Source organism: Oryza sativa, chromosome 2, assembly GCF_034140825.1.
Source record: "Oryza sativa Japonica Group chromosome 2, ASM3414082v1".
Taxonomy (NCBI): domain Eukaryota; kingdom Viridiplantae; phylum Streptophyta; class Magnoliopsida; order Poales; family Poaceae; genus Oryza; species Oryza sativa.
Window position 1 is genome coordinate 14,133,448 of NC_089036.1, and position 72,089 is coordinate 14,205,536.

At 42.0% G+C, this 72,089-nt stretch overlaps 1 protein-coding gene and 1 long non-coding RNA gene across 2 annotated transcripts; both read right to left on the reverse strand.

The window, feature by feature from the left end:
- Positions 1-2,679: 2,679 nt before the first annotated feature.
- On the reverse strand, positions 2,680-3,303 carry LOC136355398 (uncharacterized). Its single transcript, XR_010739640.1, has 2 exons — positions 3,215-3,303; positions 2,680-3,131 (listed from the first exon to the last, which is right to left on the reverse strand). It is a non-coding gene; the product is annotated as an uncharacterized lncRNA (long non-coding RNA).
- Positions 3,304-54,221: 50,918 nt separating this feature from the next.
- On the reverse strand, positions 54,222-55,742 carry LOC107279913 (uncharacterized). The gene has a single exon (XM_015767966.3). The coding sequence runs from the start codon at positions 55,740-55,742 to the stop codon at positions 54,222-54,224; it is 1,521 nt and encodes a 506-aa protein (XP_015623452.1).
- Between the last annotated feature and the right edge of the window lie 16,347 nt (positions 55,743-72,089).

Sequence of the window (72,089 nt, forward strand, 5' to 3'; positions counted from 1 at the left end):
CTCGAAACTCTAAACAAACTAGATGCTAAGACCAGCAAGACGACGTGACGATGCAACACAAAATTCAACAAAGCAAAAACTAAAAAGAACAATGCAATGGCACAATATGGCTAGGTAAATGATACAAATTTTTTTGTATGGCTATTTTCTCGTTATGGGTAGATAAAAACTCACCGAGCAACGAAAGCTCTGATACCACCTGATGAACCCTGAGTTCCTCTCGACACTCAAGGCTGTTGTTGGCCCAATATTTCGGTGAGTTGTGATAACTACGATTTGGGAGAAACGTTGACGATCCGACTACAACCGTACGAGACGTTGTGTTGCGCCTTAGCGATCGATACACCTCTCCGTGGGTTGTTGATCTTGCCGGTGCAAATCAACCTTATTCCTGCAAGCAAATCGAAGAAACAAGCAAGAACAAGATAAAGCAATCTGAATTGCAAATAGGAGTTAAAAACGAATGATAAGTTGGGGTTCCGAAGAACAAGCAGACGGACGGTCTAGCCGACACGCGCGCTGCAAGCAAGTAGCAATGGCTAAACTTTAATCTATCAAAACCCCAGAAACCCTGAAGGGGTACCTAACTATTTATAGACGTGGGAGGACGACCAAGAGGGTCCAAGGGTCTAGCTCCACCAGATTGGGGCGCACCCCACATGGGCCCCACATGGGCCAGGGTCCCAAACAAAGTTACAGGCCCATTGGCCCAATACAGGTGACGCAGCAACTTGCTTCTGTTATTGCGGCCAAACGAGATAGAATTCCGAGATGAGGCTGGATCCGTTGGAAGGAGGACTTCGAGAGCTTTCCATCAAGTACTCACGGGCCCAAAACGTAGCACGTATGTAGATTTGGCGGCCGTTTGAAATCAGCAATGTAACACGTGGCCGAATCAGATTGCAGCACATGGAGGACTTGATCTTGATGTCTTCTTGTTGATTCATGATGTGACCAATGGTCGTATCCATAGTAGCCATGGTCAATTAAAAAACATCGCACCCGTGTCGGCCAATATTGGCATTAATTGACAAAAGTTCGCCGAGCGAATCATGAAGCGAGTTTTTGCCACGAACGTACCCAATACACTCCAATATGTCCAAAAATCATGTTTTGGTGATTTTTTTAACATTTTCATACCGGTCAAAAACATCAGACCCGTTTGGGCAAAAATATGCCAATATTGGCATTAATTTACAAAAGTTCGCCGCGAGAATCACGAAGTGAGTTTTTGCCACGAACGCACCCAATAGACTCAAATATGTCTAAAAATCTTGTTTTTGTGCTTTTTGAACTTTTTCAATCTGGTCAAAAACATCGCACCCGTGTGGGCAATATTGGCATTAATTGACAAAAGTTCGCCGCGCGAATCACGAAGTATGTTTTTGCCACGAACGCACCCAATAAACTCCAATATGTCCTAAAATCATGTTTTGGTGAGTTTTTGAACTATTTCATTCCGGTCAAAAACATCGCACCCGTGTCGGCCAATATTGGCATTAATTGACAAAAGTTCGTCGCGCGAATCACAAAGTGAGTTTTTGCCACGAATGCACCCAATAAACTCCAGTATGTGCTAAAATCATGTTTTGGTGATTTTTTGAAGTATTTCATTCCGGTCAAAAACATCGCACCCGTGTGGGCCAATATTGGCATTAACAGACAAAAGTTCGCCGCGAGAATCACGAAGTGAGTTTTTGCGACGATCGCACCCAATATACTCAAATATGTCTAAAAATCATGTTTTTGTGCTTTTTGAACTTTTTCAATCCAGTCAAAAACATCGCACCCGTGTGGGCCAATATTGGCATGAATTGACAAAAGTTCGCTGCGAGAATCACGAAGTGAGTTTTTGCCACGAACGCACCCAATATACTCAAATATGTCTAAAAATCATGTTTTTGTGCTTTTTGAACTTTTTCAATCCGGTCAAAAACATCGCACTCGTGTGGGCCAATATTTGCATTAATTGACAAAAGTTCGCCGCGCGAATCACGAAGTGACATTTAGCCACGAACGCACTGATGAGGACATCAACACCATCGATACATCCACGTCCCCCCATGTACAGCATGATGGTCCTATTACCCGCGCTCGTGCACGTCAACTAAATTATCAGGTGAGTTCTTTCTTGAGTTCATATTCCTCGTCTTTATACCCCGGAGACGCGTGCACTCGTGTTTTACTCAGGAACGATGGAGAGGATCCAAAGGGAAGAGGATTCGCGCGGGGTGGATTCGGACTGCAGGGCAGCGCCAACTTCTGACGGCCGCCACGACTTCATGCGAACTCCGATTTGGGCGTGCAAGTACTTCATGGAAAGCTCATCAAGTCTACTTTCAAATGGATCCAGCCACATATCCATATCTGTTCTGGAGCGGCCGCAATTGTCATTTTACTCCCGACTATTTTCTGTCCATGGTGCTGCGTCACCTCTTTTGGCCCAATGATGCAGCAACGGGGGTTCCCGATCTTTCGATGAGAGGAGGGTAAACTTGGATTTGGGGAAGGATACGACGTTGGCGGTCCGACTACAACTACCACAGGGGTGCTGCGCCTTAGCAACCGGTACACCAACTCCACGTTGTTGCTGTTCTTGCCGTGCCAAGAACAACCTTGAACCTGCAAGCAATCGAAGAATAAGCAAGAACAAGTTGACAAGGAAACAGCTCACGGCACTTGTCAAATGATGAAACTTAAACAAACCAAAATGGGGTTCTGAATACAAGTATCCGGGTGGTCTAGCCGACACACGCGAGTACAAGGAAGTAGCTGCAGCTAAACTTACATCAAAACAAAACCCAAAGTGCAAAATGGTGGCTGCTAGGAGTTTATATAGGTGGAGGAATGACCAGGAGAGGAGGTGGGAGCAAACCCTAGGTTTTGTGGACCCCTAATGGGCTGTAATGATACAAGGCCCAAGCCCAAGTTTCTGATGTAAAGAACTATTTTCGTCATTCTTAGCAGCCTGGGTCAAAGTTGATGGTGAGGCCACATATAGCTGAAAGTAGATGACGAGATCTTTCCAACAAGTACTCATTTGCCCCGTTTGCCCTCCGGAGTGAAGAGCATTGACTTCATCAAATCAGCGCTGCTAGTGCTGCTTGCGATTTGGTTCCTCTCCCATATTCCTAACAACAAGTAGATCACAACAACCATTTAGTAGCACCCAATTCTGAGAAGAACTTGTATGATTAGCTAGGAATGACTTTACCTGATAATTAAGTTCACGAGCTCGAGCTCTAGTCATTGGTCCTTGCTGTGCAATAGGCGTGGTTGTATCGTTGGAAGGGATGTCCTCATCACCCAATGGGCTGTGTATCCAAGTTGGGCCCATTAGGGGCGCATCCTAGGGTTGGAGCACGACCCTATGGTCGTTCTTCCCCTCTTTTTATACCTCTAGTCGCCGCCAAGAACATGCGGGTTTTGATGATAGAGATAGCTTCTTGCTACCAGCTCGCAGCGCGCGTGTTGGCTAAACCGCCCGTCTGCCTGTAATCGGAACCCCACCATATTGTGTTTGATAGTGAAACTTTCATCTTTATCTAGCAAATTCAGTGCTTGTCCTACTTGTTCTTGCTTGTTCTTCGATTGCTTGCAGGACGAGTGCCCTCGTGGCCGGGTTGACGCGCACCACAACTTCGCGGCGACCATTGGAGACGGTGTATCGGTTGCTAAGGCGCAGCGTCTTTGGACAGTTGTAGTCGGGCCATGAACGTCGTCTTCATCTAATCGAGTTATCCCTTACCTCTCATCGAAAGATCGGGCCTCAAACCCTAGCGGGTTCGCATCAGGTGGTATCAGAGCGTGGTTCATCGGTGAGAGAATTTACCCTTCCCTTCGTCATTAATTTTTTTTTCCTATAGTCCAGAAAAGACCAACAAAAAAAAATAGTAGATTAGTTTTCCCGTGATCCTATAGACCATTGTGCCTTTTTACTAGTACTGCTTAGTTAAGGCTTGTTGAGTTTTCGATTGCATCGGTTGTGTTAATTTGCTGGTCTTAGTGTTAGGCGATTAGAGTTTCGAGTTCTTGCCACCACCGCACATCGCCACCTTCATCAATTTTGCCGTCATCACCACCGTCACCACCGTCGCAGTCACCCACCAAATCAGTTTCTATTTGTGTTTGATCTGTTGCCGATAGCTTTTGTGAGTTGCCTTGTATCCTGCAGCCACTAGAAAGGAAATAGAACCCTGATTGGAGTGACCTTCCTTAAAACAGTCATATCTTTTTCATACGGACTCGAAATTAGGCTTATAATATATCCACGGACATCTACGAAAAAAGTTACATCCGATTCTCCCCGCTTTGTCGGGTTCGGCAAATTTAAAATCACCAAATTCCTCTTGCAAAATTCTGTTTTTGTGGCGAGAAGCTTCGGGACCTATTCGCATAGAACTTTGAAAAAATTCTACAAGCTTCATACTTTGTCCGTTTGAGATAAGATTTTCTGTGGTTGGTTCTAGTGTGCTCCTGGTTGTGAAAAAAATATCAAAAAAATAATAAAAAAAAGTTGTGTCCCTCTCCTCAGCACTAGAGAGAGCAAGCAAAAAAAAAAAAAGAGGATCCAGCGAGCACACCCCACCATTCCCCCTATGTCACCACCTTCCACAACCGGTTCTTGTTTTCGATGCTGTTTGGGTTTGTGTTTTGTGGCGTCCTTTGTGGTTAGGCTCGTGTCTCTACTTCGACTAGCCTAGGACCAGCACTGTACACTATACCCTTGAGCGATTATTCAATTTGCTTTGGCTAACGTGGTTTCTAGTTTTCTCTTGAGCATTGCTTTCAGCCCACCAACAGCTCCACCACAAACCTGACTACAGCTTGACAGGTCTTGTTGATTTTTAGACATATTTGAGTATATTGGGTGCGTTCGTGGCAAAAACTCACTTAGTGATTCTCGCGGCGAACTTTTGTCAATTAATGCCAATATTGGCATATTTTTGCCCAAATGGGTCCGATGTTTTTGACCGGTATGAAAATGTTCAAAAAGCACCAAAACATGATTTTAGGACATATTGGAGTGCATTGGGTGCGTTCGTGGCAAAAACTCACTTCGTGATACCCGCGGCGAACTTTTGTCAATTAATGCCAATATTGGCCCACACGGGTGCGATGTTTTTGTCCGGAATGAAAAAAGTTCAAAAAAGCACCAAAACATGACTTTTCGACATATTGGAGTGTATTGGGTCCGTTCGTGGCTAAAACTCACTTCGTGATTCCCCCGGCGAACTTTTGTCAATTAATGCCAATATTGGCCCACACGGGTGCGAGGTTTTTGACTGGACTCAAAAAAGCACCAAAACATGACTTTTCGGACATATTGGAGTGTATTGGGTGCGTTCGTGGCAAAAACTCACTTCGTGATACACGTGGTGAACTTTTGTCAATTAATGCCAATATTGGCCCACACGGGTGCGATGTTTTTGACTGGAATGAAAAAGTTCAAAAATCACCAAAACATGATTTTTGGACATATTGGAGTGTATTGGGTGCGTTCGTGGCAAAAACTCACTTCGTGATTCTCGCGGCGAACTTTTGTCAATTAATGCCAATATTGGCCCACACGGGTGCGATGTTTTTGTCCGAATGAAAAAGTTCAAAAAAGCACCAAAACATGACTTTTCGACATATTGGAGTGTATTCGGTGCGTTCGTGGCTAAAACTCACTTCTTGATTCGCGCTGGGAACATTTGTCAATTAATGCCAATATTAGCCGTCACGGGTGCAATGTTTTTGACCGGAATGAAAAAGTTCAAAAAAGCACCAAAAAATAATTTTTGGACATATTGGAGTGTATTGGGTCCGTTCGTGGCTAAAACTCACTTCGTGATTCGCCCGGCGAACTTTTGTCAATTAATGGCAATATTGGCCCACACGGGTGCGATGTTTTTGACCTGAACGAAAAAGTTCAAAAATCACCAAAACATGATTTTTGGACATATTGGAGTGTATTGGGTGCGTTCGTGGCAAAAACTCACTTCGTGATTCGCTCGGCGACCTTTTGTCAATTAATGCTAATTTTTGCATATTTTGGCCCACACGGGTGCGATGTTTTTGACCGGAATGAAAAAGTTCAAAAAGCACCAAAACATGATTTTTGGACATATTGGAGTATATTGGGTGCGTTCGTGGTAAAAACTGACTTCGTGATACACGCGGCGAATATTTGTCAGTTAATGCCAATATTGGCCGACACGGGTGCGATGTTTTTGACCAGAATGAAAAAGTTCAAAAAGCACCAAAACATGATTTTTGGACATATTGGAGTGTATTGGGTGCGTTCATGGCAAAAACTCACTTCGTGATTCGCGCGGCGAACATTTCTCAACTAATGCCAATATTGGCATATATTGGCTCACACGGGTGCGATGTTCTTGGCCTGAATGAAAAAGTTCAAAAAGCACCAAAACATGATTTTTGGACATATTGGATTATATGGGGTGCGTTCATTGCAAAAACTCACTTCGTGATACGCGCGGCGAACTTTTGTCAATTAATGCCAATATTGGCATATATTGGCCGAGTCGGGTGCGATGTTTTTGACCGGAATGAAAAAGCTCAAAAATCACCAAAACATGATTTTTGGACATATTGGAGTTTATTGGGTGCGTTCGTGACAAAAACTCACTTCGTGATTCGCTCGGCGACCTTTTGTCAATTAATGCTAATTTTTGCATATTTTGGCCCACACGGGTGCGATGTTTTTGACCGGAATGAAAAAGTTCAAAAAGCACCAAAACATGATTTTTGGACATATTGGAGTATATTGGGTGCGTTCGTGGCCAAAACTGACTTCGTGATACACGCGGCGAACTTTTATTAGTTAATGCCAATATTGGCATATATTGGCCGAGTCGGGTGCGATGTTTTTGACCGGAATGAAAAAGCTCAAAAATCACCAAAACATGATTTTTGGACATATTGGAGTGTATTGGGTGCGTTCGTGGCAAAAACTCAGTTCGTGATTCGCGCGGCGAACTTTTGTCAATTAATGCCAATATTGGCCCACACGGGTGCGAGGTTTTTGACTGGACCTAAAAAGTTCAAAAAGCACCAAAACATGATTTTTGGACATATTGGAGTGTATTGGGTGCGTTCGTGACAAAAACTCACTTCATGATTCGCTCGGCGACCTTTTGTCAATTAATGCTAATTTTGGCATATTTTGGCCCACACGGGTGCGATGTTTTTGACCGGAATGAAAAAGTTCAAAAAGCACCAAAACATGATTTTTGGACATATTGGAGTGTACTGGATGTGTTCGTGGCAAAAACTCACTTCGTCATACACGAGGCGAACTTTTGTCAATTAATGCCAATATTGGCCCACACGGGTGCGAGGTTTTTGACTGGACTTAAAATGTTCAAAAAGCACCAAAACATGATTTTTGGACATATTGGAGTGTATTGGGTGCGTTCGTGACAAAAACTCACTTCGTGATTCGCTCGGCGACCTTTTGTCAATTAATGCTAATTTTGGCACATTTTGGCCCACACGGGTGCGATGTTTTTGACAGGAATGAAAATGTTCAAAAAGCACCAAAACATGATTGTTGGACATATTGGTGTGTACTGGATGCGTTCGTGGCAAAAACTCACTTCGTCATACACGAGGCGATCTTTTGTCAATTAATGCCAATATTGGCCCACACGAGTGCGATGTTTTTGACCAGAATGAAAAAGTTCAAAAAGCACCAAAACATGATTTTTGGACATATTGGAGTGTATTGGGTGCGTTCGTGACAAAAACTCACTTCATGATTCGCTCGGCGACCTTTTGTCAATTAATGCAAATTTTGCCATATTTTGGCCCACACGGGTGCGATGTTTTTGACCGGAATGAAAAAGTTTAAAAAGCACCAAAACATGATTTTTGGACATATTGGAGTGTACTGGATGCGTTCGTGGCAAAAACTCACTTCGTCATACACGAGGCGAATTTTTGTCAATTAATGCCAATATTGGCCCACACGGGTGCGAGGTTTTTGACTGGACTTAATATGTTCAAAAAGCACCAAAACATGATTTTTGGACATATTGGAGTGTATTGGGTGCGTTCGTGACAAAAACTCACTTCGTGATTCGCTCGGCGACCTTTTGTCAATTAATGCTAATTTTGGCATATTTTGGCCCACACGGGTGCGATGTTTTTGACTGGAATGAAAATGTTCAAAAAGCACCAAAACATGATTTTTGGACATATTGGAGTGTACTGGATGCGTTCGTGGCAAAAACTCACTTCGTCATACACGAGGCGATCTTTTGTCAATTAATGCCAATATTGGCCCACACGAGTGCGATGTTTTTGACCAGAATGAAAAAGTTCAAAAATCACCAAAACATGATTTTAGGACATATTGGAGTGTATTGGGTGCGTTCGTGGCAAAAACTCACTTCGTGATACTCGCGGCGAACTTTTGTCAATTAATGCCAATATTGGCCCACACGGGTGCGATGTTTTTGTCCGAATGAAAAAGTTCAAAAAAGCACCTAAACATGACTTTTCGACATATTGGAGTGTATTCGGTGCGTTCGTGGCTAAAACTCACTTCTTGATTCGCGCTGGGAACATTTGTCAATTAATGCCAATATTTGCCGTCACGGGTACGATGTTTTTGACCGGAATGAAAAAGTTTAAAAAAGCACCAAAAAATAATTTTTGAACATATTGGAGTGTATTGGGTCCGTTCGTGTCTAAAACTCACTTCGTGATTCGCCCGACGAACTTTTGTCAATTAATGGCAATATTGGCCCACACGGGTGTGATGTTTTTGACCTGAACGAAAAAGTTCAAAAATCACCAAAACATGATTGTTGGACATATTGGAGTGTATTGGGTGCGTTCGTGACAAAAACTCACTTCGTGATTCGCTCGGCGACCTTTTGTCAATTAATGCTAATTTTGGCATATTTTGGCCCACACGGGTGCGATGTTTTTGTCCGGAATGAAAAAGTTCAAAAATCACAAAAACATGATTTTTGGACATATGTGAGTGTATTGGGTGCGTTCGTCGCAAAAACTGACTTCGTGATACACGCGTCGAACTTTTTTCAATTAATGCCAATATTGGTCCACATGGGTGCGATGTTTTTAACCGGAATGAAATAGTTCAAAAAGCACCAAAACATGATTTTAGGACATATTGGAGAGCATTGGGTGCGTTCGTGCCAAAACTCACTTCGTGATACACACGGCGAACTTTTGTCAATTAATGCCAATATTGGCCCACACGGGTGCGATGTCTTTGACCGGAATGAAAAAGTTCAAAAAGCACCAAAACATGATTTTTGGACATACTGGAGTATATTGGGTGTGCTCGTGGTAAAAACTGACTTCGTGATACACGCGGCGAATATTTGTCAGTTAATGCTAATATTGGCATATATTGGCCGAGTCGGGTGCGATGTTTTTGACCGGAATGAAAAAGCTCAAAAATCACCAAAACATGATTTTTGGACATATTGGAGTTTATTGGGTGCGTTCGTGACAAAAACTCACTTCGTGATTCGCTCGGCGACCTTTTGTCAATTAATGCTAATTTTTGCATATTTTGGCCCACACGGGTGCGATGTTTTTGACAGGAATGAAAATGTTCAAAAAGCACCAAAACATGATTTTTGGACATATTGGTGTGTACTGGATGCGTTCGTGGCAAAAACTCACTTCGTCATACACGAGGCGATCTTTTGTCAATTAATGCCAATATTGGCCCACACGAGTGCGATGTTTTTGACCAGAATGAAAAAGTTCAAAAAGCACCAAAACATGATTTTTGGACATATTGGAGTGTATTGGGTGCGTTCGTGACAAAAACTCACTTCATGATTCGCTCGGCGACCTTTTGTCAATTAATGCAAATTTTGCCATATTTTGGCCCACACGGGTGCGATGTTTTTGACCGGAATGAAAAAGTTCAAAAAGCACCAAAACATGATTTTTGGACATATTGCAGTGTACTGGATGCGTTCGTGGCAAAAACTCACTTCGTCATACACGAGGCGAACTTTTGTCAATTAATGCCAATATTGGCCCACACGGGTGCGAGGTTTTTGACTGGACTTAAAATGTTCAAAAAGCACCAAAACATAATTTTTGGACATATTGGAGTGTATTGGGTGCGTTCGTGACAAAAACTCACTTCGTGATTCGCTCGGCGACCTTTTGTCAATTAATGCTAATTTTGGCATATTTTGGCCCACACGGGTGCGATGTTTTTGACTGGAATGAAAATGTTCAAAAAGCACCAAAACATGATTTTTGGACATATTGGAGTGTACTGGATGCGTTCGTGGCAAAAACTCACTTCGTCATACACGAGGCGATCTTTTGTCAATTAATGCCAATATTGGCCGTCATGGGTACGATGTTTTTGACCGGAATGAAAAAGTTCAAAAAAGCACCAAAAAATAATTTTTGGACATATTGGAGTGTATTGGGTCCATTCGTGGCTAAAACTCACTTCGTGATTCGCCCGACGAACTTTTGTCAATTAATGGCAATATTGGCCCACACGGGTGCGATGTTTTTGACCTGAACGAAAAAGTTCAAAAATCACCAAAACATGATTTTTGGACATATTGGAGTGTATTGGGTGCGTTCGTGGCAAAAACTCACTTCGTGATACACGCGGCAAACTTTTGTCAATTAATGCCAATATTGGCCCACAAGGGTGCGATGTTTTTGACCGGAATGAAAAGGTTCAAAAATCATCAAAACATGATTTTTGGACATATTGTAGTTTATTGGGTGTGTTCGTGACAAAAACTCACTTCGTGATTCGCTCGGCGACCTTTTGTCAATTAATGCTAATTTTTGCATATTTTGGCCCACACGGGTGCGATGTTTTTGACCGGAATGAAAAAGTTCAAAAAGCACCAAAAGATGATTTTTGGACATATTGGAGTATATTGGGTGCGTTCGTGGCAAAAACTGACTTCGTGATACACGCGGCGAACTTTTGTCAGTTAATGCCAATATTGGCCGACACGGGTGCGATGTTTTTGACCGGAATGAAAAAGTTCAAAAAGCACCAAAACATGATTTTTGGACATATTGGAGTGTATTGGGTGCATTCATGGCAAAAACTCACTTCGTAATTCGCGCGGCGAACATTTCTCAAGTAATGCCAATATTGGCATATATTGGCTCACACGGGTGCGATGTTCTTGGCCTGAATGAAAAAGTTCAAAAAGCACCAAAACATGATTTTTGGACATATTGGATTATATGGGGTGCGTTCATTGCAAAAACTCACTTCGTGATACGCGCGGCGAACTTTTGTCAATTAATGCTAATATTGGCATATATTGGCCGAGTCGGGTGCGATGTTTTTGACCGGAATGAAAAAGCTCAAAAATCACCAAAACATGATTTTTGGACATATTGGAGTGTATTGGGTGCGTTCGGGGCAAAAACTCATTTCGTGATTCGCGCGGCGAACTTTTGTCAATTAATGCCAATATTGGCCCACACGGGTGCGAGGTTTTTGACTGGACTTAAAATGTTCAAAAAGCACCAAAACATGATTTTTGGACATATTGGAGTGTATTGGGTGCGTTCATGATAAAAACTCACTTCGTGATTCGCTCGGCGACCTTTTGTCAATTAATGCTAATTTTGGCATATTTTGGCCCACACGGGTGCGATGTTTTTGACTGGACTGAAAATGTTCAAAAAACACCAATACATGATTTTTTGACATATTGGAGTGTATTGGGTGCGTTCGTGGTAAAAACTCACTTTGTGATTCGCGCGGCGAACATTTCTCAACTAATGCCAATATTGCCATATATTGGCTCATATCTTGGCCAGAATGAAAAACTTCAAAAAGCACAAAAACATGATTTTTGGACATATTGGAGTGTATTGGGTGCGTTCGTGACAAAAACTCACTTCGTGATACACGCGGCGAACTTTTGTCAACTAATGCCAATATTGGCCGACACGGGTGCGATGTTTTTGACCGGAATGAAAAAGTTCAAAAAGCTCCAAAACATGATTTTTGGACATATTGGAGTGTATTGGGTGCGTTCATGGCAAAAACTCGCTTCGTGATTCGCAGCGAACATTTCTCAACTAATGCCAATATTGGCATAAATTGGCTCACACGGGTGCTATGTTCTTCGCCAGAATGAAAAACTTCGAAAAGCACCAAAACAAGATTTTTGGACATATTAGAGTGTATTGGATGCGTTCGTGGCAAAAACTCACTTCGTGATTCGCGCGGCGAACTTTTGTCATTTAATGCTAATATTGGCCCACACGGGTGCGATGTTTTTGACCGGAATGAAAAAGCTCAAAAATCACCAAAACATGATTTTTGGACATATTGGAGTGTATTGGGTGCGTTCGTGGCAAAAACTCATTTCGTGATTCGCGCGGCGAACTTTTGTCAATTAATGCCAATATTGGCCCACACGGGTGCGAGGTTTTTGACTGGACTTAAAATGTTCAAAAAGCACCAAAACATGATATTTGGACATATTGGAGTGTATTGGGTGCATTCGTGACAAAAACTCACTTCGTGATTCGCTCGGCGACCTTTTGTCAATTAATGCTAATTTTGGCATATTTTGGCCCACACGGGAGCGATGTTTTTGACCGGAATGAAAAAGTTCAAAAAGCACCAAAACATGATTTTTGGACATATTGGAGTGTACTGGATGGGTTCGTGGCAAAAACTCACTTCGTCATACACGAGGCGAACTTTTGTCAATTAATGCCAATATTGGCTCACACGGGTGCGATGTTTTTGACCGGAATGAAAAAGTTCAAAAATCACCAAAACATGATTTTAGGACATATTGGAGTGTATTGGGTGCGTTCGTGGCAAAAACTCACTTCGTGATACACGCGGCGAACTTTTGTCAACTAATGCCAATATTGGCCGACACGGGTGCGATGTTCTTGGCCGGAATGAAAAACTTCATAAAGCACCAAAACAAGATTTTTGGACATATTGGAGTGTATTGGGTGCGTTCGTGGCAAAAACTCGCTTCGTGATTCGCGGCGAACATTTCTCAACTAATGCCAATATTGGCATAAATTGGCTCACACGGGTGCTATGTTCTTCGCCAGAATGAAAAACTTCGAAAAGCACCAAAACATGATTTTTGGACATATTAGAGTGTATTGGATGCGTTCGTGGCAAAAACTCACTTCGTGATTCGCGCAGCGAACTTTTGTCAAGTAATGCCAATATTGGCCCACACGGGTGCGATGTTTTTGACTGGACTGAAAATGTTCAAAAAACACCAATACATGATTTTTGGACATATTGGAGTGTATTGGGTGCGTTCGTGGCAAAAACTCACTTTGTGATTCGCGCGGCGAACATTTCTCAACTAATGCCAATATTGCCATATATTGGCTCATATCTTGGCCAGAATGAAAAACTTCAAAAAGCACAAAAACATGATTTTGGGACATATTGGAGTGTATTGGGTGCGTTCGAGACAAAAACTCACTTCGTAATTCGTGCGGCGACCTTTTGTCAATTAATGCTAATCTTTGCATATGTTGGCCCACACGAGTGCGATGTTTTTGACCGGAATGAAAAAGTTCAAAAAGCACCAAAACATGATTTTTGGACATATTGGAGTGTATTGGGTGCGTTCGTGGCAAAAACTCACTACGTGATTCACGACGAACATTTCTCAACTAATGCCAATATTGGCCCACACGGGTGCGATGTTTTTGACCGGAATGAAAAAGTTGAAAAATATGTCAATTAATTGACATATTGACTACCATATATTCCGGGTGCGATGTTCGTGATTCGCGCGGCGAACATTTCTCCACTAATGGCAATATTGGCATATATTGGCTCACACGGGTGCGATGTTCTTGGCCGGAATGAAAAACTTCAAAAAGCACCAAAACATGATTTTTGGACATATTAGAGTGTATTGGATGTGTTCGTGGCAAAAACTCATTTCGTGATTCGCGCCGCGAACTTTTGTCAATTAATGCCAATATTGGCCCACACGGGTGCGATACATGATTTTTGGACATATTGGAGTATATTGGGTGCGTTCGTGGCAAAAACTCACTTCGCGCGGCGAACATTTCTCAACTAATGCCAATATTTCCATATATTGGCTCATATCTTGGCCAGAATGAAAAACTTCAAAAAGCACAAAAACATGATTTTGGGACATATTGGAGTGTATTGGGTGCGTTCGAGACAAAAACTCACTTCGTAATTCGTGCGGCGACCTTTTGTCAATTAATGCTAATTTTTGCATATGTTGGCCCACACGGGTGCGATGTTTTTGACCGGAATGAAAAAGTTCAAAAAGCACCAAAACATGATTTTTGGACATATTGGAGTGTATTGGGTGCGTTCGTGGCAAAAACTCACTACGTGATTCACGGCGAACATTTCTCAACTAATGCCAATATTGGCCCACACGGGTGCGATGTTTTTGACCGGAATGAAAAAGTTGAAAAATATGTCAATTAATTGACATATTGACTACCATATATTCCGGGTGCGATGTTCGTGATTTGCGCGGCGAACATTTCTCCACTAATGGCAATATTGGCATATATTGGCTCACACGGGTGCGTTGTTCTTGGCCGGAATGAAAAACTTCAAAAAGCACCAAAACATGATTTTTGGACATATTAGAGTGTATTGGATGTGTTCGTGGCAAAAACTCACTTTGTGATTCGCGCGGCGAACATTTCTCAACTAACGCCAATATTGCCATATATTGGCTCATATCTTGGCCAGAATGAAAAACTTCAAAAAGCACAAAAACATGAATTTTGGACATATTGGAGTGTATTGGGTGCGTTCGAGACAAAAACTCACTTCGTAATTCGTGCGGCGACCTTTTGTCAATTAATGCTAATCTTTGCATATGTTGGCCAACACGGGTGCGATGTTTTTGACCGGAATGAAAAAGTTCAAAAAGCACCAAAACATGATTTTTGGACATATTGGAGTGTATTGGGTGCGTTCGTGGCAAAAACTCACTTTGTGATTCGCGCGGCGAACATTTCTCAACTAATGCCAATATTTCCATATATTGGCTCATATCTTGGCCAGAATGAAAAACTTCAAAAAGCACAAAAACATGATTTTGGGACATATTGGAGTGTATTGGGTGCGTTCGAGACAAAAACTCACTTCGTAATTCGTGCGGCGACCTTTTGTCAATTTATGCTAATTTTTGCATATGTTGGCCCACACGGGTGCGATGTTTTTGACCGGAATGAAAAAAGTTCAAAAAGCACCAAAACATGATTTTTGGACATATTGGAGTGTATTGGGTGCGTTCGTGGCAAAACCTCACTACGTGATTCACGGCGAACATTTCTCAACTAATGCCAATATTGGCCCACACGGCTGCGATGTTTTTGACCGGAATGAAAAAGTTGAAAAATATGTCAATTAATTGACATATTGACTACCATATATTCCGGGTGCGATGTTCGTGATTCGCGCGGCGAACATTTCTCCACTAATGGCAATATTGGCATATATTGGCTCACACGGGTGCGATGTTCTTCGCCAGAATGAAAAACTTCAAAAAGCACCAAAACATGATTTTTGGACATATTAGAGTGTATTGGATGTGTTCGTGGCAAAAACTCATTTCGTGATTCGCGCAGCGATCTTTTGTCAAGTAATGCCAATATTGGCCCACACGGGTGCGATGTTTTTGACTGGACTGAAAATGTTCAAAAAACACCAATACATGATTTTTGGACATATTGGAGTATATTGGGTGCGTTCGTGGCAAAAACTCACTTCGCGCGGCGAACATTTCTCAACTAATGCCAATATTTCCATATATTGGCTCATATCTTGGCCAGAATGAAAAACTTCAAAAAGCACAAAAACATGATTTTGGGACATATTGGAGTGTATTGGGTGCGTTCGAGACAAAAACTCACTTCGTAATTCGTGCGGCGACCTTTTGTCAATTAATGCTAATTTTTGCATATGTTGGCCCACACGGGTGCGATGTTTTTGACCGGAATGAAAAAGTTCAAAAAGCACCAAAACATGATTTTTGGACATATTGGAGTGTATTGGGTGCGTTCGTGGCAAAACCTCACTACGTGATTCACGGCGAACATTTCTCAACTAATGCCAATATTGGCCCACACGGCTGCGATGTTTTTGACCGGAATGAAAAAGTTGAAAAATATGTCAATTAATTGACATATTGACTACCATATATTCCGGGTGCGATGTTCGTGATTCGCGCGGCGAACATTTCTCCACTAATGGCAATATTGGCATATATTGGCTCACACGGGTGCGATGTTCTTCGCCAGAATGAAAAACTTCAAAAAGCACCAAAACATGATTTTTGGACATATTAGAGTGTATTGGATGTGTTCGTGGCAAAAACTCATTTCGTGATTCGCGCAGCGATCTTTTGTCAAGTAATGCCAATATTGGCCCACACGGGTGCGATGTTTTTGACTGGACTGAAAATGTTCAAAAAACACCAATACATGATTTTTGGACATATTGGAGTATATTGGGTGCGTTCGTGGCAAAAACTCACTTCGCGCGGCGAACATTTCTCAACTAATGCCAATATTTCCATATATTGGCTCATATCTTGGCCAGAATGAAAAACTTCAAAAAGCACAAAAACATGATTTTGGGACATATTGGAGTGTATTGGGTGCGTTCGAGACAAAAACTCACTTCGTAATTCGTGCGGCGACCTTTTGTCAATTTATGCTAATTTTTGCATATGTTGGCCCACACGGGTGCGATGTTTTTGACCGGAATGAAAAAAGTTCAAAAAGCACCAAAACATGATTTTTGGACATATTGGAGTGTATTGGGTGCGTTCGTGGCAAAACCTCACTACGTGATTCACGGCGAACATTTCTCAACTAATGCCAATATTGGCCCACACGGCTGCGATGTTTTTGACCGGAATGAAAAAGTTGAAAAATATGTCAATTAATTGACATATTGACTACCATATATTCCGGGTGCGATGTTCGTGATTCGCGCGGCGAACATTTCTCCACTAATGGCAATATTGGCATATATTGGCTCACACGGGTGCGATGTTCTTCGCCAGAATGAAAAACTTCAAAAAGCACCAAAACATGATTTTTGGACATATTAGAGTGTATTGGATGTGTTCGTGGCAAAAACTCATTTCGTGATTCGCGCAGCGATCTTTTGTCAAGTAATGCCAATATTGGCCCACACGGGTGCGATGTTTTTGACTGGACTGAAAATGTTCAAAAAACACCAATACATGATTTTTGGACATATTGGAGTATATTGGGTGCGTTCGTGGCAAAAACTCACTTCGCGCGGCGAACATTTCTCAACTAATGCCAATATTTCCATATATTGGCTCATATCTTGGCCAGAATGAAAAACTTCAAAAAGCACAAAAACATGATTTTGGGACATATTGGAGTGTATTGGGTGCGTTCGAGACAAAAACTCACTTCGTAATTCGTGCGGCGACCTTTTGTCAATTAATGCTAATTTTTGCATATGTTGGCCCACACGGGTGCGATGTTTTTGACCGGAATGAAAAAGTTCAAAAAGCACCAAAACATGATTTTTGGACATATTGGAGTGTATTGGGTGCATTCGTGGCAAAACCTCACTACGTGATTCACGGCGAACATTTCTCAACTAATGCCAATATTGGCCCACACGGCTGCGATGTTTTTGACCGGAATGAAAAAGTTGAAAAATATGTCAATTAATTGACATATTGACTACCATATATTCCGGGTGCGATGTTCGTGATTTGCGCGGCGAACATTTCTCCACTAATGGCAATATTGGCATATATTGGCTCACACGGGTGCGATGTTCTTGGCCGGAATGAAAAACTTCAAAAAGCACCAAAACATGATTTTTGGACATATTAGAGTGTATTGGATGTGTTCGTGGCAAAAACTCACTTCGTGATTCGCGCGGCGAACTTTTGTCAATTAATGCTAATATTGGCCCACACGGGTGCGATGTTTTTGACCGGAATGAAAAAGTTCAAAAAGCACGAAAACATGATTTTTGGACATATTGGAGTGTATTGGATGTGTTCATGGCAAAAACACACTTCGTGATTCGCGCGGCGAACTTTTGTCAATTAATGCCAATATTGGCATATATTGGCCGACTCGTGCGCGACGTTTTTGACCGGAAAGAAAAAGTTCAAAAATCACCAAAACATGATTTTTGGACATATTGGAGTATATTGGGTGCGTTCGTGGCAAAAACACACTGCGTGATTCGCGCGGCGAACATTTGTCAATTAATGCCAATATTGGCCCACACGGGTGCGATGTTTTTGACCGGAATGAAAAAGTTCAAAAAGCACCAAAATATGATTTTTGGACATATTGGAGTGTATTGGGTGCGTTCGAGGCAAAAACTCACTTCGGGATTCGCGCGGCGACCTTTTGTCAAGTAATGCTAATTTATGCATATTTTGGCCCAAACGGGTGCGATGTTTTTGACCGGAATGAAAAAGTTCAAAAAGCACCAAAATATGATTTTTGGACATATTGGAATGTATTGGGTGCGTTCGAGGCATAAACTCACTTCGGGATTCGCACGGCGACCTTTTGTCAAGTAATGCTAATTTATGCATATTTTGGCCCAAACGGGTGCGATGTTTTTGACCGGAATGAAAAAGTTCAAAAAGCACCAAAACATGATTTTTGGACATATTGGAGTTTATTGGGTGCGTTCGTGGAAAAAACTGAGTTCGTGATACACGCGGCGAACTTTTGTCAATTAATGCCAATATTGGCCCACACGGGTGCGATGTTTTTGACTGGACTGAAAATGTTCAAAAAACACCAATACATGATTTTTGGACATATTGGAGTATATTGGGTGCGTTCGTGGCAAAAACTCACTTCGCGCGGCGAACATTTCTCAACTAATGCCAATATTTCCATATATTGGCTCATATCTTGGCCAGAATGAAAAACTTCAAAAAGCACAAAAACATGATTTTGGGACATATTGGAGTGTATTGGGTGCGTTCGAGACAAAAACTCACTTCGTAATTCGTGCGGCGACCTTTTGTCAATTAATGCTAATTTTTGCATATGTTGGCCCACACGGGTGCGATGTTTTTGACCGGAATGAAAAAGTTCAAAAAGCACCAAAACATGATTTTTAAACATATTGGAGTGTATTGGGTGCGTTCGTGGCAAAACCTCACTACGTGATTCACGGCGAACATTTCTCAACTAATGCCAATATTGGCCCACACGGGTGCGATGTTTTTGACCGGAATGAAAAAGTTGAAAAATATGTCAATTAATTGACATATTGACTACCATATATTCCGGGTGCGATGTTCGTGATTTGCGCGGCGAACATTTCTCCACTAATGGCAATATTGGCATATATTGGCTCACACGGGTGCGATGTTCTTGGCCGGAATGAAAAACTTCAAAAAGCACCAAAACATGATTTTTGGACATATTAGAGTGTATTGGATGTGTTCGTGGCAAAAACTCACTTCGTGATTCGCGCGGCGAACTTTTGTCAATTAATGCTAATATTGGCCCACACGGGTGCGATGTTTTTGACCGGAATGAAAAAGTTGAAAAAGCACGAAAACATGATTTTTGGACATATTGGAGTGTATTGGATGTGTTCATGGCAAAAACACACTTCGTGATTCGCGCGGCGAACTTTTGTCAATTAATGCCAATATTGGCATATATTGGCCGACTCGTGCGCGACGTTTTTGACCGGAAAGAAAAAGTTCAAAAATCACAAAAACATGATTTTTGGACATATTGGAGTATATTGGGTGCGTTCGTGGCAAAAACACACTGCGTGATTCGCGCGGCGAACATTTGTCAATTAATGCTAATATTGGCCCACACGGGTGCGATGTTTTTGACCGGAATGAAAAAGTTGAAAAAGCACGAAAACATGATTTTTGGACATATTGGAGTGTATTGGATGTGTTCATGGCAAAAACACACTTCGTCATACACAAGGCAAACTTTTGTCAATTAATGCCAATATTGGCCCACACGGGTGCGAGGTTTTTGACTGGACTTAAAATGTTCAAAAAGCACCAAAACATGATTTTTGGACATATTGGAGTGTATTGGGTGCGTTCGTGACAAAAACTCACTTCGTGATACACGCGGCGAACTTTTGTCAACTAATGCCAATATTGGCCGACACGGGTGCGATGTTTTTGACCGGAATGAAAAAGTTCAAAAAGCTCCAAAACATGATTTTTGGACATATTGGAGTGTATTGGGTGCGTTCGTTGCAAAAACTCGCTTCGTGATTCGCAGCGAACATTTCTCAACTAATGCCAATATTGGCATAAATTGGCTCACACGGGTGCTATGTTCTTCGCCAGAATGAAAAACTTCGAAAAGCACCAAAACATGATTTTTGGACATATTAGAGTCTATTGGATGCGTTCGTGGCAAAAACTCACTTCGTGATTCGCGCAGCGAACTTTTGTCAATTAATGCCAATATTGGCCCACACGGGTGCGATGTTTTTGACTGGACTGAAAATGTTCAAAAAACACCAATACATGATTTTTGGACATATTGGAGTGTATTGGGTGCGTTCGTGGCAAAAACTCACTTTGTGATTCGCGCGGCGAACATTTCTCAACTAATGCCAATATTGCCATATATTGGCTCATATCTTGGCCAGAATGAAAAACTTCAAAAAGCACAAAAACATGATTTTGGGACATATTGGAGTGTATTGGGTGCGTTCGAGACAAAAACTCACTTCGTAATTCGTGCGGCGACCTTTTGTCAATTAATGCTAATTTTTGCATATGTTGGCCCACACGGGTGCGATGTTTTTGACCGGAATGAAAAAGTTCAAAAAGCACCAAAACATGATTTTTGGACATATTGGAGTGTATTGGGTGCGTTCGTGGCAAAACATCACTACGTGATTCACGGCGAACATTTCTCAACTAATGCCAATATTGGCCCACACGGGTGCGATGTTTTTGACCGGAATGAAAAAGTTGAAAAATATGTCAATTAATTGACATATTGACTACCATATATTCCGGGTGCGATGTTCGTGATTTGCGCGGCGAACATTTCTCCACTAATGGCAGTATTGGCATATATTGGCTCACACGGGTGCGATGTTCTTGGCCGGAATGAAAAACTTCAAAAAGCACCAAAACATGATTTTTGGACATATTAGAGTGTATTGGATGTGTTCGTGGCAAAAACTCACTTCGTGATTCGCGCGGCGAACTTTTGTCAATTAATGCTAATATTGGCCCACACGGGTGCGATGTTTTTGACCGGAATGAAAAAGTTGAAAAAGCACGAAAACATGATTTTTGGACATATTGGAGTGTATTGGATGTGTTCATGGCAAAAACACACTTCGTGATTCGCGCGGCGAACTTTTGTCAATTAATGCCAATATTGGCATATATTGGCCGACTCGTGCGCGACGTTTTTGACCGGAAAGAAAAAGTTCAAAAATCACCAAAACATGATTTTTGGACATATTGGAGTATATTGGGTGCGTTCGTGGCAAAAACACACTGCGTGATTCGCGCGGCGAACATTTGTCAATTAATGCTAATATTGGCCCACACGGGTGCGATGTTTTTGACCGGAATGAAAAAGTTGAAAAAGCACGAAAACATGATTTTTGGACATATTGGAGTGTATTGGATGTGTTCATGGCAAAAACACACTTCGTCATACACAAGGCAAACTTTTGTCAATTAATGCCAATATTGGCCCACACGGGTGCGAGGTTTTTGACTGGACTTAAAATGTTCAAAAAGCACCAAAACATGATTTTTGGACATATTGGAGTGTATTGGGTGCGTTCGTGACAAAAACTCACTTCGTGATACACGCGGCGAACTTTTGTCAACTAATGCCAATATTGGCCGACACGGGTGCGATGTTTTTGACCGGAATGAAAAAGTTCAAAAAGCTCCAAAACATGATTTTTGGACATATTGGAGTGTATTGGGTGCGTTCGTAGAAAAAACTCGCTTCGTGATTCGCAGCGAACATTTCTCAACTAATGCCAATATTGGCATAAATTGGCTCACACGGGTGCTATGTTCTTCGCCAGAATGAAAAACTTCGAAAAGCACCAAAACATGATTTTTGGACATATTAGAGTGTATTGGATGCGTTCGTGGCAAAAACTCACTTCGTGATTCGCGCAGCGAACTTTTGTCAATTAATGCCAATATTGGCCCACACGGGTGCGATGTTTTTGACTGGACTGAAAATGTTCAAAAAACACCAATACATGATTTTTGGACATATTGGAGTGTATTGGGTGCGTTCGTGGCAAAAACTCACTTTGTGATTCGCGCGGCGAACATTTCTCAACTAATGCCAATATTGCCATATATTGGCTCATATCTTGGCCAGAATGAAAAACTTCAAAAAGCACAAAAACATGATTTTGGGACATATTGGAGTGTATTGGGTGCGTTCGAGACAAAAACTCACTTCGTAATTCGTGCGGCGACCTTTTGTCAATTAATGCTAATTTTTGCATATGTTGGCCCACACGGGTGCGATGTTTTTGACCGGAATGAAAAAGTTCAAAAAGCACCAAAACATGATTTTTGGACATATTGGAGTGTATTGGGTGCGTTCGTGGCAAAACATCACTACGTGATTCACGGCGAACATTTCTCAACTAATGCCAATATTGGCCCACACGGGTGCGATGTTTTTGACCGGAATGAAAAAGTTGAAAAATATGTCAATTAATTGACATATTGACTACCATATATTCCGGGTGCGATGTTCGTGATTTGCGCGGCGAACATTTCTCCACTAATGGCAGTATTGGCATATATTGGCTCACACGGGTGCGATGTTCTTGGCCGGAATGAAAAACTTCAAAAAGCACCAAAACATGATTTTTGGACATATTAGAGTGTATTGGATGTGTTCGTGGCAAAAACTCACTTCGTGATTCGCGCGGCGAACTTTTGTCAATTAATGCTAATATTGGCCCACACGGGTGCGATGTTTTTGACCGGAATGAAAAAGTTGAAAAAGCACGAAAACATGATTTTTGGACATATTGGAGTGTATTGGATGTGTTCATGGCAAAAACACACTTCGTGATTCGCGCGGCGAACTTTTGTCAATTAATGCCAATATTGGCATATATTGGCCGACTCGTGCGCGACGTTTTTGACCGGAAAGAAAAAGTTCAAAAATCACCAAAACATGATTTTTGGACATATTGGAGTATATTGGGTGCGTTCGTGGCAAAAACACACTGTGTGATTCGCGCGGCGAACATTTGTCAATTAATGCTAATATTGGCCCACACGGGTGCGATGTTTTTGACCGGAATGAAAAAGTTGAAAAAGCACGAAAACATGATTTTTGGACATATTGGAGTGTATTGGATGTGTTCATGGCAAAAACACACTTCGTGATTCGCGCGGCGAACTTTTGTCAATTAATGCCAATATTGGCATATATTGGCCGACTCGTGCGCGACGTTTTTGACCGGAAAGAAAAAGTTCAAAAATCACAAAAACATGATTTTTGGACATATTGGAGTATATTGGGTGCGTTCGTGGCAAAAACACACTGCGTGATTCGCGCGGCGAACATTTGTCAATTAATGCTAATATTGGCCCACACGGGTGCGATGTTTTTGACCGGAATGAAAAAGTTGAAAAAGCACGAAAACATGATTTTTGGACATATTGGAGTGTATTGGATGTGTTCATGGCAAAAACACACTTCGTCATACACAAGGCAAACTTTTGTCAATTAATGCCAATATTGGCCCACACGGGTGCGAGGTTTTTGACTGGACTTAAAATGTTCAAAAAGCACCAAAACATGATTTTTGGACATATTGGAGTGTATTGGGTGCGTTCGTGACAAAAACTCACTTCGTGATACACGCGGCGAACTTTTGTCAACTAATGCCAATATTGGCCGACACGGGTGCGATGTTTTTGACCGGAATGAAAAAGTTCAAAAAGCTCCAAAACATGATTTTTGGACATATTGGAGTGTATTGGGTGCGTTCGTAGAAAAAACTCGCTTCGTGATTCGCAGCGAACATTTCTCAACTAATGCCAATATTGGCATAAATTGGCTCACACGGGTGCTATGTTCTTCGCCAGAATGAAAAACTTCGAAAAGCACCAAAACATGATTTTTGGACATATTAGAGTGTATTGGATGCGTTCGTGGCAAAAACTCACTTCGTGATTCGCGCAGCGAACTTTTGTCAATTAATGCCAATATTGGCCCACACGGGTGCGATGTTTTTGACTGGACTGAAAATGTTCAAAAAACACCAATACATGATTTTTGGACATATTGGAGTGTATTGGGTGCGTTCGTGGCAAAAACTCACTTTGTGATTCGCGCGGCGAACATTTCTCAACTAATGCCAATATTGCCATATATTGGGTGTGTTCGTGGAAAAAACTGAGTTCGTGATACACGCGGCGAACTTTTGTCAATTAATGCCAATATTGGCCGACACGGGTGCGATCTTTTTGACCGGAATGAAAAAGTTCAAAAATTACCAAAACATGATTTTTGAACATATTGGAGTGTATTGGGTGCGTTCGTGGCAAAAACTCGCTTTGTGATTCGCGGCGAACATTTCTCAACTAATGCCAATATTGGCATAAATTGGCTCACACGGGTGCTATGTTCTTCGCCAGAATGAAAAACTTTGAAAAGCACCAAAACATGATTTTTGGACACATTAGAGTGTATTGGGTGCGTGCGAGGCAAAAACTCACTTCGGGATTCGCGCGGCGACCTTTTGTCAAGTAATGCTAATTTATGCATATTTTGGCCCAAACGGGTGCGATGTTTTTGACCGAAATGAAAAAGTTCAAAAAGCACCAATATATGATTTTTGGACATATTGGAATGTATTGGGTGCGTTCGAGGCAAAAACTCACTTCGGGATTCGCGCGGCGACCTTTTGTCAAGTAATGCTAATTTATGCATATTTTGGCCCAAACGGGTGCGATGTTTTTGACCGGAATGAAAAAGTTCAAAAAGCACCAAAACATGATTTTTGGACATATTGGAGTTTATTGGGTGCGTTCGTGGAAAAAACTGAGTTCGTGATACACGCGGCGAACTTTTGTCAATTAATGCCAATATTGGCCGACACGGGTGCGATCTTTTTGACCGGAATGAAAAAGTTCAAAAATTACCAAAACATGATTTTTGGACATATTGGAGTGTATTGGGTGCGTTCGTGGCAAAAACTCGCTTTGTGATTCGCGGCGAACATTTCTCAACTAATGCCAATATTGGCATAAATTGGCTCACACGGGTGCTATGTTCTTCGCCAGAATGAAAAACTTTGAAAAGCACCAAAACATGATTTTTGGACATATTAGAGTGTATTGGATGCGTTCGTGGCAAAAACTCACTTCGTGATTCGCGCGGCGAACTTTTGTCAATTAATGCTAATATTGGCCCACACGGGTGCGATGTTTTTGACCGGAATGAAAAAGTTGAAAAAGCACGAAAACATGGTTTTTGGACATATTGGAGTGTATTGGATGTGTTCATGGCAAAAACTCACTTCGTGATTCTCGCGGCGAACTTTTGTCAATTAATGCCAATATTGGCATATATTGGCCGACTCGTGCGCGACGTTTTTGACCGGAAAGAAAAAGTTCAAAAATCACCAAAACATGATTTTTGGACATATTGGAGTATATTGGGTGCGTTCGTGGCAAAAACACACTGCGTGATTCGCGCGGCGAACATTTGTCAATTAATGCCAATATTGGCCCACACGGGTGCGATGTTTTTGACCGGAATGAAAAAGTTCAAAAAGCAGCAAAATATGATTTTTGGACATATTGGAGTGTATTGGGTGCGTTCGAGGCAAAAACTCACTTCGGGATTCGCGCGGCGACCTTTTGTCAAGTAATGCTAATTTATGCATATTTTGGCCCAAACGGGTGCGATGTTTTTGACCGAAATGAAAAAGTTCAAAAAGCACCAATATATGATTTTTGGACATATTGGAATGTATTGGGTGCGTTCGAGGCAAAAACTCACTTCGGGATTCGCGCGGCGACCTTTTGTCAAGTAATGCTAATTTATGCATATTTTGGCCCAAACGGGTGCGATGTTTTTGACCGGAATGAAAAAGTTCAAAAAGCACCAAAACATGATTTTTGGACATATTGGAGTTTATTGGGTGCGTTCGTGGAAAAAACTGAGTTCGTGATACACGCGGCGAACTTTTGTCAATTAATGCCAATATTGGCCGACACGGGTGCGATCTTTTTGACCGGAATGAAAAAGTTCAAAAATTACCAAAACATGATTTTTGGACATATTGGAGTGTATTGGGTGCGTTCGTGGCAAAAACTCGCTTTGTGATTCGCGGCGAACATTTCTCAACTAATGCCAATATTGGCATAAATTGGCTCACACGGGTGCTATGTTCTTCGCCAGAATGAAAAACTTTGAAAAGCACCAAAACATGATTTTTGGACATATTAGAGTGTATTGGATGCGTTCGTGGCAAAAACTCACTTCGTGATTCGCGCGGCGAACTTTTGTCAATTAATGCTAATATTGGCCCACACGGGTGCGATGTTTTTGACCGGAATGAAAAAGTTGAAAAAGCACGAAAACATGGTTTTTGGACATATTGGAGTGTATTGGATGTGTTCATGGCAAAAACTCACTTCGTGATTCTCGCGGCGAACTTTTGTCAATTAATGCCAATATTGGCATATATTGGCCGACTCGTGCGCGACGTTTTTGACCGGAAAGAAAAAGCTCAAAAATCACCAAAACATGATTTTTGGACATATTGGAGTATATTGGGTGCGTTCGTGGCAAAAACACACTGCGTGATTCGCGCGGCGAACATTTGTCAATTAATGCCAATATTGGCCCACACGGGTGCGATGTTTTTGACCGGAATGAAAAAGTTCAAAAAGCACCAAAATATGATTTTTGGACATATTGGAGTGTATTGGGTGCGTTCGAGGCAAAAACTCACTTCGGGATTCGCGCGGCGACCTTTTGTCAAGTAATGCTAATTTATGCATATTTTGGCCCAAACGGGTGCGATGTTTTTGACCGAAATGAAAAAGTTCAAAAAGCACCAAAATATGATTTTTGGACATATTGGAATGTATTGGGTGCGTTCGAGGCAAAAACTCACTTCGGGATTCGCGCGGCGACCTTTTGTCAAGTAATGCTAATTTATGCATATTTTGGCCCAAACGGGTGCGATGTTTTTGACCGGAATGAAAAAGTTCAAAAAGCACCAAAACATGATTTTTGGACATATTGGAGTTTATTGGGTGCGTTCGTGGAAAAAACTGAGTTCGTGATACACGCGGCGAACTTTTGTCAATTAATGCCAATATTGGCCGACACGGGTGCGATGTTTTTGACCGGAATGAAAAAGTTCAAAAAGCTCCAAAACATGATTTTTGGACATATTGGAGTGTATTGGGTGCGTTCGTGGCAAAAACTCGCTTCGTGATTCGCAGCGAACATTTCTCAACTAATGCCAATATTGGCATAAATTGGCTCACACGGGTGCTTTGTTCTTCGCCAGAATGAAAAACTTCGAAAAACACCAAAACTTGATTTTTGGACATATTAGAGTGTATTGGATGCGTTCGTGGCAAAAACTCACTTCGTGATTCGCGCGGCGAACTTTTGTCATTTAATGCTAATATTGGCCCACACGGGTGCGATGTTTTTGACCGGAATGAAAAACTTCAAAAAGCACCAAAACATGATTTTTGGACATATTAGAGTGTATTGGATGTGTTCGTGGCAAAAACTCACTTCGTGATTCGCGCGGCGAACTTTTGTCAATTAATGCTAATATTGGCCCACACGGGTGCGATGTTTTTGACCGGAATGAAAAAGTTGAAAAAGCACGAAAACATGGTTTTTGGACATATTGGAGTGTATTGGATGTGTTCATGGCAAAAACTCACTTCGTGATTCTCGCGGCGAACTTTTGTCAATTAATGCCAATATTGGCATATATTGGCCGACTCGTGCGCGACGTTTTTGACCGGAAAGAAAAAGTTCAAAAATCACCAAAACATGATTTTTGGACATATTGGAGTATATTGGGTGCGTTCGTGGCAAAAACACACTGCGTGATTCGCGCGGCGAACATTTGTCAATTAATGCCAATATTGGCCCACACGGGTGCGATGTTTTTGACAGGAATGAAAAAGTTCAAAAAGCACCAAAATATGATTTTTGGACATATTGGAGTGTATTGGGTGCGTTCGAGGCAAAAACTCACTTCGGGATTCGCGCGGCGACCTTTTGTCAAGTAATGCTAATTTATGCATATTTTGGCCCAAACGGGTGCGATGTTTTTGACCGAAATGAAAAAGTTCAAAAAGCACCAAAATATGATTTTTGGACATATTGGAATGTATTGGGTGCGTTCGAGGCAAAAACTCACTTCGGGATTCGCGCGGCGACCTTTAGTCAAGTAATGCTAATTTATGCATATTTGGGCCCAAACGGGTGCGATGTTTTTGACCGGAATGAAAATGTTCAAAAAACACCAATACATGATTTTTGGACATATTGGAGTGTATTGGGTGCGTTCGTGGCAAAAACTCACTTTGTGATTCGCGCGGCGAACATTTCTCAACTAATGCCAATATTGCCATATATTGGCTCATATCTTGGCCAGAATGAAAAACTTCAAAAAGCACAAAAACATGATTTTGGGACATATTGGAGTGTATTGGGTGCGTTCGAGACAAAAACTCACTTCGTAATTCGTGCGGCGACCTTTTGTCAATTAATGCTAATTTTTGCATATGTTGGCCCACACGGGTGCGATGTTTTTGACCGGAATGAAAAAGTTCAAAAAGCACCAAAACATGATTTTTGGACATATTGGAGTGTATTGGGTGCGTTCGTGGCAAAACATCACAACGTGATTCACGGCGAACATTTCTCAACTAATGCCAATATTGGCCCACACGGGTGCGATGTTTTTGACCGGAATGAAAAAGTTGAAAAATATGTCAATTAATTGACATATTGACTACCATATATTCCGGGTGCGATGTTCGTGATTTGCGCGGCGAACATTTCTCCACTAATGGCAGTATTGGCATATATTGGCTCACACGGGTGCGATGTTCTTGGCCGGAATGAAAAACTTCAAAAAGCACCAAAACATGATTTTTGGACATATTAGAGTGTATTGGATGTGTTCGTGGCAAAAACTCACTTCGTGATTCGCGCGGCGAACTTTTGTCAATTAATGCTAATATTGGCCCACACGGGTGCGATGTTTTTGACCGGAATGAAAAAGTTGAAAAAGCACGAAAACATGATTTTTGGACATATTGGAGTGTATTGGATGTGTTCATGGCAAAAACACACTTCGTGATTCGCGCGGCGAACTTTTGTCAATTAATGCCAATATTGGCATATATTGGCCGACTCGTGCGCGACGTTTTTGACCGGAAAGAAAAAGTTCAAAAATCACCAAAACATGATTTTTGGACATATTGGAGTATATTGGGTGCGTTCGTGGCAAAAACACACTGTGTGATTCGCGCGGCGAACATTTGTCAATTAATGCTAATATTGGCCCACACGGGTGCGATGTTTTTGACCGGAATGAAAAAGTTGAAAAAGCACGAAAACATGATTTTTGGACATATTGGAGTGTATTGGATGTGTTCATGGCAAAAACACACTTCGTGATTCGCGCGGCGAACTTTTGTCAATTAATGCCAATATTGGCATATATTGGCCGACTCGTGCGCGACGTTTTTGACCGGAAAGAAAAAGTTCAAAAATCACAAAAACATGATTTTTGGACATATTGGAGTATATTGGGTGCGTTCGTGGCAAAAACACACTGCGTGATTCGCGCGGCGAACATTTGTCAATTAATGCTAATATTGGCCCACACGGGTGCGATGTTTTTGACCGGAATGAAAAAGTTGAAAAAGCACGAAAACATGATTTTTGGACATATTGGAGTGTATTGGATGTGTTCATGGCAAAAACACACTTCGTCATACACAAGGCAAACTTTTGTCAATTAATGCCAATATTGGCCCACACGGGTGCGAGGTTTTTGACTGGACTTAAAATGTTCAAAAAGCACCAAAACATGATTTTTGGACATATTGGAGTGTATTGGGTGCGTTCGTGACAAAAACTCACTTCGTGATACACGCGGCGAACTTTTGTCAACTAATGCCAATATTGGCCGACACGGGTGCGATGTTTTTGACCGGAATGAAAAAGTTCAAAAAGCTCCAAAACATGATTTTTGGACATATTGGAGTGTATTGGGTGCGTTCGTAGAAAAAACTCGCTTCGTGATTCGCAGCGAACATTTCTCAACTAATGCCAATATTGGCATAAATTGGCTCACACGGGTGCTATGTTCTTCGCCAGAATGAAAAACTTCGAAAAGCACCAAAACATGATTTTTGGACATATTAGAGTGTATTGGATGCGTTCGTGGCAAAAACTCACTTCGTGATTCGCGCAGCGAACTTTTGTCAATTAATGCCAATATTGGCCCACACGGGTGCGATGTTTTTGACTGGACTGAAAATGTTCAAAAAACACCAATACATGATTTTTGGACATATTGGAGTGTATTGGGTGCGTTCGTGGCAAAAACTCACTTTGTGATTCGCGCGGCGAACATTTCTCAACTAATGCCAATATTGCCATATATTGGGTGTGTTCGTGGAAAAAACTGAGTTCGTGATACACGCGGCGAACTTTTGTCAATTAATGCCAATATTGGCCGACACGGGTGCGATCTTTTTGACCGGAATGAAAAAGTTCAAAAATTACCAAAACATGATTTTTGAACATATTGGAGTGTATTGGGTGCGTTCGTGGCAAAAACTCGCTTTGTGATTCGCGGCGAACATTTCTCAACTAATGCCAATATTGGCATAAATTGGCTCACACGGGTGCTATGTTCTTCGCCAGAATGAAAAACTTTGAAAAGCACCAAAACATGATTTTTGGACACATTAGAGTGTATTGGGTGCGTTCGAGGCAAAAACTCACTTCGGGATTCGTGCGGCGACCTTTTGTCAAGTAATGCTAATTTATGCATATTTTGGCCCAAACGGGTGCGATGTTTTTGACCGAAATGAAAAAGTTCAAAAAGCACCAATATATGATTTTTGGACATATTGGAATGTATTGGGTGCGTTCGAGGCAAAAACTCACTTCGGGATTCGCGCGGCGACCTTTTGTCAAGTAATGCTAATTTATGCATATTTTGGCCCAAACGGGTGCGATGTTTTTGACCGGAATGAAAAAGTTCAAAAAGCACCAAAACATGATTTTTGGACATATTGGAGTTTATTGGGTGCGTTCGTGGAAAAAACTGAGTTCGTGATACACGCGGCGAACTTTTGTCAATTAATGCCAATATTGGCCGACACGGGTGCGATCTTTTTGACCGGAATGAAAAAGTTCAAAAATTACCAAAACATGATTTTTGGACATATTGGAGTGTATTGGGTGCGTTCGTGGCAAAAACTCGCTTTGTGATTCGCGGCGAACATTTCTCAACTAATGCCAATATTGGCATAAATTGGCTCACACGGGTGCTATGTTCTTCGCCAGAATGAAAAACTTTGAAAAGCACCAAAACATGATTTTTGGACATATTAGAGTGTATTGGATGCGTTCGTGGCAAAAACTCACTTCGTGATTCGCGCGGCGAACTTTTGTCAATTAATGCTAATATTGGCCCACACGGGTGCGATGTTTTTGACCGGAATGAAAAAGTTGAAAAAGCACGAAAACATGGTTTTTGGACATATTGGAGTGTATTGGATGTGTTCATGGCAAAAACTCACTTCGTGATTCTCGCGGCGAACTTTTGTCAATTAATGCCAATATTGGCATATATTGGCCGACTCGTGCGCGACGTTTTTGACCGGAAAGAAAAAGTTCAAAAATCACCAAAACATGATTTTTGGACATATTGGAGTATATTGGGTGCGTTCGTGGCAAAAACACACTGCGTGATTCGCGCGGCGAACATTTGTCAATTAATGCCAATATTGGCCCACACGGGTGCGATGTTTTTGACCGGAATGAAAAAGTTCAAAAAGCAGCAAAATATGATTTTTGGACATATTGGAGTGTATTGGGTGGGTTCGAGGCAAAAACTCACTTCGGGATTCGCGCGGCGACCTTTTGTCAAGTAATGCTAATTTATGCATATTTTGGCCCAAACGGGTGCGATGTTTTTGACCGAAATGAAAAAGTTCAAAAAGCACCAATATATGATTTTTGGACATATTGGAATGTATTGGGTGCGTTCGAGGCAAAAACTCACTTCGGGATTCGCGCGGCGACCTTTTGTCAAGTAATGCTAATTTATGCATATTTTGGCCCAAACGGGTGCGATGTTTTTGACCGGAATGAAAAAGTTCAAAAAGCACCAAAACATGATTTTTGGACATATTGGAGTTTATTGGGTGCGTTCGTGGAAAAAACTGAGTTCGTGATACACGCGGCGAACTTTTGTCAATTAATGCCAATATTGGCCGACACGGGTGCGATCTTTTTGACCGGAATGAAAAAGTTCAAAAATTACCAAAACATGATTTTTGGACATATTGGAGTGTATTGGGTGCGTTCGTGGCAAAAACTCGCTTTGTGATTCGCGGCGAACATTTCTCAACTAATGCCAATATTGGCATAAATTGGCTCACACGGGTGCTATGTTCTTCGCCAGAATGAAAAACTTTGAAAAGCACCAAAACATGATTTTTGGACATATTAGAGTGTATTGGATGCGTTCGTGGCAAAAACTCACTTCGTGATTCGCGCGGCGAACTTTTGTCAATTAATGCTAATATTGGCCCACACGGGTGCGATGTTTTTGACCGGAATGAAAAAGTTGAAAAAGCACGAAAACATGGTTTTTGGACATATTGGAGTGTATTGGATGTGTTCATGGCAAAAACTCACTTCGTGATTCTCGCGGCGAACTTTTGTCAATTAATGCCAATATTGGCATATATTGGCCGACTCGTGCGCGACGTTTTTGACCGGAAAGAAAAAGTTCAAAAATCACCAAAACATGATTTTTGGACATATTGGAGTATATTGGGTGCGTTCGTGGCAAAAACACACTGCGTGATTCGCGCGGCGAACATTTGTCAATTAATGCCAATATTGGCCCACACGGGTGCGATGTTTTTGACCGGAATGAAAAAGTTCAAAAAGCAGCAAAATATGATTTTTGGACATATTGGAGTGTATTGGGTGGGTTCGAGGCAAAAACTCACTTCGGGATTCGCGCGGCGACCTTTTGTCAAGTAATGCTAATTTATGCATATTTTGGCCCAAACGGGTGCGATGTTTTTGACCGAAATGAAAAAGTTCAAAAAGCACCAATATATGATTTTTGGACATATTGGAATGTATTGGGTGCGTTCGAGGCAAAAACTCACTTCGGGATTCGCGCGGCGACCTTTTGTCAAGTAATGCTAATTTATGCATATTTTGGCCCAAACGGGTGCGATGTTTTTGACCGGAATGAAAAAGTTCAAAAAGCACCAAAACATGATTTTTGGACATATTGGAGTTTATTGGGTGCGTTCGTGGAAAAAACTGAGTTCGTGATACACGCGGCGAACTTTTGTCAATTAATGCCAATATTGGCCGACACGGGTGCGATCTTTTTGACCGGAATGAAAAAGTTCAAAAATTACCAAAACATGATTTTTGGACATATTGGAGTGTATTGGGTGCGTTCGTGGCAAAAACTCGCTTTGTGATTCGCGGCGAACATTTCTCAACTAATGCCAATATTGGCATAAATTGGCTCACACGGGTGCTATGTTCTTCGCCAGAATGAAAAACTTTGAAAAGCACCAAAACATGATTTTTGGACATATTAGAGTGTATTGGATGCGTTCGTGGCAAAAACTCACTTCGTGATTCGCGCGGCGAACTTTTGTCAATTAATGCTAATATTGGCCCACACGGGTGCGATGTTTTTGACCGGAATGAAAAAGTTGAAAAAGCACGAAAACATGGTTTTTGGACATATTGGAGTGTATTGGATGTGTTCATGGCAAAAACTCACTTCGTGATTCTCGCGGCGAACTTTTGTCAATTAATGCCAATATTGGCATATATTGGCCGACTCGTGCGCGACGTTTTTGACCGGAAAGAAAAAGTTCAAAAATCACCAAAACATGATTTTTGGACATATTGGAGTATATTGGGTGCGTTCGTGGCAAAAACACACTGCGTGATTCGCGCGGCGAACATTTGTCAATTAATGCCAATATTGGCCCACACGGGTGCGATGTTTTTGACCGGAATGAAAAAGTTCAAAAAGCAGCAAAATATGATTTTTGGACATATTGGAGTGTATTGGGTGGGTTCGAGGCAAAAACTCACTTCGGGATTCGCGCGGCGACCTTTTGTCAAGTAATGCTAATTTATGCATATTTTGGCCCAAACGGGTGCGATGTTTTTGACCGAAATGAAAAAGTTCAAAAAGCACCAATATATGATTTTTGGACATATTGGAATGTATTGGGTGCGTTCGAGGCAAAAACTCACTTCGGGATTCGCGCGGCGACCTTTTGTCAAGTAATGCTAATTTATGCATATTTTGGCCCAAACGGGTGCGATGTTTTTGACCGGAATGAAAAAGTTCAAAAAGCACCAAAACATGATTTTTGGACATATTGGAGTTTATTGGGTGCGTTCGTGGAAAAAACTGAGTTCGTGATACACGCGGCGAACTTTTGTCAATTAATGCCAATATTGGCCGACACGGGTGCGATCTTTTTGACCGGAATGAAAAAGTTCAAAAATTACCAAAACATGATTTTTGGACATATTGGAGTGTATTGGGTGCGTTCGTGGCAAAAACTCGCTTTGTGATTCGCGGCGAACATTTCTCAACTAATGCCAATATTGGCATAAATTGGCTCACACGGGTGCTATGTTCTTCGCCAGAATGAAAAACTTTGAAAAGCACCAAAACATGATTTTTGGACATATTAGAGTGTATTGGATGCGTTCGTGGCAAAAACTCACTTCGTGATTCGCGCGGCGAACTTTTGTCAATTAATGCTAATATTGGCCCACACGGGTGCGATGTTTTTGACCGGAATGAAAAAGTTGAAAAAGCACGAAAACATGGTTTTTGGACATATTGGAGTGTATTGGATGTGTTCATGGCAAAAACTCACTTCGTGATTCTCGCGGCGAACTTTTGTCAATTAATGCCAATATTGGCATATATTGGCCGACTCGTGCGCGACGTTTTTGACCGGAAAGAAAAAGTTCAAAAATCACCAAAACATGATTTTTGGACATATTGGAGTATATTGGGTGCGTTCGTGGCAAAAACACACTGCGTGATTCGCGCGGCGAACATTTGTCAATTAATGCCAATATTGGCCCACACGGGTGCGATGTTTTTGACCGGAATGAAAAAGTTCAAAAAGCAGCAAAATATGATTTTTGGACATATTGGAGTGTATTGGGTGGGTTCGAGGCAAAAACTCACTTCGGGATTCGCGCGGCGACCTTTTGTCAAGTAATGCTAATTTATGCATATTTTGGCCCAAACGGGTGCGATGTTTTTGACCGAAATGAAAAAGTTCAAAAAGCACCAATATATGATTTTTGGACATATTGGAATGTATTGGGTGCGTTCGAGGCAAAAACTCACTTCGGGATTCGCGCGGCGACCTTTTGTCAAGTAATGCTAATTTATGCATATTTTGGCCCAAACGGGTGCGATGTTTTTGACCGGAATGAAAAAGTTCAAAAAGCACCAAAACATGATTTTTGGACATATTGGAGTTTATTGGGTGCGTTCGTGGAAAAAACTGAGTTCGTGATACACGCGGCGAACTTTTGTCAATTAATGCCAATATTGGCCGACACGGGTGCGATCTTTTTGACCGGAATGAAAAAGTTCAAAAATTACCAAAACATGATTTTTGGACATATTGGAGTGTATTGGGTGCGTTCGTGGCAAAAACTCGCTTTGTGATTCGCGGCGAACATTTCTCAACTAATGCCAATATTGGCATAAATTGGCTCACACGGGTGCTATGTTCTTCGCCAGAATGAAAAACTTTGAAAAGCACCAAAACATGATTTTTGGACATATTAGAGTGTATTGGATGCGTTCGTGGCAAAAACTCACTTCGTGATTCGCGCGGCGAACTTTTGTCAATTAATGCTAATATTGGCCCACACGGGTGCGATGTTTTTGACCGGAATGAAAAAGTTGAAAAAGCACGAAAACATGGTTTTTGGACATATTGGAGTGTATTGGATGTGTTCATGGCAAAAACTCACTTCGTGATTCTCGCGGCGAACTTTTGTCAATTAATGCCAATATTGGCATATATTGGCCGACTCGTGCGCGACGTTTTTGACCGGAAAGAAAAAGCTCAAAAATCACCAAAACATGATTTTTGGACATATTGGAGTATATTGGGTGCGTTCGTGGCAAAAACACACTGCGTGATTCGCGCGGCGAACATTTGTCAATTAATGCCAATATTGGCCCACACGGGTGCGATGTTTTTGACCGGAATGAAAAAGTTCAAAAAGCACCAAAATATGATTTTTGGACATATTGGAGTGTATTGGGTGCGTTCGAGGCAAAAACTCACTTCGGGATTCGCGCGGCGACCTTTTGTCAAGTAATGCTAATTTATGCATATTTTGGCCCAAACGGGTGCGATGTTTTTGACCGAAATGAAAAAGTTCAAAAAGCACCAAAATATGATTTTTGGACATATTGGAATGTATTGGGTGCGTTCGAGGCAAAAACTCACTTCGGGATTCGCGCGGCGACCTTTTGTCAAGTAATGCTAATTTATGCATATTTTGGCCCAAACGGGTGCGATGTTTTTGACCGGAATGAAAAAGTTCAAAAAGCACCAAAACATGATTTTTGGACATATTGGAGTTTATTGGGTGCGTTCGTGGAAAAAACTGAGTTCGTGATACACGCGGCGAACTTTTGTCAATTAATGCCAATATTGGCCGACACGGGTGCGATGTTTTTGACCGGAATGAAAAAGTTCAAAAAGCTCCAAAACATGATTTTTGGACATATTGGAGTGTATTGGGTGCGTTCGTGGCAAAAACTCGCTTCGTGATTCGCAGCGAACATTTCTCAACTAATGCCAATATTGGCATAAATTGGCTCACACGGGTGCTTTGTTCTTCGCCAGAATGAAAAACTTCGAAAAACACCAAAACTTGATTTTTGGACATATTAGAGTGTATTGGATGCGTTCGTGGCAAAAACTCACTTCGTGATTCGCGCGGCGAACTTTTGTCATTTAATGCTAATATTGGCCCACACGGGTGCGATGTTTTTGACCGGAATGAAAAACTTCAAAAAGCACCAAAACATGATTTTTGGACATATTAGAGTGTATTGGATGTGTTCGTGGCAAAAACTCACTTCGTGATTCGCGCGGCGAACTTTTGTCAATTAATGCTAATATTGGCCCACACGGGTGCGATGTTTTTGACCGGAATGAAAAAGTTGAAAAAGCACGAAAACATGGTTTTTGGACATATTGGAGTGTATTGGATGTGTTCATGGCAAAAACTCACTTCGTGATTCTCGCGGCGAACTTTTGTCAATTAATGCCAATATTGGCATATATTGGCCGACTCGTGCGCGACGTTTTTGACCGGAAAGAAAAAGTTCAAAAATCACCAAAACATGATTTTTGGACATATTGGAGTATATTGGGTGCGTTCGTGGCAAAAACACACTGCGTGATTCGCGCGGCGAACATTTGTCAATTAATGCCAATATTGGCCCACACGGGTGCGATGTTTTTGACAGGAATGAAAAAGTTCAAAAAGCACCAAAATATGATTTTTGGACATATTGGAGTGTATTGGGTGCGTTCGAGGCAAAAACTCACTTCGGGATTCGCGCGGCGACCTTTTGTCAAGTAATGCTAATTTATGCATATTTTGGCCCAAACGGGTGCGATGTTTTTGACCGAAATGAAAAAGTTCAAAAAGCACCAAAATATGATTTTTGGACATATTGGAATGTATTGGGTGCGTTCGAGGCAAAAACTCACTTCGGGATTCGCGCGGCGACCTTTAGTCAAGTAATGCTAATTTATGCATATTTGGGCCCAAACGGGTGCGATGTTTTTGACCGGAATGAAAAAGTTTAAAAAGCACCAAAACATGATTTTTGGACATATTGGAGTTTATTGGGTGCGTTCGTGGAAAAAACTGAGTTCGTGATACACGCGGCGAACTTTTGTCAATTAATGCCAATATTGGCCCACACTGGTGCGATGTTTTTGACTGGACTGAAAATGTTCAAAAAACACCAATACATGATTTTTGGACATATTGGAGTGTATTGGGTGCGTTCGTGCTAAAAACTCACTTCGTTATTCGCGCGGCGAACTGTTGTCAATTAATGCTAATATTGGCCCACACGGGTGCGATGTTTTTGACCGGAATGAAAAAGTTGAAAAAGCACGAAAACATGATTTTTGGACATATTGGTGTGTATTGGATGTGTTCATGGCAAAAACTCGCTTCGTGATTCGCGCGGCGAAATTTTGTCAATTAATGCCAATATTGGCATATATTGGCCGACTCGGGTGCGATGTTTTTGACCGGAAAGAAAAAGTTCAAAAATCACCAAAACATGATTTTTGGACATATTGGAGTGTGTTGGGTGCGTTCGTGGCAAAAACTCACTTCATGATTCGCGCGGCGAACTTTTGTCAATTAATGCCAATATTGGCTGACACGGGTGCGATGTTTTTGACCGGAATGAAAAAGTTCAAAAAGCTCCAAAACATGATTTTTGGACATATTGGAGTGTATTGGGTGCGTTCGTGGCAAAAACTCGCTTCGTGATTCGCAGCGAACATTTCTCAACTAATGCCAACATTGGCATAAATTGGCTCACACGGGTGCTTTGTTCTTCGCCAGAATGAAAAACTTCGAAAAACACCAAAACTTGATTTTTGGACATATTAGAGTGTATTGGATGCGTTCGTGGCAAAAACTCAATTCGTGATTCGCGCGGCGAACTTTTGTCATTTAATGCTAATATTGGCCCACACGGGTGCGATGTTTTTGACCGGAATGAAAAACTTCAAAAAGCACCAAAACATGATTTTTGGACATATTAGAGTGTATTGGATGCGTTCGTGGCAAAAACTCACTTCGTGATTCGCGCGGCGAACTTTTGTCATTTAATGCTAATATTGGCCCACACGGGTGCGATGTTTTTGACCGGAATGAAAAAGTTCAAAAAGCACCAAAACATGATTTTTGGACATATTGGAGTGTGTTGGGTGCGTTCGTGGCAAAAACTCACTTCGTGATTCGCGCGGAGAACATTTCTCCACTAATGGCAATATTGGCATATATTGGCTCACACGGGTGCGATGTTCTTGGCCGGAATGAAAAACTTCAAAAAGCACCAAAACATGATTTTTGGACATATTAGAGTGTATTGGATGTGCTCGTGGCAAAAACTCACTTCTTGATTCGCGCGGCGAACTTTTGTCAATTAACGCTAATATTGGCCCACACGGGTGCGATGTTTTTGACTGGAATGAAAAAGTTGAAAAGCACGAAAACATGATTTTTGGACATATTGGAGTGTATTGGATGTGTTCATGGCAAAAACTCACTTCGTGATTCGCGCGGCGAACTTTTGTCATTTAATGCTAATATTGGCCCACACGGGTGCGATGTTTTTGACCGGAATGAAAAACTTCAAAAAGCACCAAAACATGATTTTTGGACATATTAGAGTGTATTGGATGCGTTCGTGGCAAAAACTCACTTCGTGATTCGCGCGGCGAACTTTTGTCATTTAATGCTAATATTGGCCCACACGGGTGCGATGTTTTTGACCGGAATGAAAAAGTTCAAAAAGCACCAAAACATGATTTTTGGACATATTGGAGTGTGTTGGGTGCGTTCGTGGCAAAAACTCACTTCGTGATTCGCGCGGAGAACATTTCTCCACTAATGGCAATATTGGCATATATTGGCTCACACGGGTGCGATGTTCTTGGCCGGAATGAAAAACTTCAAAAAGCACCAAAACATGATTTTTGGACATATTAGAGTGTATTGGATGTGTTCGTGGCAAAAACTCACTTCGTGATTCGCGCGGCGAACTTTTGTCAATTAATGCTAATATTGGCCCACACGGGTGCGATGTTTTTGACCGGAATGAAAAAGTTGAAAAAGCACGAAAACATGGTTTTTGGACATATTGGAGTGTATTGGATGTGTTCATGGCAAAAACTCACTTCGTGATTCTCGCGGCGAACTTTTGTCAATTAATGCCAATATTGGCATATATTGGCCGACTCGTGCGCGACGTTTTTGACCGGAAAGAAAAAGTTCAAAAATCACCAAAACATGATTTTTGGACATATTGGAGTATATTGGGTGCGTTCGTGGCAAAAACACACTGCGTGATTCGCGCGGCGAACATTTGTCAATTAATGCCAATATTGGCCCACACGGGTGCGATGTTTTTGACCGGAATGAAAAAGTTCAAAAAGCACCAAAATATGATTTTTGGACATATTGGAGTGTATTGGGTGCGTTCGAGGCAAAAACTCACTTCGGGATTCGCGCGGCGACCTTTTGTCAAGTAATGCTAATTTATGCATATTTTGGCCCAAACGGGTGCGATGTTTTTGACCGAAATGAAAAAGTTCAAAAAGCACCAAAATATGATTTTTGGACATATTGGAATGTATTGGGTGCGTTCGAGGCAAAAACTCACTTCGGGATTCGCGCGGCGACCTTTAGTCAAGTAATGCTAATTTATGCATATTTGGGCCCAAACGGGTGCGATGTTTTTGACCGGAATGAAAAAGTTTAAAAAGCACCAAAACATGATTTTTGGACATATTGGAGTTTATTGGGTGCGTTCGTGGAAAAAACTGAGTTCGTGATACACGCGGCGAACTTTTGTCAATTAATGCCAATATTGGCCGACACGGGTGCGATCTTTTTGACCGGAATGAAAAAGTTCAAAAATTACCAAAACATGATTTTTGGACATATTGGAGTGTATTGGGTGCGTTCGTGGCAAAAACTCGCTTTGTGATTCGCGGCGAACATTTCTCAACTAATGCCAATATTGGCATAAATTGGCCCACACGGGTGCTATGTTCTTCGCCAGAATGAAAAACTTCGAAAAGCACCAAAACATGATTTTTGGACATATTAGAGTGTATTGGATGCGTTCGTGGCAAAAACTCACTTCGTGATTCGCGCGGCGAACTTTTGTCAATTAATGCCAATATTGGCCCACACTGGTGCGATGTTTTTGACTGGACTGAAAATGTTCAAAAAACACCAATACATGATTTTTGGACATATTGGAGTGTATTGGGTGCGTTCGTGCTAAAAACTCACTTCGTGATTCGCGCGGCGAACTGTTGTCAATTAATGCTAATATTGGCCCACACGGGTGCGATGTTTTTGACCGGAATGAAAAAGTTGAAAAAGCACGAAAACATGATTTTTGGACATATTGGTGTGTATTGGATGTGTTCATGGCAAAAACTCGCTTCGTGATTCGCGCGGCGAAATTTTGTCAATTAATGCCAATATTGGCATATATTGGCCGACTCGGGTGCGATGTTTTTGACCGGAAAGAAAAAGTTCAAAAATCACCAAAACATGATTTTTGGACATATTGGAGTGTGTTGGGTTTGTTCGTGGCAAAAACTCACTTCATGATTCGCGCGGCGAACTTTTGTCAATTAATGCCAATATTGGCTGACACGGGTGCGATGTTTTTGACCGGAATGAAAAAGTTCAAAAAGCTCCAAAACATGATTTTTGGACATATTGGAGTGTATTGGGTGCGTTCGTGGCAAAAACTCGCTTCGTGATTCGCAGCGAACATTTCTCAACTAATGCCAATATTGGCATAAATTGGCTCACACGGGTGCTTTGTTCTTCGCCAGAATGAAAAACTTCGAAAAACACCAAAACTTGATTTTTGGACATATTAGAGTGTATTGGATGCGTTCGTGGCAAAAACTCAATTCGTGATTCGCGCGGCGAACTTTTGTCATTTAATGCTAATATTGGCCCACACGGGTGCGATGTTTTTGACCGGAATGAAAAACTTCAAAAAGCACCAAAACATGATTTTTGGACATATTAGAGTGTATTGGATGCGTTCGTGGCAAAAACTCACTTCGTGATTCGCGCGGCGAACTTTTGTCATTTAATGCTAATATTGGCCCACACGGGTGCGATGTTTTTGACCGGAATGAAAAAGTTCAAAAAGCACCAAAACATGATTTTTGGACATATTGGAGTGTGTTGGGTGCGTTCGTGGCAAAAACTCACTTCGTGATTCGCGCGGAGAACATTTCTCCACTAATGGCAATATTGGCATATATTGGCTCACACGGGTGCGATGTTCTTGGCCGGAATGAAAAACTTCAAAAAGCACCAAAACATGATTTTTGGACATATTAGAGTGTATTGGATGTGCTCGTGGCAAAAACTCACTTCTTGATTCGCGCGGCGAACTTTTGTCAATTAACGCTAATATTGGCCCACACGGGTGCGATGTTTTTGACTGGAATGAAAAAGTTGAAAAGCACGAAAACATGATTTTTGGACATATTGGAGTGTATTGGATGTGTTCATGGCAAAAACTCACTTCGTGATTCGCGCGGCGAACTTTTGTCATTTAATGCTAATATTGGCCCACACGGGTGCGATGTTTTTGACCGGAATGAAAAACTTCAAAAAGCACCAAAACATGATTTTTGGACATATTAGAGTGTATTGGATGTGTTCGTGGCAAAAACTCACTTCGTGATTCGCGCGGCGAACTTTTGTCAATTAATGCTAATATTGGCCCACACGGGTGCGATGTTTTTGACCGGAATGAAAAAGTTGAAAAAGCACGAAAACATGGTTTTTGGACATATTGGAGTGTATTGGATGTGTTCATGGCAAAAACTCACTTCGTGATTCTCGCGGCGAACTTTTGTCAATTAATGCCAATATTGGCATATATTGGCCGACTCGTGCGCGACGTTTTTGACCGGAAAGAAAAAGTTCAAAAATCACCAAAACATGATTTTTGGACATATTGGAGTATATTGGGTGCGTTCGTGGCAAAAACACACTGCGTGATTCGCGCGGCGAACATTTGTCAACTAATGCCAATATTGGCCCACACGGGTGCGATGTTTTTGACCGGAATGAAAAAGTTCAAAAAGCACCAAAATATGATTTTTGGACATATTGGAGTGTATTGGGTGCGTTCGAGGCAAAAACTCACTTCGGGATTCGCGCGGCGACCTTTTGTCAAGTAATGCTAATTTATGCATATTTTGGCCCAAACGGGTGCGATGTTTTTGACCGAAATGAAAAAGTTCAAAAAGCACCAAAATATGATTTTTGGACATATTGGAATGTATTGGGTGCGTTCGAGGCAAAAACTCACTTCGGGATTCGCGCGGCGACCTTTTGTCAAGTAATGCTAATTTATGCATATTTTGGCCCAAACGGGTGCGATGTTTTTGACCGGAATGAAAAAGTTCAAAAAGCACCAAAACATGATTTTTGGACATATTGGAGTTTATTGGGTGCGTTCGTGGAAAAAACTGAGTTCGTGATACACGCGGCGAACTTTTGTCAATTAATGCCAATATTGGCCGACACGGGTGCGATCTTTTTGACCGGAATGAAAAAGTTCAAAAATTACCAAAACATGATTTTTGGACATATTGGAGTGTATTGGGTGCGTTCGTGGCAAAAACTCGCTTTGTGATTCGCGGCGAACATTTCTCAACTAATGCCAATATTGGCATAAATTGGCTCACACGGGTGCTATGTTCTTCGCCAGAATGAAAAACTTCGAAAAGCACCAAAACATGATTTTTGGACATATTAGAGTGTATTGGATGCGTTCGTGGCAAAAACTCACTTCGTGATTCGCGCGGCGAACTTTTGTCAATTAATGCCAATATTGGCCCACACTGGTGCGATGTTTTTGACTGGACTGAAAATGTTCAAAAAACACCAATACATGATTTTTGGACATATTGGAGTGTATTGGGTGCGTTCGAGCTAAAAACTCACTTCGTGATTCGCGCGGCGAACTTTTGTCAACTAATGCTAATATTGGCCCACACGGGTGCGATGTTTTTGACCGGAATGAAAATGTTGAAAAAGCACGAAAACATGATTTTTGGACATATTGGTGTGTATTGGATGTGTTCATGGCAAAAACTCGCTTCGTGATTCGCGCGGCGAAATTTTGTCAATTAATGCCAATATTGGCATATATTGGCCGACTCGGGTGCGATGTTTTTGACCGGAAAGAAAAAGTTCAAAAATCACCAAAACATGATTTTTGGACATATTGGAGTGTGTTGGGTGCGTTCGTGGCAAAAACTCACTTCATGATTCGCGCGGCGAACTTTTGTCAATTAATGCCAATATTGGCTGACACGGGTGCGATGTTTTTGACCGGAATGAAAAAGTTCAAAAAGCTCCAAAACATGATTTTTGGACATATTGGAGTGTATTGGGTGCGTTCGTGGCAAAAACTCGCTTCGTGATTCGCAGCGAACATTTCTCAACTAATGCCAATATTGGCATAAATTGGCTCACACGGGTGCTTTGTTCTTCGCCAGAATGAAAAACTTCGAAAAACACCAAAACTTGATTTTTGGACATATTAGAGTGTATTGGATGCGTTCGTGGCAAAAACTCAATTCGTGATTCGCGCGGCGAACTTTTGTCATTTAATGCTAATATTGGCCCACACGGGTGCGATGTTTTTGACCGGAATGAAAAACTTCAAAAAGCACCAAAACATGATTTTTGGACATATTAGAGTGTATTGGATGCGTTCGTGGCAAAAACTCACTTCGTGATTCGCGCGGCGAACTTTTGTCATTTAATGCTAATATTGGCCCACACGGGTGCGATGTTTTTGACCGGAATGAAAAAGTTCAAAAAGCACCAAAACATGATTTTTGGACATATTGGAGTGTGTTGGGTGCGTTCGTGGCAAAAACTCACTTCGTGATTCGCGCGGAGAACATTTCTCCACTAATGGCAATATTGGCATATATTGGCTCACACGGGTGCGATGTTCTTGGCCGGAATGAAAAACTTCAAAAAGCACCAAAACATGATTTTTGGACATATTAGAGTGTATTGGATGTGCTCGTGGCAAAAACTCACTTCTTGATTCGCGCGGCGAACTTTTGTCAATTAACGCTAATATTGGCCCACACGGGTGCGATGTTTTTGACTGGAATGAAAAAGTTGAAAAGCACGAAAACATGATTTTTGGACATATTGGAGTGTATTGGATGTGTTCATGGCAAAAACTCACTTCGTGATTCGCGCGGCGAACTTTTGTCATTTAATGCTAATATTGGCCCACACGGGTGCGATGTTTTTGACCGGAATGAAAAACTTCAAAAAGCACCAAAACATGATTTTTGGACATATTAGAGTGTATTGGATGTGTTCGTGGCAAAAACTCACTTCGTGATTCGCGCGGCGAACTTTTGTCAATTAATGCTAATATTGGCCCACACGGGTGCGATGTTTTTGACCGGAATGAAAAAGTTGAAAAAGCACGAAAACATGGTTTTTGGACATATTGGAGTGTATTGGATGTGTTCATGGCAAAAACTCACTTCGTGATTCTCGCGGCGAACTTTTGTCAATTAATGCCAATATTGGCATATATTGGCCGACTCGTGCGCGACGTTTTTGACCGGAAAGAAAAAGTTCAAAAATCACCAAAACATGATTTTTGGACATATTGGAGTATATTGGGTGCGTTCGTGGCAAAAACACACTGCGTGATTCGCGCGGCGAACATTTGTCAATTAATGCCAATATTGGCCCACACGGGTGCGATGTTTTTGACCGGAATGAAAAAGTTCAAAAAGCACCAAAATATGATTTTTGGACATATTGGAGTGTATTGGGTGCGTTCGAGGCAAAAACTCACTTCGGGATTCGCGCGGCGACCTTTTGTCAAGTAATGCTAATTTATGCATATTTTGGCCCAAACGGGTGCGATGTTTTTGACCGAAATGAAAAAGTTCAAAAAGCACCAAAATATGATTTTTGGACATATTGGAATGTATTGGGTGCGTTCGAGGCAAAAACTCACTTCGGGATTCGCGCGGCGACCTTTTGTCAAGTAATGCTAATTTATGCATATTTTGGCCCAAACGGGTGCGATGTTTTTGACCGGAATGAAAAAGTTCAAAAAGCACCAAAACATGATTTTTGGACATATTGGAGTTTATTGGGTGCGTTCGTGGAAAAAACTGAGTTCGTGATACACGCGGCGAACTTTTGTCAATTAATGCCAATATTGGCCGACACGGGTGCGATCTTTTTGACCGGAATGAAAAAGTTCAAAAATTACCAAAACATGATTTTTGGACATATTGGAGTGTATTGGGTGCGTTCGTGGCAAAAACTCGCTTTGTGATTCGCGGCGAACATTTCTCAACTAATGCCAATATTGGCATAAATTGGCTCACACGGGTGCTATGTTCTTCGCCAGAATGAAAAACTTTGAAAAGCACCAAAACATGATTTTTGGACATATTAGAGTGTATTGGATGCGTTCGTGGCAAAAACTCACTTCGTGATTCGCGCGGCGAACTTTTGTCAATTAATGCCAATATTGGCCCACACTGGTGCGATGTTTTTGACTGGACTGAAAATGTTCAAAAAACACCAATACATGATTTTTGGACATATTGGAGTGTATTGGGTGCGTTCGTGCTAAAAACTCACTTCGTGATTCGCGCGGCGAACTTTTGTCAATTAATGCTAATATTGGCCCACACGGGTGCGATGTTTTTGACCGGAATGAAAAAGTTGAAAAAGCACGAAAACATGATTTTTGGACATATTGGTGTGTATTGGATGTGTTCATGGCAAAAACTCACTTCGTGATTCGCGCGGCGAAATTTTGTCAATTAATGCCAATATTGGCATATATTGGCCGACTCGGGTGCGATGTTTTTGACCGGAAAGAAAAAGTTCAAAAATCACCAAAACATGATTTTTGGACATATTGGAGTGTGCTGGGTGCGTTCGTGGCAAAAACTCACTTCATGATTCGTGCGGCGAACTTTTGTCAATTACTGCCAATATTGGCTGACACGGGTGCGATGTTTTTGACCGGAATGAAAAAGTTCAAAAAGCTCCAAAACATGATTTTTGGACATATTAGAGTGTATTGGGTGCGTTCGTGGCAAAAACTCGCTTCGTGATTCGCAGCGAACATTTCTCAACTAATGCCAATATTGGCATAAATTGGCTCACACGGGTGCTTTGTTCTTCGCCAGAATGAAAAACTTCGAAAAACACCAAAACTTGATTTTTGGACATATTAGAGTGTATTGGATGCGTTCGTGGCAAAAACTCACTTCGTGATTCGCGCGGCGAACTTTTGTCATTTAATGCTAATATTGGCCCACACGGGTGCGATGTTTTTGACCGGAATGAAAAACTTCAAAAAGCACCAAAACATGATTTTTGGACATATTAGAGTGTATTGGATGTGTTCGTGGCAAAAACTCACTTCGTGATTCGCGCGGCGAACTTTTGTCAATTAATGCTAATATTGGCCCACACGGGTGCGATGTTTTTGACCGGAATGAAAAAGTTGAAAAAGCACGAAAACATGGTTTTTGGACATATTGGAGTGTATTGGATGTGTTCATGGCAAAAACTCACTTCGTGATTCTCGCGGCAAACTTTTGTCAATTAATGCTAATATTGGCCCACACGGGTGCGATGTTTTTGACCGGAATGAAAAAGTTGAAAAAGCACGAAAACATGATTTTTGGACATATTGGAGTGTATTGGATGTGTTCATGGCAAAAACTCACTTCGTGATTCGCGCGGCGAACTTTTGTCAATTAATGCCAATATTGGCATATATTGGCCGACTCGGGTGCGATGTTTTTGACCGGAAAGAAAAAGTTCAAAAATCACCAAAACATGATTTTTGGACATATTGGAGTGTATTGGGTGCGTTCGTGGCAAAAATTCACTTCATGATTCGCGCGGCGAACTTTTGTTAATTAATGCCAATATTGGAGGACACGGGTGCGATGTTTTTGACCGGAATGAAAAAGTTCAAAAAGCTCCAAAACATGATTTTTGGACATATTGGAGTGTATTGGGTGCGTTCGTGGCAAAAACTCACTTCGTGATTCGCGCGGCGAACTTTTGTCATTTAATGCTAATATTGGCCCACACGGGTGCGATGTTTTTGACCGGAATGAAAAAGTTCAAAAAGCACCAAAACATGATTTTTGGACATATTGGAGTGTGTTGGGTGCGTTCGTGGCAAAAACTCACTTCGTGATTCGCGCGGAGAACATTTCTCCACTAATGGCAATATTGGCATATATTGGCTCACACGGGTGCGATGTTCTTGGCCGGAATGAAAAACTTCAAAAAGCACCAAAACATGATTTTTGGACATATTAGAGTGTATTGGATGTGCTCGTGGCAAAAACTCACTTCTTGATTCGCGCGGCGAACTTTTGTCAATTAACGCTAATATTGGCCCACACGGGTGCGATGTTTTTGACTGGAATGAAAAAGTTGAAAAAGCACGAAAACATGGTTTTTGGACATATTGGAGTGTGTTGGGTGCGTTCGTGGCAAAAACTCACTTCGTGATTCGCGCGGAGAACATTTCTCCACTAATGGCAATATTGGCATATATTGGCTCACACGGGTGCGATGTTCTTGGCTGGAATGAAAAACTTCAAAAAGCACCAAAACATGATTTTTGGACATATTAGAGTGTATTGGATGTGCTCGTGGCAAAAACTCACTTCTTGATTCGCGCGGCGAACTTTTGTCAATTAACGCTAATATTGGCCCACACGGGTGCGATGTTTTTGACTGGAATGAAAAAGTTGAAAAGCACGAAAACATGATTTCTGGACATATTGGAGTGTATTGGATGTGTTCATGGCAAAAACACACTTCGTGATTCGCGCGGCGAACTTTTGTCAATTAATGTCAATATTGGCATATATTGGCCGACTCGGGTGCGATGTTTTTGACCGGAAAGAAAAAGTTCAAAAATCACCAAAACATGATTTTTGGACATATTGGAGTGTGTTGGGTGCGTTCGTGGCAAAAACTCACTTCCTGATTGATGCAGCAACGGGGGTTCCCGATCTTTCGATGAGAGGAGGATAAACTTTGATTTGGGGAAGGATACGACGTTGGCGGTCCGACTACAACTACCACAAGGGTGCTGCGCCTTAGCAACCGGTACACCGACTCCACGTTGTTGCTGTTCTTGCCGTGCCAAGAACAACCTTGAACCTGCAAGCAATCGAAGAACAAGCAAGAACAAGTTGACAAGGAAACAGCTCACGGCACTTGTCAAATGATGAAACTTAAACAAACCAAAATGGGGTTCTGAATACAAGTATCCGGGTGGTCTAGCCGACACACGCGAGTACAAGGAAGTAGCTGCAGCTAAACTTACATCAAAACAAAACCCAAAGTGCAAAATGGTGGCTGCTAGGAGTTTATATAGGTGGAGGAATGACCAGGAGAGGAGGTGGGAGCAAACCCTAGGTTATGTGGACCCCTAATGGGCTGTAATGATACAAGGCCCAAGCCCAAGTTTCTGATGTAAAGAACTATTTTCGTCATTCTGAGCAGCCTGGGTCAGAGTTGATGGTGAGGCCACACATAGCTGAAAGTAGACGACGAGATCTTTCCAACAAGTACTCATTTGCCCCGTTTGCCCTCCGGAGTGAAGAGCATTGACTTCATCAAATCAGCGCTGCTAGTGCTGCTTGCGATTTGGTTCCTCTCCCATATTCCTAACAACAAGTAGATCACAACAACCATTTAGTAGCACCCAATTCTGAGAAGAACTTGTATGATTAGCTAGGAATGACTTTACCTAATAATTAAGTTCACGAGCTCGAGCTCTAGTCATTGGTCCTTGCTGTGCAATAGGCGTGGTTGTATCGTTGGAAGGGATGTCCTCATCATCCTCCCCTTCTTGCATTTGAGTCGTCCTCGACTCTAACTCATCTTCTTCTCCCAAATATGGCTTTGAATCTGCAATGTTAAATGTGGGGCTAACACCAAAATCGGCAGGTAGCTCAAGCTTGTATGCATTGTCATTAATCTTTTGTAGCACTTTGAAAGGACCATCAGCTCTAGGTAGCAACTTAGATTTTCTCAAATTAGGGAACCTATCCTTTCTCAAATGCAACCAAACCAAATCACCAGGTTCAAAAGCAACATGTTTCTTTCCTTTGCTCCCAGCAAGTTTATACTTAATATTCATGTGCTCTATGTTCTCCTTAGTGGTCTCATGCAGTTTTAACATCAATTCAGCGCGATATTTTGCATCAAAGTTCACTCTCTCTGAAGTTGGGAGGGGCAAAAGATCAATTGGAGCACGGGGTAGAAGGCCATAAACAATCTCAAAAGGGCACTTCTTAGTAGTAGAATGTTGTGAACGATTATAAGCAAACTCAACATGAGGCAAACATTCTTCCCACATTTTAATATTCTTTTTCAAAACAGCCCTAAGCATTGTAGATAATGTTCTATTCACCACCTCAGTTTGTCCATCAGTTTGGGGGTGACATGTAGTAGAAAATAAAAGTTTAGTCCCCAACTTAGCCCACAAGGTTCTCCAAAAATGACTAAGGAATTTTGTATCGCGAACAATCTCACGAAAGAACAAATCAGCAACATGTGTAGCATCATCACTCTTATGACAAGGTATGAAATGCGCCATCTTAGAAAATCTATCTACAACAACAAAGATACTGTCCCTCCCCTTCTTTGTTCTAGGCAGCCCTAAAACAAAGTCCATAGAAATATCCTCCCAAGGCACACTAGGAACAGGCAAAGGCATATACAAACCATGAGGGTTAAGGCGTGACTTAGCTTTTTGGCATGTTGTGCAGCGAGCAACGAACCTCTCCACGTCTCTCCTCATCTTAGGCCAAAAGAAATGATCAGCAAGGATATCCTCCGTCTTCTTCACACCAAAGTGTCCCATCAGCCCTCCACCATGCGCTTCCTGCAATAATAGCATACGCACGGAGCTAGCTGGAATGCATAACTTATTAGCTCTAAACACAAACCCATTGGTGAGAACGAATTTGTTCCAAGTCCTTCCCTCCTTGCAATTCAACAACACATCTTTAAAATCATCATCGTGCGCATATTGCTCTTTTATTGTTTCTAAGCCAAAAATTTTGAAGTCAAGTTGGGATAGCATTGCGTAACGTTTAGACAAAGCATCAGCAATGACATTTTCTTTTCCCTTCTTATGTTTGATGACATATGGAAAAGATTCAATAAATTCAACCCATTTAGCATGCCTACGGTTAAGTTTTGCTTGACTTCGAATGTGTTTCAAAGATTCATGATCAGAGTGTATAACAAATTCTTTGGGCCATAAATAATGCTGCCATGTTTCCAATGTTCGCACTAGAGCAAACAATTCCTTATCATAAGTAGAATAATTCAAACTAGGCCCACTCAATTTCTCGCTGAAATATGCTACAGGTTTGCCTTCTTGTAACAACACACCACCCAATCCAATCCCACTAGCATCACATTCAAGCTCAAAAGTTTTGTTGAAATCAGGAAGTTGGAGTAAAGGAGCGTGTGTTAACTTATCTTTCAAAGTGTCGAATGCATTCCTTTGTGCTGCAGCCCAAGTGAATGTGACATTTCTCTTGGTAAGCTCATGTAATGGGGCTGCAATGGTGCTAAAATCCTTCACAAAGCGGCGGTAGAACCCAGCAAGTCCTAGAAAGCTTCTCACTTGTGTGATCGTTGTTGGAACCGGCCAGCTATGTATGGCTTCAACCTTGGCTTGATCTACTTCAATTCCCTGCGGAGTCACAACATAGCCAAGAAAAGAGACTCGATCTGTGCAAAATGTGCACTTCTCAAGGTTACCAAATAAACGTGCATCTCGTAGAGCATCAAAAACAGCACGCAAATGACCATGATGATCCTCTATTGATCTGCTATATATGAGAATGTCATCAAAATATACCACCACAAATCTGCCAATGAAAGCACGTAAAACTTCATTCATTAATCTCATGAAAGTACTGGGTGCATTAGTGAGACCAAAGGGCATGACTAACCACTCATATAGGCCGAATTTAGTTTTAAAAGCTGTTTTCCATTCATCTCCTAACTTCATGCGAATCTGGTGGTAACCACTACGCAAATCAATTTTAGAGAACACAAGTGAACCACTCAATTCATCAAGCATATCATCTAGCCTAGGGATAGGATGACGATATCTGATTGTGATGTTGTTAATTGCTCTACAATCCACACACATGCGCCATGAGCCATCTTTCTTAGGAACTAAAAGCACGGGGACAGAACAAGGACTAAGAGACTCACGTACATACCCCTTGTCGAGTAACTCTTGCACTTGACGCTGAATCTCCTTTGTTTCCTCCGGGTTGGTCCTGTATGGCGCACGGTTTGGCAGAGAGGCCCCAGGAATGAGGTCAATTTGGTGCTCAATCCCTCGAATTGGTGGCAGCCCCGGTGGAACCTCCTTTGGGAAAATATCAGCATACTCCTGCAAAAGGTTAGTGACCGGAGGAGGCAAAGAAATAGGAGTATCCTCAATTGGAAATAAGGTTTCTTTGCAAACCAAAGCATAGCAAACAACAGTGTCAGTGTCAACTTCATCCAAATCTGATTTTGTTGCAATGAAACAAGATCCCTTCAGCTTAATCTCATTTTTATTATTTTGAACAGAGTTGGTGGGTTTCTTCTTATGCTTCTCAAGTTCATTAGCCGCAATAAGATGCTCACTCCTAGTACGCTCCTGATTTTTTTGTTTGCTAGCTCTAGCAAGTTCATCCTTTAAAATAACTTCAGGAGACATAGGATGTAACACAAGTTTTTTTCCATTATGCACAAAGGAGTATTGATTGGATTTGCCAAAGTGTAAAGAATCTTTATCAAACTGCCATGGCCTACCTAATAACATAGAACATGCTTGCATAGGCACAACATCACAGTTGATTGAATCATGATAAGAACCAATGGCAAAATGTACTCTTACCAATCGTGTTACCTTTACCTTGTCGCTGCTATTAAGCCATTGAATATAGTAGGGCTGTGGATGTGGCTGTGTGCTCAATGCAAGTTTCTCCACCATTTCAGCACTAGCCAAATTATTGCAGCTTCCTCCATCTATGATGATGAGGACATCAACACCATCGATACATCCACGTCCCCCCATGTACAGCATGATGGTCCTATTACCCGCGCTTGTGCACGTCAACTAAATTATCAGGTGAGTTCTTTCTTGAGTTCATATTCCTCGTCTTTATACCCCGGAGACGCGTGCACTCGTGTTTTACTCAGGAACGATGGAGAGGATCCAAAGGGAAGAGGATTCGCGCGGGGTGGATTCGGACTGCAGGGCAGCGCCAACTTCTGACGGCCGCCACGACTTCATGCGAACTCCGATTTGGGCGTGCAAGTACTTCATAGAAAGCTTATCAAGTCTACTTTCAAATGGATCCAGCCACATGTCCATATCTATTCTGGAGCGGCCGCAATTGTTATTTTACTCCCGACTATTTTCTGTCCATGGTGCTGCGTCACCTCTTTTGGCCCAATGGGCTGTGTATCCAAGTTGGGCCCATTAGGGGCGCGTCCTAGGGTTGGAGCACGACCCTATGGTCGTTCTTCCCCTCTTTTTATACCTCTAGTTGCCGCCAAGAACAGGCGGGTTTTAATGATAGAGATAGCTTCTTGCTACCAGCTCGCAGCGCGCGTGTTGGCTAAACCGCCCGTCTGCCTGTAATCGGAACCCCACCATATTGAGTTTGATAGTGAAACTTTCATCTTTATCTAGCAATTTCAGAGCTTGTCCTACTTGTTCTTGCTTGTTCTTCGATTGCTTGCAGGACGAGTGCCCTCGTGGCCGGGTTGACGCGCACCACAAGTTCGCGGCGACCATTGGAGACGGTGTATCGGTTGCTAAGGCGCAGCGTCTTTGGACAGTTGTAGTCGGGCCGTGAACGTCGTCTTCATCTAATCGAGTTATCCCTTACCTCTCATCGAAAGATCGGGCCACAAACCCTAGCGGGTTCGCATCATATGATCACGCGGCAAGAGCGTTCCTTGATCACACACTTGGTTTGAAACAAGGTGTGGCGCTGATTCTGTTCAGCCCTTTCCATTTGTGCGCTTAGCACTCGCTGCACCACGAGGCTCTCATAGTGCTCTGCAGCTTCAGCCCCAATGTGTTCCTCATCTTGGTGGGGCGCGTCACCTTCCCCTGCATTGTTAGTTGCAAGCAAAGCATAGGTTTCTTCATCTAAATCACTAGCGGAGGAGTACCCACCATCAGCTCTCACAATCATTACACGAGTGCTTGGGCAGTCCTTGCGCACGTGACCATAGCCCTTGCAGCGTAGGCACTGAATATCTCTTGTCCTTCCTGATGAAGCTACTGATGATGAGCTCTTGGAAGGTGTAGCAGCAACCCCTCTTGTTGGTTCACTCGGGCATGGTGTAGAGTTTGTTGTAGAGGGACGCAGCTTGTTGCTTGAGGACGATGGTGCTGCTGCTCGAGTTGACGGTGCAGCAGCGTTAGAAGATGTCCAAGAGCTAGCACGACCTGCAGAAATGTTAGTCCTGAAGCTAGCTCTTCGTCCCTGTACTTCCCTTTCAGCTTTACAAGCAAGATGAAACAAACGATTAATTGAATTATATTCTTTGTAGGCTAGAATGTCCTGAATTTCTCGGTTCAGCCCACCCATGAATCTAGCCATACCAGCATCATCATTTTCTACCAATCCACAACGAAGCATTCCTGTTTGCAAAGCTTGATAATACTCCTCTACAGATTTGTTTCCCTGTCTAAGTTGTTGCAATTTGTGCAGCAAATCACGTGCATGATATGAAGGAACAAATCTAGCTCGCATGACTCTTTTCATTGCATCCCAGGTTTGGGGAGTGTTATTTGGATTGGAACGAACAAATTCACTCCACCAAATGGATGCAAAATCAGTGAACTCACTAGTAGCAGCCCTAACACGTTTATTCTCAGGAAAATCATGGCAAGCAAATTTCTGATCAATGGCTAACTCCCAAGTAAGATATGCATCAGGGTCATATTTTCCATCAAAGCAAGGAATGGTAAACTTGATCTTGCCTAAAGAATCATCATTATCACGTACCTCCCGCCGTGGTGGAGCGCCCATGCCATGGCGCTGCCGGCGCTGTTGTCTTTGTGGACGACCAAGTACCTCCTCATCATGCTCAGTGTCAGCAGCGTACTCCAGTTCTTCCCTTGCTGTGATGCTGCTATTAGCATCATGGCAATTGTGGTTGCGCCTAGCCGATCCATCATGACCATCTTGGCCCATTCTCTCCAACGTATTCAAGATACCTGCAAGAGAAGTGTTCACAGCCACAAGGGACCTCTCCAATGAGGAAAGCTTGGAGTTGGTGTCAATTTGAGCAGCCTCCAATTGACCAAGGCGATCATTGGCAACCCTAACATCCTCATCAAGGCCTTCAGCATGCTCCCTCACTTGGCGCTCAAAATGTTGTATGATGCCCCTCGTACGTGGTGAATGTTGAGGGTGCTCCCCCGATCCTCCTGTCATGGTTAATGGGAAGAAACAATTCACAAGAAATATGTTGATGAACCCTGAGTTCCTCTCGACACTCAAGGCTGTTGTTGGCCCGATCTTTCGGTGAGTTGTGATAACTACGATTTGGGAGAAACGTTGACGATCCGACTACAACCGTACGAGACGTTGTGTTGCGCCTTAGCGATCGATACACCTCTCCGTGGGTTGCTGATCTTGCCGGTGCAGATCAACCCTATTCCTGCAAGCAAATCGAAGAAACAAGCAAGAACAAGATAAAAGCAATTTGATATTGCAAATAGGAATTTAATACAAATGATAAGTTGGGGTTCCGAAGAACAAGCAGACGGACGGTCTAGCCGACACGCGCGCTGCAAGCAAGTAGCAATGGCTAAACTTTAATCTAACAAAACCCGAGAAACCCTGAAGGGGTAACTAGCTATATATAGGGGTGGGAGGACGACCTAGGGGTGCCTAGGGTCGTGCTCCACCAGCTTGGGGCGCACCCCACATGGGCCCCACCTGGGCCGGGGTCCCAAATGAAGTTACAAGCCCATAGGCCCATTATAGGTGATGCAACACCTTGTTCCTGTGATTCTGGCCACATGAGATAGAATTCAGAGAAGAGGCTGGATCTGTTAGAAAGAGGGCTCCGAGAGCTTTCCATCAAGTACTCACGGGCCGAAAACGGAGGTCGTATGCAGATTCGGTGGCCGTTTGAAGTCAGCAGTGTAGTAGGTGGCCGAATCGGATTCCAGCACTTGGAGTACTTGATCTCGATATCTTCTTGTTCATCCATGATGTGAGCAATGGTTGCATCCGTGGTAGCCATGGTCACATCATATGTCCTATCAACTATTGGAGCTATGTGTTGTCCATCTCCACTTCTACCAAACTTGTGCAAACGAGTTCTTACATTTCTTACTTTGTTATGTAAAAGGCGTTGGCAAACAGCAAGAACAGCAACAACGGTTAGTAGTACCGGAGCCGACAACAAGCACGATCCTGTGATATAGTAGATAAAAATTTGCGGAGCTATAGGTGGCTGCAAGTAATATCAAGGTACAGCTAGAACCACATTAATCAAGCAAGTTGAATAATCATTCAACGATGGTATTGTGCTGGTCCTAGGCAAAACCCTTTAGAGACGCGAGCCTAGTCACAAGCGTAGCCACTCAAAATAGCACGAAAATAACACAAACAAAACAGCAACAACAACAACTTCCTCTCTTCCCTTCCTTTTTTTTTCCTTCTCTTCACTTCTGATTTTTTTTTTCTTTCTTTTTTTTTGTTTTCTTTCTTTTTTTTTTGTACAGCAAGCTCAAAGCTTCAGCCAACAAGTCAAAACAAGAAGTAATGATGGGTTGGTTGGCTAGTTACATGATTCAGCCAACAAGTCAAAAGTGAGAGCACTTAAATGCTTTCTTGGGAAGGGCTGATTCACTTCAAAAAGTTGCAAAAGGGTTGGCTGTTGGTGGAGGCAGCAATAAATGCATTTGGGGGTGGCTGATGTGGTGATGAGGGTGCTGCTGGTTGTGGTGGACGAAATTTGGTGGGGTTGGAGGTGGATTTCGTGGTGAATATGGTGGTGATGGTGGCAGCGGGATGAAGATAAATGAAGTGATGGTGGAAGTGTTTGCGGTGACGAATTCGTGAGCAGAACTCGAAACTCTAAAGGACTAAACTACTAGAACCAGCAACTCAACCAATCGATGCAATCGAAAACTCAGCAAGCAAAGACTAAGTAGAATAGCAAAGGCTCAACATATTTTGGTGATTTCGGGTCTGACCTATTTTAGTGGTTTTTCTTTTGGGCTGTAGGTAAAAACAAAGAAGTGATAAAATCTCTCACCGAGCAACTTGAGCTCTGATACCACTTGATGCAGCAACGGGGGTTCCCGATCTTTCGATGAGAGGAGGATAAACTTCGATTTGGGGAAGGATACGACGTTGGCGGTCCGACTACAACTACCACAAGGGTGCTGCGCCTTAGCAACCGGTACACCGACTCCACGTTGTTGCTGTTCTTGCCGTGCCAAGAACAACCTTGAACCTGCAAGCAATCGAAGAACAAGCAAGAACAAGTTGACAAGGAAACAGCTCACGGCACTTGTCAAATGATGAAACTTAAACAAACCAAAATGGGGTTCTGAATACAAGTATCCGGGTGGTCTAGCCGACACACGCGAGTACAAGGAAGTAGCTGCAGCTAAACTTACATCAAAACAAAACCCAAAGTGCAAAATGGTGGCTGCTAGGAGTTTATATAGGTGGAGGAATGACCAGGAGAGGAGGTGGGAGCAAACCCTAGGTTTTGTGGACCCCTAATGGGCTGTAATGATACAAGGCCCAAGCCCAAGTTTCTGATGTAAAGAACTATTTTCGTCATTCTGAGCAGCCTGGGTCAAAGTTGATGGTGAGGCCACACATAGCTGAAAGTAGACGACGAGATCTTTCCAACAAGTACTCATTTGCCCCGTTTGCCCTCCGGAGTGAAGAGCATTGACTTCATCAAATCAGCGCTGCTAGTGGTGCTTGCGATTTGGTTCCTCTCCCATATTCCTAACAACAAGTAGATCACAACAACCATTTAGTAGCACCCAATTCTGAGAAGAACTTGTATGATTAGCTAGGAATGACTTTACCTAATAATTAAGTTCACGAGCTCGAGCTCTAGTCATTGGTCCTTGCTGTGCAATAGGCGTGGTTGTATCGTTGGAAGGGATGTCCTCATCACTGATTCGCGCGGCAAACTTTTGTCAATTAATGCCAATATTGGCCGACACGGGTGCGATGTTTTTGACCGGAATGAAAAAGTTCAAAAAGCTCCAAAACATGATTTTTGGACATATTGGAGTGTATTGGGTGCGTTCGTGGCAAAAACTCGCTTCGTGATTCGTGGCGAACATTTCTCAACTAATACCAATATTGGCATAAATTGGCTCACACGGGTGCTATGTTCTTCGCCAGAATGAAAAACTTCGAAAAGCACCAAAACATGATTTTTGGACATATTAGAGTGTATTGGATGCGTTCGTGGCAAAAACTCACTTCGTGATTCGCGCGGCGAACTTTTGTCAATTAATGCCAATGTTGGCCACACGGGTTCGATGTTTTTGACTGGACTGAAAATGTTCAAAAAACACCAATACATGATTTTTGGACATATTGGAGTGTATTGGGTGCATTCGTGGCAAAAACTCACTTCGTGATTCGCGCGGCGAACATTTCTCAACTAATGCCAATATTGCCATATATTGGCTCATATCTTGGCCAGAATGAAAAACTTCAAAAAGCACAAAAACATGATTTTGGGACATATTGGAGTGTATTGGGTGCGTTCGAGGCAAAAACTCACTTCGTAATTCGTGCGGCGATCTTTTGTGAATTAATGCTAATTTTGGCATATTTTGGCCCACACGGGTGCGATGTTTTTGACCGGAATGAAAAAGTTCAAAAAGCACCAAAACATGATTTTTGGACATATTGGAGTGTATTCGGTGCGTTCGTGGCAAAAACTCACTACGTGATTCACGGCGAACATTTCTCAACTAATGCCAATATTGGCATAAATTGGCTCATACGGGTGCAATGTTTTTGGCCGGAAAGAAAAACTTCAAAAAGCACCAAAACATGATTTTTGGACATATTAGAATGTATTGGATGCGTTCGTGGTAAAAACTCACTTCGTGATTCGCGGCGAACTTTTGTCAATTAATGCCAATATTGCCATATATTGGCCGACTCGGGTGCGATGTTTTTGACCGGAATGAAAAAGTTCAAAAATCACCAAAAAAATAATTTTTGGACATATTGGAGTGTATTGGGTGCGTTCGTGGCAAAAACTCACTTCGTGATTCGCCCGGCGACCTTTTGTCAATTAATGCTAATTTTGCATATTTTGGCCAACACGGGTGGGATGTTTTTGACCGGAATAAAATGTTCAAAAAGCACCAAAACTTGATTTTTGGACATATTGGAGTGTATTGGGTGCGTTCGTTGCAAAAACTCACTTCGTGATTCGCGCGGCGAACTTTGGTCAACTAATGCTAATATTGGCCCACTTGGGTGCGATGTTTTTAACCAGAATGAAAAAGTTCAAAAAGCACCAAAACATGATTTTTGGACATATTGGAGTATATTGGGTGCGTTCGTGGCAAAAACTAACTTTATGATTCGCGCGGCGAACTTTTGCAATTAATGCCAATATTGGCCCACACGGCGGCGAACTTCGTGATTCGCGGCGAACTTTTGTCAATTAAAGCCAATATTGGCATATATTAGCTGACTCGGGTGCGATGTTTTTGACCGGAATGAAAATGTTCAAATCTCACCAAAACATGATTTTTGGACATATTGGAGTATATTGGGTGCGTTCGTAGCAAAAACTCACTTCGTGATTCGCGCGACGAACTTTTGTCAATGAATGCCAATATTGGCCCACACGGGTGCGACGTTTTTGACCGGAATGGAAATGTTCAAAAAGCACCAAAACATGATTTTTGGATATATTGGAGTGCATTGGGTGCGTTCGTGGCAAAAACTCACTTGGTGATTCGCGCGGCGACCTTTTGTCAATTAATGCTAATTTTGGCATATTTTGGCCCACACGGGTGCGATGTTTTTGACCGGAATGAAAATGTTCAAAAAGCACCAAAACATGATTTTTGGACATATTGGAGTGTATTCGGTGCGTTCGTGGCAAAAACTCACTACGTGATTCACGGCGAACATTTCTCAACTAATGCCAATATTGGCATAAATTGGCTCAGACGGGTGCAATGTTTTTGGCCGGAAAGAAAAACTTCAAAAAGCACCAAAACATGATTTTTGGACATATTAGAACGTATTGGATGCGTTCGTGGTAAAAACTCACTTCGTGATTCGCGGCGAACTTTTGTCAATTAATGCCAATATTGCCATATATTGGCCGACTCGGGTGCGATGTTTTTGACCGGAATGAAAAAGTTCAAAAATCACCAAAAAAATAATTTTTGGACATATTGGAGTGTATTGGGTGCGTTCGTGGCAAAAACTCACTTCGTGATTCGCCCGGCGACCTTTTGTCAATTAATGCTAATTTTGGCATATTTTGGCCCACACGGGTGGGATGTTTTTGACCGGAATAAAATGTTCAAAAAGCACCAAAACATGATTTTTGGACATATTGGAGTATATTGGGTGCGTTCTTGGCAAAAACTGACTTCGTGATACACGCGGCGAACTTTTGTCAATTAATGCCAATATTGGCCCACACGGGTGCGATGTTTTTGACCCGAATGGAAAAGTTCAAAAAGCACCAAAACATTATTTTTGGACATATTGTAGTGTATTGGGTGCGTTCGTCGCAAAAACTCACTTCGTGATTCGCGCGGCGAACTTTTGTCAATCAATGCTAATATTGGCCCACACGGGTGCGATGTTTTTGACCGGAATGAAAAAGTTCAAAATGCACCAAAACATGATTGTTGGACATATTGGAGTGTATTGGGTGCGTTCGTAGAAAAAACTCACTTCGTGATTCCCGCGGCGAACATTTCTCAACTAATGCCAATATTGGCATATATTGGCTCACATGGGTGCGATGTTTTTGGCCGGAATGAAGAACTTCAAAAAGCACCAAAACATGATTTTTGGACATATTAGAGTGTATTGGATGCGTTCGTGGCAAAAACTCACTTCGTGATTCGCGGCGAACTTTTGTCAATTAATACCAATATTGGCATATATTGGCTGACTCGGGTGCGATGTTTTTGACCGGAATGAAAAAGTTCAAAAATCACCAAAACATGATTTTTGGACATATTTGAGTGTATTGTGTCCGTTCGTGGCAAAAACTCACTTGGTGATTCGCGCGGCGACCTTTTGTCAATTAATGCTAATTTTGGCATATTTTGGCCCACACGGGTGCGATGTTTTTGACCGGAATGAAAATGTTCAAAAAGCACCAAAACATGATTTTTGGACATATTGGAGTGTATTCGGTGCGTTCGTGGCAAAAACTCACTACGTGATTCACGGCGAACATTTCTCAACTAATGCCAATATTGGCATAAATTGGCTCAGACGGGTGCAATGTTTTTGGCCGGAAAGAAAAACTTCAAAAAGCACCAAAACATGATTTTTGGACATATTAGAACGTATTGGATGCGTTCGTGGTAAAAACTCACTTCGTGATTCGCGGCGAACTTTTGTCAATTAATGCCAATATTGCCATATATTGGCCGACTCGGGTGCGATGTTTTTGACCGGAATGAAAAAGTTCAAAAATCACCAAAAAAATAATTTTTGGACATATTGGAGTGTATTGGGTGCGTTCGTGGCAAAAACTCACTTCGTGATTCGCCCGGCGACCTTTTGTCAATTAATGCTAATTTTGGCATATTTTGGCCCACACGGGTGGGATGTTTTTGACCGGAATAAAATGTTCAAAAAGCACCAAAACATGATTTTTGGACATATTGGAGTATATTGGGTGCGTTCTTGGCAAAAACTGACTTCGTGATACACGCGGCGAACTTTTGTCAATTAATGCCAATATTGGCCCACACGGGTGCGATGTTTTTGACCGGAATGGAAAAGTTCAAAAAGCACCAAAACATTATTTTTGGACATATTGTAGTGTATTGGGTGCGTTCGTCGCAAAAACTCACTTCGTGATTCGCGCGGCGAACTTTTGTCAATCAATGCTAATATTGGCCCACACGGGTGCGATGTTTTTGACCGGAATGAAAAAGTTCAAAATGCACCAAAACATGATTGTTGGACATATTGGAGTGTATTGGGTGCGTTCGTAGAAAAAACTCACTTCGTGATTCCCGCGGCGAACATTTCTCAACTAATGCCAATATTGGCATATATTGGCTCACATGGGTGCGATGTTTTTGGCCGGAATGAAGAACTTCAAAAAGCACCAAAACATGATTTTTGGACATATTAGAGTGTATTGGATGCGTTCGTGGCAAAAACTCACTTCGTGATTCGCGGCGAACTTTTGTCAATTAATACCAATATTGGCATATATTGGCTGACTCGGGTGCGATGTTTTTGACCGGAATGAAAAAGTTCAAAAATCACCAAAACATGATTTTTGGACATATTTGAGTGTATTGTGTCCGTTCGTGGCAAAAACTCACTTGGTGATTCGCGCGGCGACCTTTTGTCAATTAATGCTAATTTTGGCATATTTTGGCCCACACGGGTGCGATGTTTTTGACCGGAATGAAAATGTTCAAAAAGCACCAAAACATGATTTTTGGACATATTGGAGTGTATTCGGTGCGTTCGTGGCAAAAACTCACTACGTGATTCACGGCGAACATTTCTCAACTAATGCCAATATTGGCATAAATTGGCTCAGACGGGTGCAATGTTTTTGGCCGGAAAGAAAAACTTCAAAAAGCACCAAAACATGATTTTTGGACATATTAGAATGTATTGGATGCGTTCGTGGTAAAAACTCACTTCGTGATTCGCGGCGAACTTTTGTCAATTAATGCCAATATTGCCATATATTGGCCGACTCGGGTGCGATGTTTTTGACCGGAATGAAAAAGTTCAAAAATCACCAAAAAAATAATTTTTGGACATATTGGAGTGTATTGGGTGCGTTCGTGGCAAAAACTCACTTCGTGATTCGCCCGGCGACCTTTTGTCAATTAATGCTAATTTTGGCATATTTTGGCCCACACGGGTGGGATGTTTTTGACCGGAATAAAATGTTCAAAAAGCACCAAAACATGATTTTTGGACATATTGGAGTATATTGGGTGCGTTCTTGGCAAAAACTGACTTCGTGATACACGCGGCGAACTTTTGTCAATTAATGCCAATATTGGCCCACACGGGTGCGATGTTTTTGACCGGAATGGAAAAGTTCAAAAAGCACCAAAACATTATTTTTGGACATATTGTAGTGTATTGGGTGCGTTCGTCGCAAAAACTCACTTCGTGATTCGCGCGGCGAACTTTTGTCAATCAATGCTAATATTGGCCCACACGGGTGCGATGTTTTTGACCGGAATGAAAAAGTTCAAAATGCACCAAAACATGATTGTTGGACATATTGGAGTGTATTGGGTGCGTTCGTAGAAAAAACTCACTTCGTGATTCCCGCGGCGAACATTTCTCAACTAATGCCAATATTGGCATATATTGGCTCACATGGGTGCGATGTTTTTGGCCGGAATGAAGAACTTCAAAAAGCACCAAAACATGATTTTTGGACATATTAGAGTGTATTGGATGCGTTCGTGGCAAAAACTCACTTCGTGATTCGCGGCGAACTTTTGTCAATTAATACCAATATTGGCATATATTGGCTGACTCGGGTGCGATGTTTTTGACCGGAATGAAAAAGTTCAAAAATCACCAAAACATGATTTTTGGACATATTTGAGTGTATTGTGTCCGTTCGTGGCAAAAACTCACTTGGTGATTCGCGCGGCGACCTTTTGTCAATTAATGCTAATTTTGGCATATTTTGGCCCACACGGGTGCGATGTTTTTGACCGGAATGAAAATGTTCAAAAAGCACCAAAACATGATTTTTGGACATATTGGAGTGTATTGGGTGCGTTCGTGGCAAAAACTCACTACGTGATTCACGGCGAACATTTCTCAACTAATGCCAATATTGGCATAAATTGGCTCAGACGGGTGCAATGTTTTTGGCCGGAAAGAAAAACTTCAAAAAGCACCAAAACATGATTTTTGGACATATTAGAGTGTATTGGATGCGTTCGTGGCAAAAACTCACTTCGTGATTCGCGGCGAACTTTTGTCAATTAATGCCAATATTGCCATATATTGGCCGACTCGGGTGCGATGTTTTTGACCGGAATGAAAAAGTTCAAAAATCACCAAAAAAATAATTTTTGGACATATTGGACTGTATTGGGTGCGTTCGTGGCAAAAACTCACTTCGTGATTCGCCCGGCGACCTTTTGTCAATTAATGCTAATTTTGGCATATTTTGGCCCACACGGGTGGTATGTTTTTGACCGGAATAAAATGTTCAAAAAGCACCAAAACTTGATTTTTGGACATATTGGAGTGTATTGGGTGCGTTCGTTGCAAAAACTCACTTCGTGATTCGCGCGGCGAACTTTGGTCAACTAATGCTAATATTGGCCCACATGGGTGCGATGTTTTTAACCAGAATGAAAAAGTTCAAAAAGCACCAAAACATGATTTTTGGACATATTGGAGTATATTGGGTGCGTTCGTGGCAAAAACTAACTTTATGATTCGCGCGGCGAACTTTTGCAATTAATGCCAATATTGGCCCACACGGCGGCGAACTTCGTGATTCGCGCCGAACTTTTGTCAATTAAAGCCAATATTGGCATATATTAGCTGACTCGGGTGCGATGTTTTTGACCGGAATGAAAATGTTCAAATCTCACCAAAACATGATTTTTGGACATATTGGAGTATATTGGGTGCGTTCGTAGCAAAAACTCACTTCGTGATTCGCGCGACGAACTTTTGTCAATGAATGCCAATATTGGCCCACACGGGTGCGACGTTTTTGACCGGAATGAAAATGTTCAAAAAGCACCAAAACATGATTTTTGGACATATTGGAGTGTATTGGGTGCGTTCTTGGCAAAAACTGACTTCGTGATACACGCGGCGAACTTTTGTCAATTAATGCCAATATTGGCCCACACGGGTGCGATGTTTTTGACCGGAATAAAAAAGTTCAAAAAGCACCAAAACATGATTTTTGGACATATTGTAGTGTATTGGGTGCGTTCGTCGCAAAAACTCACTTCGTGATTCGCGCGGCGAACTTTTGTCAATTAATGCTAATATTGGCCCACACGGGTGCGATGTTTTTGACCGGAATGAAAAAGTTCAAAAAGCACCAAAACATGATTGTTGGACATATTGGAGTGTATTGGGTGCGTTCGTAGAAAAAACTCACTTCGTGATTCCCGCGGCGAACATTTCTCAACTAATGCCAATATTGGCATATATTGGCTCACATGGGTGCGATGTTTTTGGCCGGAATGAAGAACTTCAAAAAGCACCAAAACATGATTTTTGGACATATTAGAGTGTATTGGATGCGTTCGTGGCAAAAACTCACTTCGTGATTCGCGGCGAACTTTTGTCAATTAATACCAATATTGGCATATATTGGCTGACTCGGGTGCGATGTTTTTGACCGGAATGAAAAAGTTCAAAAATCACCAAAACATGATTTTTGGACATATTTGAGTGTATTGTGTCCGTTCGTGGCAAAAACACACTTCGTGATTCGCGCGGCGAACTTATGTCAATTAATGCTAATATTGGCCCACACGGGTGCGATGTTTTTGACCGGAATGAAAAAGTTGAAAAAGCACCAAAACATGATTCTTGGACATATTGTAGTTTATTGGGTGCGTTCGTGGCAAAAACTCACTTCGTGATTCGCGCGGCGAACATTTCTTAACTAGTGCCAATATTGGCATATATTGGCTCACACGGGTGCGATGTTCTTGGCCGGAATGAAAAACTTTAAAAAGCACCAAAACATGATTTTTGGACATATTAGAGTGTATTGGATGCGTTCGTGGCAAAAACTCACCTCGTGATTCGCGACGAACTTTTGTCAATTAATGCCAATATTGGCATATATTGGCCGACTCGGCTGCGATGTTTTTGACCGGAATGAAAAAGTTCAAAAATCACCAAAACATGATTTTTGGACATATTTGAGTTTATTGGGTGCGTTCGTCACAAAAACTCACTTCGTGATTCGCTCGGCGACCTTTTGTCAATTAATGCTAATTTTGGCATGTTTTGGCCCACACGGGTGCGATGTTTTTGACCGGAATGAAAGAGTTCAAAAAGCACCAAAACATGATTTTTGGACATATTGGAGTATATTGGGTGCGTTCGTGGCCAAAACTGACTTCGTGATACACGCGGTGAACTTTTGTCAGTTAATGCCAATACTGGCCGACACGGGTGCGATGTTTTTAACCGGAATGAAAAAGTTCAAAAAGCACCAAAACATGATTTTTGGACATATTAGAGTGTATTGGGTGCGTTCGTGGCAAAAACTCACTTTGTGATTCGCGCGGCGAACATTTCTAAACTAATGCCAATATTGGCATATATTGGCTCACACGGGTGCGATGTTCTTGGCCGGAATGAAAAACTTCAAAAAGCACCAAAACAGGATTTTTGGACATATTAGAGTGTATTCGATGCGTTCGTGGCAAAAACTCACTTCGTGATTCGCGGCGAACTTTTGTCAATTAATGCCAATATTGGCATATATTGGGCGACTCGGGTGCGATGTTTTTGACCGGAATGAAAAAGTTCAAAAATCACCAAAACATGATTTTTGGACATATTGGAGTGTATTGGGTGCGTTCGTGACAAAAACTGACTTCGTGATACACGCGACGAACTTTTGTCAGTTAATGCCAATATTGGCCCACACGGGTGCGAGGTTTTTGACTGGACTTAAAATGTTCAAAAAGCACCAAAACATGATTTTTGGACATATTGGAGTATATTGGGTGCGTTCTTGACAAAAACTGACTTCGTGATACACGCGGCGAACTTTTGTCAATTAATGCCAATATTGGCACATATTGGCCGACTCGGGTGCGATGTTTTTGACCGGAAAGAAAAAGTTCAAAAATCACCAAAACATGATTTTAGGACATATTGGAGTGTATTGGGTGCGTTCGTGGCAAAAATTCACTTCGTGATACACGCGGCGAACTTTTGTCAATTAATGCCAATATTGGCCGACACGGGTGCGATGTTCTTGGCCGGAATGAAAAACTTCAAAAAGCACCAAAACATGATTTTTGGACAATTAGAGTGTATTGGATGCGTTCGTGGCAAAAACTCACTTCGTGATTCGTGCGGCGAACTTTTGTCAATTAATGCTAATATTGGCCCACACGGGTGCGATGTTTTTGACCGGAATGAAAAAGTTGAAAAAGCACGAAAACATGGTTTTTGGACATATTGGAGTGTATTGGATGTGTTCATGGCAAAAACTCACTTCGTGATTCGCGCGGCGAACTTTTGTCAATTAATGCCAATATTGGCCCACACGGGTGCGATGTTTTTGACCGGAATGAAAATATTCAAAAAACACCAAAACATGATTTTTGGACATATTGGAGTGTATTGGGTGCGTTCTTGGCAAAAACTGACTTCGTGATACACGCGGCGAACTTTTGTCAATTAATGCCAATATTGGCCCACACGGGTGCGATGTTTTTGACCGGAATGAAAAAGTTCAAAAAGCACCAAAACATGATTTTTGGACATATTGGAGTGTATTGGGTGCGTTCGAGGCAAAAACTCGCTTCGGGATTCGCGCAGCGACCTTTTGTCAATTAATGCTAATTTTGGCATATTTTGGCCCACACGGGTGCGATGTTTTTGACTTGAATGAAAAAGTTCAAAAAGCACCAAAACATGATTTTTGGACATATTGGAGTCTATTCGGTGCGTTCGTGGAAAAAACTGAGTTCGTGATACACGCGGCGAACTTTTGTCAATTAATGCCAATATTGGCCGACTTGGCTGTGATGTTTTTGACCGGAATGAAAAAGTTCTAAAATCACCAAAACATGATTTTTGGACATATTCGAGTTTATTGGGTGCGTTCGTGACAAAAACTCACTTCGTGATTCGCTCGGCGACCTTTTGTCAATTAATGCTAATTTTGGCATATTTTGGCCCACACGGGTGAGATGTTTTTGACCGGAATGAAAGAGTTCAAAAAGCACCAAAACATGATTTTTGGACATATTGGAGTATATTGGGTGCGTTCGTGGCCAAAACTGACTTCGTGATACACGCGGTGAACTTTTGTCAGTTAATGCCAATACTGGCCGACACGGGTGCGATGTTTTTAACCGGAATGAAAAAGTTCAAAAAGCACCAAAACATGATTTTTGGACATATTAGAGTGTATTGGGTGCGTTCGTGGCAAAAACTCACTTTGTGATTCGCGCGGCGAACATTTCTAAACTAATGCCAATATTGGCATATATTGGCTCACACGGGTGCGATGTTCTTGGCCGGAATGAAAAACTTCAAAAAGCACCAAAACAGGATTTTTGGACATATTAGAGTGTATTCGATGCGTTCGTGGCAAAAACTCACTTCGTGATTCGCGGCGAACTTTTGTCAATTAATGCCAATATTGGCATATATTGGGCGACTCGGGTGCGATGTTTTTGACCGGAATGAAAAAGTTCAAAAATCACCAAAACATGATTTTTGGACATATTGGAGTGTATTGGGTGCGTTCGTGACAAAAACTGACTTCGTGATACACGCGACGAACTTTTGTCAGTTAATGCCAATATTGGCCCACACGGGTGCGAGGTTTTTGACTGGACTTAAAATGTTCAAAAAGCACCAAAACATGATTTTTGGACATATTGGAGTATATTGGGTGCGTTCTTGACAAAAACTGACTTCGTGATACACGCGGCGAACTTTTGTCAATTAATGCCAATATTGGCACATATTGGCCGACTCGGGTGCGATGTTTTTGACCGGAAAGAAAAAGTTCAAAAATCACCAAAACATGATTTTAGGACATATTGGAGTGTATTGGGTGCGTTCGTGGCAAAAATTCACTTCGTGATACACGCGGCGAACTTTTGTCAATTAATGCCAATATTGGCCGACACGGGTGCGATGTTCTTGGCCGGAATGAAAAACTTCAAAAAGCACCAAAACATGATTTTTGGACAATTAGAGTGTATTGGATGCGTTCGTGGCAAAAACTCACTTCGTGATTCGTGCGGCGAACTTTTGTCAATTAATGCTAATATTGGCCCACACGGGTGCGATGTTTTTGACCGGAATGAAAAAGTTGAAAAAGCACGAAAACATGGTTTTTGGACATATTGGAGTGTATTGGATGTGTTCATGGCAAAAACTCACTTCGTGATTCGCGCGGCGAACTTTTGTCAATTAATGCCAATATTGGCCCACACGGGTGCGATGTTTTTGACCGGAATGAAAATGTTCAAAAAACACCAAAACATGATTTTTGGACATATTGGAGTGTATTGGGTGCGTTCTTGGCAAAAACTGACTTCGTGATACACGCGGCGAACTTTTGTCAATTAATGCCAATATTGGCCCACACGGGTGCGATGTTTTTGACCGGAATGAAAAAGTTCAAAAAGCACCAAAACATGATTTTTGGACATATTGGAGTGTATTGGGTGCGTTCGAGGCAAAAACTCACTTCGGGATTCGCGCAGCGACCTTTTGTCAATTAATGCTAATTTTGGCATATTTTGGCCCACACGGGTGCGATGTTTTTGACTTGAATGAAAAAGTTCAAAAAGCACCAAAACATGATTTTTGGACATATTGGAGTCTATTCGGTGCGTTCGTGGAAAAAACTGAGTTCGTGATACACGCGGCGAACTTTTGTCAATTAATGCCAATATTGGCCGACTTGGCTGTGATGTTTTTGACCGGAATGAAAAAGTTCTAAAATCACCAAAACATGATTTTTGGACATATTCGAGTTTATTGGGTGCGTTCGTGACAAAAACTCACTTCGTGATTCGCTCGGCGACCTTTTGTCAATTAATGCTAATTTTGGCATATTTTGGCCTACACGGGTGCGATGTTTTTGACCGGAATGAAAGAGTTCAAAAAGCACCAAAACATAATTTTTGGATATATTGGAGTATATTGGGTGCGTTCGTGGCCAAAACTGACTTTGTGATACACGCGGCGAACTTTTGTCAGTTAATGCCAATACTGGCCGACACGGGTGCGATGTTTTTGACCGGAATGAAAAAGTTCAAAAAGCACCAAAACATGATTTTTGGACATATTAGAGTGTATTGGGTGCGTTCGTGGCAAAAACTCACTTTGTGATTCGCGCGGCGAACATTTCTAAACTAATGCCAATATTGGCATATATTGGCTCACACGGGTGCGATGTTCTTGGCCGGAATGAAAAACTTCAAAAAGCACCAAAACAGGATTTTTGGACATATTAGAGTGTATTCGATGCGTTCGTGGCAAAAACTCACTTCGTGATTCGCGGCGAACTTTTGTCAATTAATGCCAATATTGGCATATATTGGCCGACTCGGGTGCGATGTTTTTGACCGGAATGAAAAAGTTCAAAAATCACCAAAACATGATTTTTGGACATATTGGAGTGTATTGGGTGCGTTCGTGACAAAAACTGACTTCGTAATACACGCGACGAACTTTTGTCAGTTAATGCCAATATTGGCCGTCACGGGTGCGATGTTTTTGACCGGAATGAAAAAGTTCAAAAAGCACCAAAACATGATTTTTGGACATATTGGAGTGTATTGGGTGCGTTCATGGCAAAAACTCACATCGTGATTCGCGCAGCGAACATTTCTTAACTAATGCCAATATTGGCATATATTGGCTCACACGGGTGCGATGTTCTTGGCCGGAATGAAAAAGTTCAAAAAGCACCAAAACATGATTTTTGGAAATATTGGATTATATGCGGTGCGTTCATTGCAAAAACTCACTTCGTGATTCGCGCGGCGAACTTTTGTCAATTAATGCCAATATTGGCATATATTGGCCGAGTCGGGTGCGATGTTGTTGACCGGAATGAAAAAGTTAAAAAATCTCCAAACCATGATTTTTGGACATATTGGAGTGTATTGGGTGCCTTCGTGGCAAAAACTCATTTCGTGATTCGCGCGGTGAACTTTTGTCAATTAATGCCAATATTGGCCCACACGGGTGCGAGGTTGTTGACTGGACTTAAAATGTTCAAAAAGCACCAAAACATGATTTTTGGACATATTGGAGTGTATTGGGTGCGTTCGTGACAAAAACTCACTTCGTGATTCGCTCGGCGACCTTTTGTCAATTAATGCTAATTTTGGCATATATTGGCCCACACGGGTGCGATGTTTTTGACCGGAATGAAAAAGTTGAAAAGGCACAAAAACATGATTTTTGGACATATTGGAGTATATTGGGTGCGTTCGTGGCAAAAACTCATTGCGTGATTCGCGCGGCGAACATTTGTCAATTCATGCCAATATTGGCCCACACGGGTGCGATGTTTTTGACTGGAATGATAATGTTCAAAAAGCACTAAAACATGATTTTTGGACATATTGGAGTGTATTGGGTGCGTTCTTGGCAAAAACTGACTTCGTGATACACGCGGCGAACTTTTGTCAATAAATGCCAATATTGGCCCACACGGGTGCGATGTTTTTGGCCGGAATGAAAAAGTTCAAAAAGCACCAAAACATGATTTTTGGACATATTTGATTATATGGGGTGCGTTCATTGCAAAAACTCACTTCGTGATTCGCGCGGCGAACTGTTGTCAATTAATGCCAATAT

Bases quoted from the DNA above. Each gene is read 5' to 3' on its own strand.
- LOC107279913 (XM_015767966.3), bottom strand. From the start codon at position 55,742: ATGACAGGAGGATCGGGGGAGCACCCTCAACATTCACCACGTACGAGG.